The sequence below is a fragment of the Pristis pectinata genome, chromosome 9 (genome assembly GCF_009764475.1).
Source record: "Pristis pectinata isolate sPriPec2 chromosome 9, sPriPec2.1.pri, whole genome shotgun sequence".
Lineage (NCBI taxonomy): Eukaryota > Metazoa > Chordata > Chondrichthyes > Rhinopristiformes > Pristidae > Pristis > Pristis pectinata.
In genome coordinates, this window is record NC_067413.1 from 86,066,245 (window position 1) to 86,138,333 (window position 72,089).

General features: G+C 40.4%; 1 protein-coding gene across 1 annotated transcript; it reads left to right on the forward strand.

Annotated features, from left to right (window-relative positions):
- The first annotated feature begins 19,366 nt into the window (after positions 1–19,366).
- stmn2b (stathmin 2b) lies at positions 19,367–49,681 on the forward strand. The gene is made up of 5 exons (XM_052023006.1): positions 19,367–19,564; positions 38,548–38,643; positions 39,758–39,936; positions 45,057–45,248; positions 48,853–49,681. Exons 1-5 carry the CDS (start codon positions 19,546–19,548, stop codon positions 48,910–48,912), a joined length of 546 nt encoding a protein of 181 aa, XP_051878966.1. The 5' UTR covers positions 19,367–19,545; the 3' UTR covers positions 48,913–49,681.
- Positions 49,682–72,089: the final 22,408 nt, after the last annotated feature.

A 72,089-nucleotide genomic window follows, 5' to 3' on the forward strand; every position in this document is an offset into this window, starting at 1 on the left:
GACAAAATAAAAGAGTGATTTATCTAAAGTTGGAGAGTTTGATATTGAGTGCAGAAAGTTGGAACATGAACAGATGGAAGATGAGGTCTCATTTCTCAAGCTTGATTTGGAGCCCATTGTACAGTGTAGGAGGCTGCAGACAAAAGGAGTGGCAGTGGGATGGGGAGTGCACCCAGGATTTCGAATGTATCCATAACGACTTTCCTCCTTCATCATAGTCCTCACCTGAGTTGTCTTGAGCCAGAACTGATGTCTGATCTCTCCCTCTGTCCTCACTACCTTCCTCCCCCTCTAGTGTAACCGTAGCCTCTTAGTGCCAGCTGTGTCCCCCACACCTCCAATCCAGCCTGTTCAATTCTCAATTCAGCCAGGATCTGAGTTGGCACATGATATAATCAAAAAAACCTAGAAGAGAGTATGGCGATGGTAAATGATGGGCACTATTAGGAGACACTACCAAAACATCCAAGTTTGAGGAAGAACATTTTAATCGATTGTTGTCTGGAAAAAGTACAAGTTTCATTTTGGTTAGATTCAGTAGAACGTAGGCTTTAGGAGCTCAAAAGAGATAAATCATTCCTGCTGGCAGTTCTCAACTCCAACATCAAACCACTGCTTGATGTGACAAGTAGGCCTCTAAGATGCACATACAAGCCCATCATTTTTGGTGAAATATGTTGCTTCACCACTTTGCTTTTGTTATACCTACTGTTGCCTAATAGAGATTCATGTCGTTCTTGCTGGTTGTCTAATGAACAAATAGTCACTGAACTCAATGGGAAGGGTAGTTTTTTAGCATAATTTGACTCTGAGATGACTCTTCTCACAATGGAAATCTCAACTGAATCAATCTTCTGTGGCATTCTCCATAATCTACTGAAGCCAAGCAAGTCAGGGGATACCAGGGTGCAATTGATGACTGGACAGGCAGTTGGTCTTATTGGCTGGACCTAAAGAGACAGAGCTTCCAATTAGTGCTGGAATTCTTCCCATTTGGTTTGAAATAACTCCAGGTTCTCATGAGAATGTAACAAGAAGCCTACCACTATTGGTATTGGTATTGGTATTGGTTTATTATTGTCACTTGTACCGAGGTACAGTGAAAAACTTGTCTTACAAACCGATCGTACAGGTCTATTCATTACACAGTGCAGTTACATTGAGTTAGTATAAAGTGCATTGATGTAGTACAGGTAAAAACAGTAACAGTACAAAGTAAAGTGTCACAGCTACAGAGAAAGTGCAGTGCAATAAGGTGCAAGGTCACAACAAGGTAGATCATGAGGTCATAGTCCATCTCATTGTATAAGATGAGATGGACTATTCACTCACTTTCAACAAGTGAAACTTGCAGATTCAGAAACTACCAAACCTTGTTTGTTAAAAACCTCTAAAGATATAGATAAAATATATCTTTGTGTCAGTTTGTAATCACATCAGTCAAATGGCAACTCCAACTATCTGATTTCCTCAATAGTGTCTTGGTTTGGCAACCCTCAAGATCATTGATAGTTTCTATGCACATCAGACATAGAGCTAACCAAGAGAAATTAGGGAGGTGTCTTTTAGTGTCTGGTGCAGTACATTGACTGTAAAAGAAATGATAGAAGGAAAATCTATAACACTTTTAAGGCAACTGCTCTTAATTCTCCTTAATGAGTGCTACCATGGTGCATCCACATACTGAGCAATAGACAAGTACTGCAGCAGATTTGTGTTTCCAGAGGGTTGACAGCTGTGAACCCCTGATTACTCTGAACTTTAAAGAGCAGGCATCAAGTGTTTTATCTTCTAAGGAACTGAAAGGATGCCCACGTCTCACTGCAACAAAACTAATTAAAGTAAATCCTACACAAAGCTAAATAATACTTGAAGAGTAAAGATGACATAAAACGTGGAAAGTATACAATGAGAGATAAAGTTGGGATTTACAAAAGGGTAAAATGACTGCCTAAACACGTCATCAATTCCAACTCAAGTCCTGACTACCAACATCCTCATTGGACCCTTTCGTTCAAGCAGCCTCGAATGCTACCTGAACGAGGCAGCAATTTCATTAATGCATGCAAATCAGGTATTGGAGTCCCAATGTCCTTTTACCAGGCTGCTAGGTAGTACCCAAGAAGTTTGAGCTCTTGCCTGTGCCACTATGACTAATCTTAGAAGGCCTCCCCCTTTTCACCTCAGCAGATACCTGTCTGTAAAATCTAACTAAGAATAAAAGGGGGCTAAGTTAAATCAAAAAGCTTTCCTTGCTGCTGGAAGGGATTAAAAAAAAGTTTGTGGCCCAGAGAATGTATCAAGACCAGGGGCACAAATGTCCGTGAAATTTAACCTTATTGTATCACAAATAATTACAATATATTCAAACAAGCCATTTGCTCCAATACATCTGTTCCAATATTCATTCTCCATGTAATTCCATCAACATACCTTTCTTTTCATTTCTCTCTCATACTTACCCAGCTTCCCTCTAAACACATCTATGCTCTTCATTTCAACCACTCCCTGCAGCTTGAACTTCACTTGTTATCAACTCTCTTGGCAAAGAGGTTTCCCCTGAGTTCTCCACTGGATTTATTGGTGATCATCTAATAGTTGTGAGCCCCATTCCTGGGCACAGCGGTAAATGTCTATAGTCAACCATTAAACCCGGTGGAGAAGTCACCTACATATATCAAGTCACCCTTCAATTGTACATTTTTTTCCTGATAGGTATAATCATTTGCCCTACCTTCTAGTAAATCCTTTGGAGTCTCAATAAACCAAGTGTAGTTAATCAAGTTTAACATTGGATTTCTGCTTTTCAATTCTAGCGATGAGCTCCTCCCCCTCCCCCCACCTTCTTACTCTGGCTTCTGCCCTCTTCCTTTCCAGTCCTGACGAAGGGTCTCGGCCCAAAACTTCGACTGTTTATTTCCCTCCATAGATGTTGCCTGACCTGCTGAGTTCCTCCAGGACTTTTGTGTATTGGTCCAGATTCCAGCATCTGCAGAATTTTTTTGTGTCTCCTGGTGATGAGTCCTAGTACTTTGATATTTTTAATTGTCTTATTAGTGGGTAACAACAATTTCTATTTATATGGGCTTAAACGTATCACAAACACACCCAGTCAGCTCACTAGAGCACGATCAAACAAAAAAAATGATGTCAAGCCTCCTAAGGAAATGTTAGGATTTGCCAAAGAGGTAGGTTTTAAAGAATGTCTAGAGGTTGAGAGGTAGAAAGGCTTTGCAGGAAACTCCAGAGCATAGGGCCTTGGCAACTGAAGACACCGGCACCATCGGCTGAGTGATTAAATTTAGGGATATATAAGAGTCCTGAATTGGAGTAGTGCAGATACCTCAGATTGTTACAGAGCTAGAAGAGATTAAAAAGATAGGGAAGGGTAAAAACATATTGACATTGAACATAAGAATGTTGAATTTGATGCATTGCTTAACTGGGAGCAAATGTAAGTCAGCAAGCATAGAGCTGACTGATGAACAGTACGATGTGAATTAGGATACCAGCAGACCATCTCTTCTATGCAGAATAGAGTGAGAGAGGCCAGCTAGGACAGATGTGTTGTATTTGTGCACTGGTATTGTAACCTGGATATAACAATACACTCAGATCCCTTTGCTTCTCCAGATGTCTATTTTGCAGAGGATATGGTTTCCTTGTTCTCAGTACAAAAATGTATACCTCAAACTTAACTATGTTGAAATTTATTTTCCATTTGCACTTTTATTTTGCAATTCTGTTTATGACTTTCTGTACTTTGATGCAATCCTCCTCTGTCTTAACTACAATCCTAGTTTGGCACCAACTGGAACCTGTACTTTCAGTTCCCAAATTCAAATTATTTATGTAAATAAGGAACATCACTCCCAGCACCAATCCATTTGGGATGCTACATCCCATCAATTTCCAATCCCCTAACTCAATTTGTTCTGACATTATTCATGAATCATATCAACATCATTTTGGAAATCTAAATGTATTGAATATATTACGTTCCCTAACCTTTCTGTTGCTTCTTCAAAGAATTCAATAAGATCGTTCAGGTGTGAAGTTCCCATTTGGAAACTCTGCTGACGATTCTAATTTCTGGATGTTTTTTAATTATATCTTTGATTAAGGATTCCTTTATCTTTCATGTCACATCATTAAATTAATTGGGCTATCGTTCCCTGGACTTGTTCTCTCTCCTTCCTTCTAAATAGGATTCACATTAGCCAGTCCTCTGACACTATTCCCTCTTCTATTGAATTTATCTCTTCCCTGACTTCTGTCATTGGGTACAATTCATCTGGATCATGGGTCTCAAACTCATTAAGTTTGATTTGTTTCTCATTTATCTTCCCACCCCATTTTATAATCTCTGGTGGCTTTAAATCCTTTTGTTATGTTGTTTTAGTGTTAGTGCAACCTGTTGGTCTCCCTGATAAACACAGAGAAAAAGTAATTACTTAGTGTATTTGTCATTTCACTGTCATTATCTTCATGTCAATGTGTATCCCCAAATGGCTACTTCCCTATTGTTATTTTCCTTTGTTATTTATCCAGGATACATGTTACTTCTATTTATTTTCCTTGATCATTTTACTTTGTAATCTTACTTTGCCTTTTTAATTGTTCTCATTTTGTCTGCTTTCCTACCTTTTGGTTTTCCCTTTGTTACTCACTCTTTTACTGCTTATGAACATGGTGCGTGCATTTTTCACTGGCTTCAGTTTTTCTGCAATTTCTTCCATTTCTTTCTTTGCAGCTGGCCAGACTAATTACTTGGGCCACGGCCAAGTGGGAAAACTAGCAGCAAGAGGCTATAACTAGGGACTCTTATGACAGTTTCCAGTATTTAGGAGGAAGGGGAGAGGGAGAGGCAATCAGGAGAGTGAAACGGGTTTGTGAAGGCTTCATAGGGGTAATCTATGATCAAGAGGCAGAGACATAAGTCACAGAGGCCAAAAGTTTTCTTGGGATGAGAGAATACTTCATGTATTTCCAGGTTGACAAGGAGGCTTTTAAAGACCTCTCCATCTCTCTTCTACCTTCAGGTTTCTCAGACCTTAGAAAACCAAGCAGGCAAATGTTAAATTTAAATCATGGATCGAATTACACACTGGAAACCAGTATCAAGTATGTTGACATAATTTCTTTCCTTCCAGGGCAGCATATGTAAACACCACACAATTCACTTCCAAGATAATGGCATGTATAAAAAAGTTGGAAGCCTTTCCTGTTTTTTTGTTAACTTTTAATTCCTTACCTTTGCAATCTTGGGAGGGGGACAATGATGCCTATGTTACGATTTGTTTAGCCAACAACTTTGGTTAGGTAAATCACTACATTAACCTTAATTAATTCAAGATCCGCAAATATCTACACAAATATCCAGATATTTTATGTTGACCCCTGGCCAACAACTTAGTATCTTGAATGCTACTGTTCCTCCTGTACTAGCACTCACCCGGACAACCACTTCAACTTATGACCAAAATAGGGGGTTTCCCATTGGCCAAGTAATTGATCCTTCTTCTCCCTGCCCCAGGCTTTGGAGTCTTCCTTGTGATAGATAGTCTCCGGAGTTCTCATTGCTTTATATCTGAAATCCTTCATTCTTATTCTCTTTTCTTATCAATTCTGCACTGTTATGCTTTGATTCCATTGGTTCTGGTTTATCTGGCTAGCCTGTGTTAACTTTTCATTGACTCTGGCCCAAGGCTACAGGTAGGATTACCTCATTGCTCTTCTCCCAAAATGGTGGTCTCCATTCCTTCCACCATATACACAACAAAGATATTTGTTTTGTCTATTTTCACTGTCCTTGAATCATTTCAGTTAGCTGTTTTGCAGATTTTTAATTCCTTCATGGCCAACAAATTGAAGCTATAGTCACATCTCTGCAGAATCTCCTCACACTTATCCCAGTCCCCACAATCTGCAAAATAGTCTTGAATCCACCAAGTTCACCAAAAAGCAGCTTCTGGGTCCTGAGGCTTTGAACAGTCTGAGCCCACCCAGCTGTCCCTCTCTGTTCCTCCTGGATAGGAAACCAATAGGGTGGAAACAACAGAGGGCCAGGTATTAAAATAGTGCCAACTTAATGTCAGCAAGTAAATTTGATGCTCACCTTTTCCACATATCTATTCCCAGGTAAGTTCAACTTCCACCCAACAAGTTACATGAACATCAGCCTAGCTTCAGAAAATTTGTCAGATCACAGTGCTGCATTTTGCTTTTGTGTAATATTACAGGTTGAGACCTACATTATATGTTGCCTTCTTTTACTGTCTTTTATATCCTCCACATTTTGTCCTAATTTTGCAGCAAACTACTTAGGCTATCCTAAAACCTCACATCAAATTATGCTGTCTCAAGTGGAGAATTAAAGTGACAGATTTTATTGCTTCCTGAGCTATTCAGGCTATCACATCCAAAAGCTGATGTATTATGCCAACCTTACAAAAGATAACATTTCAAACAAAGCATGACAAAAAACTCCAATTAAACCACAAAACAGAGGATAAGTGACTAAAAGCAATGGTTTATGGAGCAATGAGCCCTTGAAGAGCCTAGAGTCACAAGATACTGTGATGACAAGGATGAATGAGTGGCGTAATCTACTGTCACGTTGGTTACTTTTTCCACAGCTCCATGTAAAATGGTCGCATCCAAAATATTCAATTTTTATTGCTGAGGAAATTTTTAATTGAATTGGATCACACAGCAATCAAGATACAAAGCTTTGCTGCCCATACGCTAATTCACTTTATCCCTTTCACCCATTACTCCTGTGCTTGCTGGTCCTCAGTGGCTCTCAGTTAGGCATCATCCTTGTTTCAAATTCCTCCAGAAGCTGACCTTTCCCTATCCCTGGAATCTTCTTTAGGGTACAACACACCAAGACACCTGGTTCTGATGCAGGGTCTTGACCTGAAACTTTAACATACACCTCTCACCTCCACAGGTACTGCTTGATCCGCTGAGTTCTTCCAGCGTTCTGTTTATTTGTTCCAGGTGCCAGCATCAGCAGCTCTTTTGTCTTCAAACATTCTGTATTTATTTGTAATGTTTGAGTATATTTTTTAAAGATAGCAAAATTGTGGATAGCACAGTAGTGTAGCAGTTAGTGTAACACTATTAGAGCACCAGCGACCTGGGTTCAATTCCCGCCGCTGTCTGTAAGGAGTTTGTACGTTCTCCCTGTGTCTGTATGGGTTTCCTCCAGATGCTCTGGTTTCCTCCCACATTCCAAAGACGTACACGTTAGGAGCTGTGGGCATGCTATGTTGGCGCTGGAAAAGTGGCGACACTTGTGGTCTGACCCCAGCACATTCTCAGTAATGCAAAAGGACGCATTTCGCTGTGTGTTTCAATGTACATGTGACTAATAAATAAATATCTTATCTTATATAGTAATCTGACAGTGGAAAAAAGCCACACTTTTAGTGGAGGCGGGTTCTGCTACTTAAGTGACACTAGTAAGCTTGTTGGTACAACAAAGAGCATCAAATGTCCCATTTGATTGCTGAGAAGCGAAAAACACATTTCAACCCAACACCATCTGGAAAATTTTAGTGACAAGTTTGGTACATGTAGATGGCAGAAGAGATGACCAGGGATTATACTGTCAGTCTGAGGGATGGTGTAACTTCAGCTGTTCTCAGACAGAGCATTGAGGAGCTGATTAGGGTATGGATTAAGTGATGAGTGAATATAGGTCAAATTCTTGAACATGCAAGATTTTACTTTGGGAAAGCACTGGGCAATGAAAACGGCATTGAGAAACGTGAAGAAGTTTGGGTGCAGATATCAATTCATTGTGCAAAGCAACAGCAGCAGAAATGGTGACATCGGCTGCATCTTCTCCAGCAGGACCTGGTTATGTGGACAGTTTTGGTAGGAGACCAGCTAACCACAGACACCTGAGTGGGTGGGAAAACTGACTGCAAAATGCAAGAGGTCCAGTTACCAATGTTAGGGACACCACAAGCTCTGACCTTGCCATTTAAAATAGTTGATAAGAAATAAAAGCAGGAGTGGGCCATTCAACCTGAAAGTGCATGTTGAATGGTATCCAGTTTTTATACCAGAAATTAACATTATGCTTACTTGATGTTCTCAGTCATGAGCTTATGTAAGACTCTACAATAGAACACAAGAGAAACCTACAATGCACAACAACATCAGAGCTGTAATGACACTCATTAGCAAATTTTAATGAGTCTGTTGCCTGAATCAGAACCTTGCCACTTAAAAATGAGAGCCCTTTTAAGAAGAAGGTGGTGGGTGAGGGCAAAGGGAAACAGAAACAGACCATGAAATCTTTGCCCAGCTTTTAAAACTGTGAACCAGTCCTGTTCTTATCCTGTTCTCTCTCTATAAGGTACTCAACATACCTCAGAGCACTTCCAGTGGATCTGCTCACATTTCAGAGCTCCAAATGATAGTTATATCAATCTACAACAAAGTATTTTTTCTTCTATTTAGATCATACACTTTAGTATTCTGTTGGTGTTCAGAAATATGCATCTCATATTGTGCACTTTTACCAATCTGTGCAAATAAAATGTTTAAGCACAGGCCTAAAATTAGCTAAAATAATTTTACAATTTTGTGTTGCATTTAGGTTCAGATCCCAATTCCATTTCTATTTCTGTGGAGGGAAATAGGGACGCACAGGAATATAGCACAAAAGAGAATTAATCTTGAAGGACAGTAGCTCACAATACAGATAAGGAGAAGAGAAAGGGAGAGAATTGATGACAGATAATGAAGTGGACTAAGAGACAGACAAGGATAGGTCAAGGGAGTCTGGGTACCAGGCAAGAGACCGTCTGCTGCTCAGGCGAGAAGAAGAAAGAAGGGAAGTAAAATAGAATGAACAGATGGAAACTGGGGGTTGGGTGAGGATAATAACAAAAAAACATTTAGCTTATCCAACTGCCTTAACAGTTAGGTCTGCATACAAGCGATGGTGTCCATTTGTATCTGCTTTCCACTTTGACATAAATCCCACATTCCTTATGCCCAATTGGATATGGAATCTATCCGTACATTATATCAACTGAGCCCATGTTCAATGTACTGGGTAGCTGCAAACTCAACCATTTTAAGAGATGAATCTGCTTTTTATATTGTGGAAATAACATTTTGTTCAGCTTCAAATGAACAACTTGATTTTGATGTGTTTTTGAATTGTTTTGTACAGTTCATTTGTCATAGAGGGCAACATTATCACACAATGTGAGAGGAAAGATAGAACGATGACTTCTTACACCCAACAATTGAAGCAAAAGATAAACAGCACTTTGTCTACAACTGAAAATATACAAATATTACTTTGCTGAGTTTGTTTAGAATATTAAACTCATCAAGTCTTAGGTGAATAGAGATTTGTGAAATTCTCACAGAATCATAAAAATGTAGGGATTAGAGGGACAGAAGGAAGTCATTCATCCCATCAAAGCCATATCAACTGAAGAAATGCCGCAGAAACTAATTCCACTTTCCAGTTTCAGTCTGCAAATCCAAAAAAACTTTCACCATTTTTTTAGATGGGGAGTGAGAGTTTCTCCCTCCACCATCTTTTCATACAGTGACTTCCAGCTTCCCATCAAAGCGATGCAGATCAAAATTAACTGCGACAAATATGTCAGAATTAAACCTTGAGATGGCTTTTAAGAAGAGTCTTAAAGGAGGGTATAAAACTGGTTTAGTGGGGGAATTGCAAAACTCTGGGCCTATCACAGTTACCTATAGAGGGAGAAGCAAATGAAAGATTCACAACAGGCCAGAAGTGAAGGAATACAGATTTCCTGAAGATGTGTAGGGTTGGAGTGATTACAGATGGAGAGAGAGGTGAGGCCATGATAATGAAACATTAAGGTATTGGTAGACCAGGCATCAATGTATGTGAGCAAGCAAACAGGAGAAGGGTGAACTAACATATTACATTTTGGGACTTGAACAAATTTAGTTGTCTTACAATTTTTTTTAACAAACTTGTCCACAGATAGATTTTCATGTGTTACATTTTACCCGTATTAACAGCGAACTCATTTCTGATAAATGGCATTATTTTTATTTATGTCTCTGAACAGAGTAACAGAAACAAAAGACCCAAGTATATAATGTCTGAGGTAATTGAAGCATTAAATAATATTGGTTAGATTTGGTGATAAGATGTTAAAAGCAAAAGGAACCTCACATGAGGTGCAGAGGAGATTCACCAGGATGTTGCCTGGAATGGAATGTTTCAGTTATGAGGAGAGACTGCATAGATGGGGTTTGTTTTCCTTGGAGCAGAGGAGGCGGAGGGGGATCTGATAGAGCTGTAGAAACTTATGAGAGGCATAGATAGGGTAAATAGTAAGACACTTTTCCCCTTGACAAAGGAATCTAAGGCCAGAGGGCATAGATTTAAGGTGAGAAGTAAGAGGTTTATTGGTATTGGTATTGGTTTATTATTGTCACTTGTACCGAGGTAAAGCGAAAAACCTGTCTTGCATACCGTTCATACAGATCAATTCATTACACAGTGTATTGAGGTAGTACAAGGTAAAACAATAACAGAATACAGAGTAAAGTGTCACAGCTACAGAGGAAGTGCAGTGCAGGTAGACAGTAAGATGCAGTCATAACAAGGTAGATTGTGAGGTCAAGAGTCCACCTCATCATATAAGGGAACCGTTCAATAGTCTTATCACAGTGGGATAGAAGCTGTCCTTGAGCCTGGTAGTATGTGCCCTCAGGCTCCTGTATAGAGGGTATCTGAGGAACAATTTTTTCACACAGAAGGTGGTTGCAACCTAGAACACGCTGTTTGAGAAAGTGGTGGAGGTAGATACACTCACAACATTTAAGAAGCATCTGGATGAGCACTTGAATCGCCAAGGCACATGGTAGGATATGGACCAAGTGCTGGTAAATGAGATTAGCATGGATAGGTACTTGATGTCAGCACAGAATCAATGGGCTGAAGGGCCTGTTTCTGTGCCGTAGTGAATATCCAGTCTCAGGTCGTCCAAACCCTCATATTTTCCCAATTATGATGGCAGATTACAGGGTTCAGGCTCCATAACGTGAATGCACCCATTCCTTCACGGATATCTGTATAGACTGCTCCCACTTTCTTGCATCCAGAAGCATATTTTGCATTGTCATTTGAAGCAAGTGCTTTGTGATTTTATTTATTAACTGATAATAAATGATAAACTACATAGCCTGGGAGTGCAGAACACAATAACTACAGGACAAACAATGATACAAACCAGCTCATATTTAGGCAGCTTCTGTTATTTGTTTTAACTCACTTGAATTTGATTCAATTGTACCAAAACACACAGCTTCATATTTTAGGTTTTTTTTCCACAATTAATCATTTTCATTTTGCCTTTGAGATGGAAATAAAGCTACAAATTGCTTTGTTTTTAATACCATATGCCTGGCCTGAGATGTGATTATTTGTGAAGAGCACTTAGCTATTGGAATTGATTTCGCCATCTTCAGAAAGAACCACCTATTGCCAATGTCCTTCCATTATCCCATAGATCACATTAGCTTTCTTGTGCTGCACATTAGCATCTAGCCTGCACTCTCTCTGTGCTGTCAGATTTCCTACTTATTACTCTATGTCGGGTAATGTTCTGTCTTCTGCGTGATTGTTTTCTGGGGCATATTAACTTTGCTGATGCAGGGTCTCAATCCGAAATGTCAACAATTCCTCCCCTCCTCCCCCCAACATGAGTTCCTCCAGCAGTTTATATTTGCTCCAGATCCCAGCATCTGCAGTCTCTTGCATCTCTTACCTTTGCTCATCTTGTTCTGAGATGCAAACAGAGACAGAATTATGTCATTGGGTGGAAATTATTTGACAGAATTCTGGGCATTTTAATGATTCTTGCTTTGGCCAACACAAGACAAAATATAATGAGTCCAGTTAGGGAAAAAGTAATGCATCAATGCCTAATTTTAGTTTGCTTATTTACCTTTGCTTGGAGTAAGTGACTCTTTTTTCCCTGATTACTTCCCCTTTATGACTTATGCTTTCCAGATTTGGGAAAGGGAAAGATTGTCAGCATGTTGCCAACCCACAACCAATCCTACTCCTGTGCAATTGCTAGAAAGGTTTATGAGAATGATTTAGTAGAATGTATGTATACATGTTCCACTCATCCATCATGGCGCCACTTCATCTTTGCATGGCCCCTATTTTTTTATTGTTTCATGTTTCATTTATAACTTTTTAGGAAAGTCATGCTGCCTTAACTTGATGGATTTCCTTTCATTCATTTTTTTCAGAGATATAGTTGGCATGACCAACATATATTGCTCATCACTAACTGCACTTGAGAAAGTGGTCATGAGCCAGCTTCTTGAATTGCAGCAGACATTCTGGTGAAGGTACTCCCACACTGCTGTTAAGTAAGAAGTTCCTGGATTTAGGGCCAGGAAAGGTAAAATGTTTCTAGTTTAGCGGGGTAGAACTCAAAATTAAGAAAGGTTCAATCACTCTGATGGGATTATACTATAGACCCCCCCCCCCCACCCCACAGTAGCCACCAGGACATTGAGGAATGCAGGCAGATTAGGGAAAAGTATAAAAACAACAGGGTTGTCATAGTGGGTGACTTCAACTTCCCCAATAGAGACTGGGACCTCCTTAGTGCAAGGGGATTAGACAGGGTAGAATTTGTTAGGTACATCCAACAGAGTTCCTTCAAATAGTATGTGGATTGTCAACTGGAGGAGGGGGCATATTGGGCCTTGTATTGGGAAATAAGCCTGGCCAGGAGACTGACCTTTCAGTAGGGGAACATTTAGGAAACAGTGATCACCACTCCATAAGTTTTAAGATAGCTACAAATAAGGATAAGTATAGACCTCGTGAGAAGGTATTAAATTGGACGAGGGCAAATTACGAGAGTATTAGGCAGGAACTAGGGAGAGTTAATTGGGAACAGCTGTTTTTGGGCAAGTCCACATCTGACATGTGGAGGGTGTTTAAAGACCAACTGCACAGAGTACAGGACAGGGATGTTCCAGTAAGAAGGAAGGAGAATGATGGCAGGGTATGGGAACCTTGGATGATGAGAGAGATCGTGAATCTAGTCAAGAAGAAAAAGGAAGTGTATGTAAGGTTTAGGAAGCTAAAATTGAACAGGGTCATTGAGGAATATAAAGAAGCCAAAAAAGAACTCAAGAAGGGTATTAAGAGAGCCAGAGAAGGGGCCATGAGAAGTCCTTGACAAGTAGGATTTAAAGGCATTCTATACATCAAGAGCAAGAGGATACCTGGGGAGAGGGTAGGACCACTCAATGATAAGTGAGAGAATATGTGCTTGGAGGCAGAGGATGAGGGCGGTCCTAAATGAGTACTTTGTGTTGGCATTCACCAAGGAGAAAGACATGGAGGATAGGGAGATCAGTGTGGAGAGTGCTAATATGCTAGGGTATTTTGAGATAAAGAAAGAGGTTGTGTTGGGTCTCTTAAGAACATTAAGTTGGATAAGTACCCAGGGCCTGTTGGGATATACCCCAGGTTATTGAGAGAGGTAAGAGATGAGATTGTTGGGGCCTTGACCAAGATCTTTGTGTCCTCTCTAGCCACTGGCGAGATCCTGGAGGACTGGCAAGTAGCTAATGTTGTTCTTTCATTCAGGAAGGGAAGTAGGGATAATCCTGGAAATTATAGACTGGTGAGCCTTGCCTCAGTGGTAGGGAAGCTGTTGGAGTGGATTCTTAGGGATAGGATTTATGAGCATTTGGAAAAGCATGGCCTAATTAGGGACAGTCAGCATGGCTTTGTGCGGGGCTGGTCATGTTTTACTAGCTTGATTGAGTTTTTCAAGGAGGTGACCAAAGTGTTCGATGAAGGTAGAGCAGTGGATGTTGTTTACATGGCTTTTAGTAAGGCATTCAACAAGGTCCCTCAGAGCAGGCCCATCTAGAAGACTAAGATGCAATGGGATTCATGGTGATTTGGTAGTTTGGATTCAGAATTGGCTTGCCCATAGAAGACAGAGGGTAGTGGTCAATGGGTCTTAATCTGGCTGGAAGTCTGTGACTAGTGGTGTTCCGCAGGGATCCGTACTGGGACTTGTTTGTGATATGTAAACATGGATGGGTGGGTTGGTAAATTGGCAAATTGGCAAATTAGTAAATTGGTTTATTATTGTCAAATGAACTGAGGTACAGTGAAGAATCTTGTTTTTCATGCCATCCATACAAAACATTTCATCACATCAGTACATTGAGATAGTACAAGGAAAAAGCAATAACAGAATGCAGAATAAAGTGTTACAGAGAAAGTGCAGTGCAGGCAGACATTAAGGTGCAAGGCCATGACAAGGTAGATTTTGAGATCAAGAGAACATCTTATTGTACAAGAGGTCTGTTCAATAGTCTCATAACAGCGGGATAGAAACTGTCCTTGAGCCTGGTGATACGTGCTTTCAGGCTTTTGTATATTCTGCCTGATGGGAGGTGGGAGAAGAGAGAAAGCCCAGGTAGGTGAGGTCTTCGATTATGTTGGCTGCTTTACTGAGGCAGCAAGAAGTGTAGACAGAGTCCACGGCAGGGAGGCTGGATTTCGTGATGTGCTGAGCTGTGTCCACAACTCGTTGCAGTTTCTTGTGCTTTTGGGCAGAGCAGTTGCCATACCAAGCCATGATGCATCCAGATAAGATACTTTCTATAGTGCATCTATAAAAATTGATGAGAGTCAACGGGGACATGCTGAATTTCTTTAGCCTCCTGAGAAAGTAGAGGCCCTGGTGCATTTTCTTGGCCATGGTGCCTACATGGTTGGACCAGTACTGGCTATTGGTTAGTAAATTTTCAGATGACACAAAGGTTGGTGGCATTGTGGATAGTGTAGAAGGTTGCCGAAGGATACAGTGAGATATAGATCAGTTGCAGATGTGGGCAGAGAAATGGTAGATGGAGTTTAATCTGGCCAAGTGTGAGGTGTTGCACTTTGGGAAATCAAATGTAAAGGGACAGTACACAGTTAATGGTAGGACCCTTAACAGCATTGATGTGCAGAGGGATCTTGGGGTCCAAGTCCATAGCTCCCTGAAGGTGGCCACACAAGTCGATAGTGCAGTAAAGAAGGCATATGGCATGCTTGCCTTCTCAGTTGAGACACTGAATTCAAGAGTCAGGATGTTATGTTGCAGCTTTATAAAACTCTGGTTAGGCCGCATCAAGAGTATTGCATACAGTTCTGGTTGCCCCATTATAGGAAGAATGTCGAGGCCTTGGAGAAGGTGCAGAAGAGGTTTACCAGAATGCTGCCTGGATTAAAGGGTATGTGCTATAAGGGGAGGTTGCTTTTCTCTAGAGCAGCAAAGGCTGAGGAGAGACCTGATAGAAGTTTATAAAATTATGGGAGGTGTAGACAGAGTAGACAGCTGATATCTTTTTCCCAGTGTCGAAAAGTCTAATACCAGAGGGCATACATTTAAAGTGAGAGGGAGAAAGTTCAAAGGAGATGTGCATGGCAAATTCTTCACACAGAGAGTGATGGGTGCCTGGAATATGCTGCCAGAGGTGGTGGTGGAAGCAGATACGATAAAGGCTTTTCTTAGATAGGCACATGAATGTGCAGAGGATGGAGGGATATGGACCATGTGCAGGCAGAAGGGATTAGGTCATTAACTTAATTAATTCAGTATAATATCATGGGCCAAAGGGCCTGTTCCTGTGCTGTACTGTCCTATGTTCTATGTTCTAGGGTCACATGTGCTCCCATGCATCTACTGACCCATTCCTTCTTGATAGTGGAGGTCAAGTGCTGTCAGTTTAGCTCAGACGACTAACTGAAATACATCTTGTTGCTAGTACACACTGCAGCCACTATGCAAAGGTTGCTGGGGGTTGGGGAATAGGGATCGAGTGCTAATGATGGTGGGGGGGGTTCCAATCGTGTGGGCTCCTTTGTCCGGGATGGTGCTGAGCTTGGCAAGATCAAAATAGCATATTGATCAGAAAAATTAAAAACCCATGGAACCAGAGGGAAAGTGGCAAGTTGGATCCAAACTTTTCCTCGGTGGTAGGAAGCATAGATTGCTGTTTGATGTGCATGACTGGAAAGGTGTTCACTGTAGGGTTCTGCAGGGCTTTCTGTGATATATTTTATTGATTAAGTTAAATATAGTTTGGAGGGAGCATTATGAAGAAATTTGCAGATAATACAATAACTCGCTATGTTTGATAGGATAAAAGCTGTAAGCTGAATGTTTGACTGGTCAGGAGAGCAAAAAATGTGGCAAATGTGATTTAATCCAGAGAAATGTGAAGTAATACATTTCAGGCAAGCAAAGAAGACAAGGGAATGCACAATAACTTGTAAGGATATTTAAAAGAGTAGCAGAACAGAGAGGCCATTGAGTGCAATCCATGGATCACTGGGGGTGACAGACAGTTTGACAAGGACACTTGGGATTCTTGCTTTTATTGGGAGTGTGGGAGCAGATATTTGTGAGGATATTGCCAGAGTTGGAGAATTTTAGTCATGGGGCACAATTGAATGAGTTGGGGCTGTTTCCTCTAGAATTTGGCATGCTGGGGGGAGATTAGATCAAGGTGTGTCAATTTATGAGAGGCATATATAGAGTAAACAGATAGATAATAAAGGAGAAATATATTTGATGGGATACACATATACAAGTTGTTGCTGCCGACATTCACCATCTTTATAGATCAGGATTTTCCAGCATTCCTTCCTGCATTGTTGGCTCTAATTGCATCCTGGTCTACAAATAAAAATCCTACCTGTATTGAATGAGCAGTTGTCTAAAGTGAGTGCTCAAACTTTATCTCAAACTGATAGTAATTAAAGTTTGTTGTGAACAGCCATCTAATCATATTTGTGTTATAAATTCTATTTGTACACTTGGAATGGGATGGAATTTATTTTAAAATGTCTAGTTGTTCATGAAAATGAACAGTGAATCTTGGCTTGAATCTTGAAGCATTCCAGCCATGCATAATATATGTGACAGAATGGAATGGAATCAATACTTCACACAGCATATATTGAGAATACATGTTGCTACTACATTTTATATCAGGGATTTAATTTCAGAACACTTCACAGTGAAGTTAGCAGTGCTACAGTTGTTTGTTCATTTTGTATGAAGAAATCTATTTAAATTTATATCAAATTTTCTAATGAGCTCTGTGTTCAAGTATGAATATTGCTCTTTCATCTCTAGGTGTTTGAGCGTTTTGCTTAAAATTTAAAACAAAAGCTAATTGCACATAATTTTTCTTCCCAGTAAGCATAGAGTAAATTTGGTATGAAGTGCAACGTACTATATTTAATTTGGTGATAACAATTCAATTTTAATAAATTTTCCATTATTCCAAATTCCAAAATTAAAATTTCCATTTTAATAAATAGCATATATTTCATTAACTAATTATGTGAATCACATCTACAGCCACAAATGAAATTTGGTCCATATTGAAAATTCATGTGTCATTTCAATCTTTAGTTTCTTTATGTATTTCTTAAGGAAGTCAAGTATCAAAAAATGTTAAATAAATATAGACAATTTAGAAGCTTTTGTTATGCTATGCAATGCTTCCAATACTTCATGGAATTAAAATATCAGCATCCCATGATTTAATGCCATCAATGTGCACTGATGTATTATTCCCACATAGATTTATTTGTTGCTGTTGTATGATGCAGTTTTACAGATTAGGTCAGCCTTTCATTTAACGTTGCTCCAATTTCCATGGTCATGACTAAGTCGTAAGCCTACATTTTGCTGTGGCAGGCAGGAAACCATTCCTTATACCAGAACTCTTATACCAGATCATAAAGCCTCTTGCCCAGATTCTCAGGCACTTCAGGGACACATACAACACTTACCGCTCCCAGCTCTATTGAATCACTACTCCACCCACAAACTGCAGCAATGCAGCTAAAACTCCAGCTTTAAATCCAGCATTTCACATTGTATATACTAGAGTCATGTTTAATTGAATTACATGTCAGATTTTTTGTCTGAAATACTAACAGTAACGTTATTTATCAATAAATACCATTCACTTAATATTTAGTACTCACATATCAACTAGTTAAAAAGTATTTTCGCACATCAGGAATAAACTGACATTTCCACCTTCAGTGCAGATAGCATTATGAAATCAAATCTGTAATGATGAAAGTACCAGCTATTTTCCTTTATATCAAGGAGGATAGATAAAGAACTTAATGCATCTCAACATTTAAATCCATTGGGATGGCATTCGCATTTCATCAAATACAGATGGAATTTCCAGAAATCCAGTTCACATTCATTCTGGACATTAACTGTTTTTATCCTGTGTCAACTGCAGTGGAGACTCAAGTGGGCATTGAATAATCATATTCTCAGTATTCACAGTGGAAATAAAAGCACCTTTTGTTGGGAGAGCAGAGCAAACAGCTGATGACGGTAATAGCAGTGGTGGTGGTGAAGTTCAGAGTGGCTATCCTGTGGACATACCTTGAAACGCAGGATTCAAGTAAATTATATCCACCGCTTATAAATAGATTCAATTTTGATCAAATGGAAGGTGAATGTTTTATAGTAAACAGCGTGTTAAAAAGCTCAAAGCAAGCTCCATCTAGCTTTTCACCCGCTTGGCTCCACTAATTGTAGAAAGGTGGAATCAGTGAAACAAACGATTTGAAACTAAGAAAACTGTCTCCACATACAGATACCAACCATTAGAGAACACCGGAGCTCAACATTTGCCAGGACTTTCCATTTGACACCTGCCAGCACCCATGAGGCTTCCCTGATCATTCCTCTGTGCCTTCAGTCTGCTGACACCACTTTCTTTTTTCAAGATAAAAGTAAATTAGCTGAATGAACGCCTTATTTCAAGCATATGCCAATACTTTCAATTAACCTGCAAAACCTGGCTATTAGTACAAATAAGCACCATCGCTCTGTTCACAATGCATTTATTGAAATCCAAAATGGTTCTTTTGAGTTGGATTTAAGGCAGAATGTAATATTTGTGAGGGTGTGACTGGACCCCTCTCCCCTGTAGTGTTGGAACATTGAAGCAAAGATATTGAAAATGTCCGATTGTCCACGGGTGCGGTTCAGCACCGCGGACAGCACCGAACAATCGCGCTGGAAAAGGACGCAGTACAATCTCAGATATTATAAAACCTGCTGCTTCGAAAATATTAATTATTGAAGTCAAACATTGAGCATCTAGCATGGGATGTGCCATTAGAAAAAGGGGGGTGAGCCAATATTGATCTGGATTTCAAACTGTCTACTGGCACTTTGTACTTTAGCATCATTGGTGGATCAATATTTAATGCCTGGAGATCCAGAGAATGCACCAGTCATGTCAAGGGACCTCTTCAGCCAATCTGCTTTGCTTGGCAGGTGATTATTATTCATAGAAGTCTGCCTGTATTCTTTCCCTTCCAGAGCTCCACACTGCTGACTCAGTGCCTTATTCAGTCATCTCTCTCTACGCTGCTGTTGCCGGAGCCTTTTCCCTTCCAGCCTCTGAGTATTTGCATCCTCCATCATGTCTAAAACAGCAATCGGTAAGAATTCCTTACTTTTGTACTGCACGGTGATTTTTTCTCAGCAGAAAATGTAGTGTATTCAAATATAATGATTTGCTTTTTCACATATATATGCGTGTGGCTCTGTGTGTGTGTTATATGTGTGTGTGTTATGTGTGTGTGTGTTATATGTGTGTGTGTATTCTTCATTTATGTTTTTTTTCTTTAAAGGTATACAGTTTATTAAATCAATTAATGGTTAACTGTAAAGTCTATTGCAGTTTTTTTTTCTCTGAAATATTCGGTCCAATGATGCGATTCATTCAAAATTACCCAGCCCGGAAATGGGAGTAGCACTTCAAAATTGATTGAAATTAGTTCTATTATTTGCAATCAGTAGTAGTTCGTGTAGGCGTAAATGAAATAACCTTTATCGCCCAAAAATAGTCCGTTTTAAAAGCTCCGTTAGATAATAGACTGTGGACTAACAAAAGGCAGTAACCTTATATGTTCTTTTATTCTTTTGTACGATTGGTTTCGTTCTTTAAAGAGCAGTGTTAGCCCTGAAATCTTCAGGTAATAAAAGTGCATTTGCAGTGGTGTGCGTGTTACGTTTTTTTTTGACTGGGCATAGCACAATGCAGGCAGACCCCACCCATGTAGCTGTTCTTTCAGCATTCAGACACAATCCGAAATTCGTCAGCGTTTATGTGACCTGGCTGAGATCGCTGATAAAATAAAATTAACAATTTTGCAAATAAATATTTTTTAAATAAGTTATGAAATTCTAATAACCATAAGAACAGCCTTTTAAATATCAGGTTGTCGGTAAATGAACGAGTCTGCAGAATTACAGCAGACCACCATTTAATGAATGGGACACTATTAAGACAATGATCAAATAACTGAACTGCTGAAATCCTTTGTTATTCACGATGAGCTAAGTCTTAAACCTAACAGGAAAAAAGATGAAGACAGACATTGTGTTAGGAATCAACCAGCTGCTAATTATAAAATTTTTGGCCCCATTATTAAATACTACCATCTGGGATTTTCAATAATATCTGGAATTAGATCCCTCTTTAGACACAGATGTCACCATCGGTGCCCGTTCAGTTAGTGTGGACCAAAGAACAGAAGAAATCTGTATGTAAGTGAAGTATACAGTGAATAGTGAAAAAGGTGGGAAGGGCGTGGTGCTCATTCTAAGACAGAGCTGTATGCAAATACATTGAGACTAAACTCTGGGAGAGCAGCCAGCCCTGCAGTGCTTACAGCAGTGATCCCTCCCCACTGCACCAATCTGGTAATCAGTATTGATAATTTGTAGTTGGTGGGAGACTGATCACTGCAGACAGCCTTATTAAGAATTCTGTTACCATGGAAAGCTCTTCGATTGATTAATGAACGGTCCGTACATGGCAAAACAGCAGATTCAGTTAAGAATGGGGCTGCTGGGATTAGTAGTTCAATAAGGCCACTGATGAGAACCAAAGTTCAAATGAGCAGAAACCTCAGACAGGTTCTGTATTTGAATGGACAAAACAAGTCTCAGATGGTGTCCAGGAGAAAAATAGATCAGAATTACACAACCACTTTGTATATTATTTTCATCATTAATGCTTTGTATATCATTTACATCATTACTACAAGCACATTTGCACTGGAACGAAATCTTCCTCTCACATTCCTGTATGCAATATCATGGTCTTTAAGCTTTTTAATTGCCTTTTGCTTTCTGAGGATTTTCCTTTAAGAAATCAGTTAATTCTACTCTTCACTGTTGTATTAACATACTTTGCATATACCATTTTGCAGTTTATTCTCATAATAAAACATATGAATCCAAAATATTCATAGATTTAGATATTTATCTCCTTAACAAATTGTTTCTTGACATGGACAGAAGTAGATATCTCACTAATTAATTGCATATTACATGCAATGATTGCATAGTATACTGAATACCTCCATTGGATGATTTACCACCACTATTACCCTTCCCAACCTCTTGCATGTTATCATTTACCAGGAGAGCAAAGTGGTCTGGGTCATTGATTCTTCAATAACCACTGCCCCTGCCATTTCATGACTAGCCACCAGGCAGTGCAATTCAAGGATATTCAAATTACCTTTAGCTCTTTCAAGACAGCGCACCATGCTTCTGCATGGTGCTGATTCTTTTCTATTGGCTGGGAGATGACATTTTCCTAGCTCTTTGAGGAAGGTAATTTCAAATAGTAGGCAGGGTTCGTATTAAAATGCATTTTTTCTGGTTGGACATCAATCACTAGAGCAATATAAACTGAAATCTGATTTTACAAAACGTTTTAGAAAAAAAATTCTTATCGATCATTTTACATTTGGTCATTTCTTTTCAAGTCAGTATGACCTTGAAAAGAGGTCATTGTATGTAAGTATACGCTTTAAACCAGTTCTTGGTTCATTCCTCACCTCCCAAATTCCTTTCTCCTCTTCCATTGCTTAAGATCCCATGAAAATCAAAATCAGTCTAGAGATATTTATATTAATTAGTCACATGTCAGTGACTCTATCAATATTGAGGAAGAATAGGATTCCACCTTCCTGGCCTTCAAATCAAATACAAAAATGAATGACTTATTATGATTCAATAAATAAAAGAGAAATTGCTTGGCTATAATTCAGAATGTTGCCTTTCAGTACTGGAAAGTTAACACATAAAAGTTGAATATTACTGAATACAGTTCTGCAATGTTCTTTTAGTAAGTATACAAAATCAGTATGTGCTTTTAAATTTAAGATTTCAGGATAGTTTCCCACAGATTGATCATTATCCGTGCTATTTTGTACTTTGGGCATTAGCACCTTTCATAACATGTGTGTCTATATGTATATGTGTGCATATAGCCCTAATAGTTTCCATGCCAACGTACTTCCATTCCAATATGATATCGTAAATACAAACATGGAACAGAAATCACTTTTTTAACAAGCGTACTATTCTCTTCCAGGATATTTCTAAATGAATAGCAAATAATAAAAACAACAGGGTTTGTTCTCAAGAATAAAGCAACAGCTAGGTGGAATGCAGAGTGATGTTCAGTATTACACAAAATTAAATATTGAAGAATATTCCTGTCTAAATGAAACTTAATGTTCTTCTTGACAATAATTCTACCACTAATTTCACTAAAGAACATTATAGAGCAAACAATAAAATGGTAATATGGAAAAAAAAGTTGTGAGAGACAGAAAAATAATGATAAAGTGTTTCATTGCTGAATAAAAAGCCACAATTAACTATATTTATAATGAATAACCATAATGCAGATGTTTGAAATACTCAGCAGGTCAGGTAGCATCTGTAAATAGATAGACAATTCTGCTCAATGACCTTTCATTAGAACTAGAACCTTTAGTCTGTCAAAATATTCCAAGGATCTTCACAGTTGTAGATTCAACTCAAACAGGAACATCAAGGCAATAAGGTGGAAGAGATGGGGTGCCTGAAGCAGTAGGTACATTTTAAGGTGTCTTTTGAAAGCATTCTAACGAGAATAGCTTTAGAAGAGGGATCTGAAAATGCTGACAAGGGAAAAGAAGAGAACCCTTGGTCGCTTATACTAAATGTAGAGTACAGCATTGGCTATGTGTTTCTTCCCTGAATCCAAAATTTGGTTTCATTACCTTCAGCGAATTTCATTTTTCTTAAAAGTAATACAGTAATAATGAATTTTATACCATCACGACTTATATTTGTATCATAGTACCAGGAAGCTCTGCTTTCAACTTTCAAATGTGCCATTTGGAACTATTTGTCACTAAAATAATTGTGGTACAATGTACCCTTCGTTAGCCTGGTGGATATGTGCATTGCACATTGTGCTACCATTTCATGGTGACCAGCAAGATTCAACCAGGTCTGTGGTGTAATAACACATTTGAGCATTAAAGATTAATCTCCTGGGGGATTGTTTCCAGAAAGCTTGGAAATAAATGACCAGAGCATTAGTTTTCTTTTGAAAAATGTTCTTTATAAATAGAGGGGAACAACTGACCAAATGTCAAGTATCATGCATGGTCAACAGAAGTTTGCGACCTCCAGTTGACATGGGAAGACAGTGACAAAGGATGTTTGAAGTCAGGATACAATGAAACCTTTCCAGACTGGGAACAATCAGGGTTGACAACACTATTGAGTTCACCAATTGGAAAATATATGTGTGAACACTATAAGACTGATGTGGACCTGAGTGCATCCCCTTCCCTGTGTCACACTGTCTGATCTTACCATGATTACATGAGATGCTCACACTCTAGAACGTAAATGCATCACTAAGAAGCATAATTTTATCTTGCATTCTTCAGAAAGCTAGGATGGTGATGTGGATAAAATTGGGAAGGGAATAAGTTAGAGGACTTTTTTTTATTTTAGATTTTGCAATACTGCAGATGTTTTTTTATTTGGTTGCCAATAATGAAACAGAATGATGGGAGCAAGCTAGTGGAATACCATAGTACCACTCAGATATGCTGGGCCCCACCTTTTCAGGCCTTGGTCTTGCACCTGAAGTTTCCAATGCTCACAAATCACAGTTCTTAAGTGTTTCCCTTCGAGGATAAGAAATAAAGCCAACTCACCTGCACTACCCTGAATCAGCAGATTGCAGAATGGTGCAGCGAGTGCTGACTACTGCATTTTTCTCCCCCACTCTCTGCTTCAAATTAACATTGCAAAGCACTCAAAATGGAGGATTATTTCACAGACAAGATCTAAAGAGTCTTGTCAGCACAAAATCTGTTATTAATATGTAAAACTAGGGTTCTGGATCATCAAATTTTTTAACTGTTCACAGTGGGGTAAAGTGAGAGAGAGAAGATGGAAAAAATTCCTCTGAATGCTGTTGATATCAACTGTTTCTGTCTGTTGGTCATTTTGCTGGAATTCATTGCAAAGTAATAGTCTGTTACTCCAGTGTTTTCCCAAAATGAAGAGAGTATGACATCGTGCGGTGGCCTTTGCTTTTTGCTGTATCCTATTTTGTTCTCCTTATCTGATGGGAGTGAGGGAATAAGTGGTGTAGATTATTGACTAACCCACCAGTAAACCGGTTCCAAAAAGTCTGTGCTGCAGTGGGGAAGTGTTAATATATAGACCTTCTGTTGATTCTCCAGAATAAGCACAAACATGAAGGATGGCATTGCAAGGAGTTTATAGTGATAAGCAGTGTAGCTACTATAACAATACCACTCTCCTATGCTTTGTGTAGTGTGACACCATCATTGTTAAAAAGTTGCTATATTAATCTTCCTGGAATGTTAGGAACCCTTCACCTTTATCATTAATGAGGCTGCCTGACACTACCTCATTCCAGGGGCACCATCGCCCTCCCACCCGGGGGCACCATCACCCTGTCTCTGGGTGTTGCCATCAGTCTGTTTTCTGAAACTGCCATTGTCCTCCCTCATACTGGTACCATCATTGTCTAATCTGGGCAAACAATCACTCTCCATCCAATGGTTGTCATCACTCTCCATCCTGGAGATGCCATCTCCCTCCATCCTAAAGTGGAGTCTCCTTCCATCATAGGTTACCATCACTCTCCACCCTTGGGTGTCATCGTTCTCACTCTTGTGCCTGTTATCTCTTTCGATCATGGGAGTACCATCTCTCTCTATCCTGAGGTGGCCACCATTCCCCATCCTGAGGATGCCATCTCCTTCATTCATAGGTTACTATTGCTCTCCTTACTGAGGATGCTATCTAGAGGGTGCCATGTCTTTCTATCCTCATCGTGCTACCACTATCCATCCTGGGGATTCTGTCACTCTCCATTCTAAGGGTGAAATCACTTTCAAGTAATGTCATCTCTCTCCATCCTGAGTATACCATCACAAATAGAGGAAGCATAAAGAAAGGGTATTCAGAAATCACCAGATGCTCCCATTGAGCAGATAATGACTATTACCAATTATAAGCCTTCCATAATGTCATTTAAATTGAAATGCTCTAAAGAAAGACAGGTGTTTTTGCCCTGCTTTCTATTAAAAGAACAAGTGAGAGCTTTGTGCATAGTCATTATTTTCTAAATGAATTATCACTGCTACTTTGGCAATTGTACCTGCCAGTTTCCACTCAAAAATATCACAAACCTTTGTTTTGATGATGTTTGTTAAGAGAACAATATAAGCTAGGGCACAGGGCCTGTTTATTGAGAGCTATTGTATCTTTAACATTTCACCATTGCAAGCAGGTTAGGCATTCGTTGTAATTTTGTTTGAAGGACAACCTCACTGACAATGCACTTTTCAACTGAAATTTCAGCCTAGGTGAGATTATCAGAACCTGGAGTGAGGTATTGAACTTGTATAACTTTTAAATCTATTGTGTTAAAGTGCCCTGCCTAAACTATTACCTGCAGTGTTTGACAAAAAACAACAAGAACAGTTTAATATTGTTCTGTTAGACTAATTGGTAATCACTCCTTCTAGAAACTTGCTTTATTTTGTACAATACCTACTTCCCAATAAACAGCAGCTTGAAAAACAGAAGTGATACTTCACTATTCAATAGCATTTTAATTTGCATTAAAATCTAATTTAATATATGAGTTTATTATGAGAGAGAAATGGCCTTATATTCATCCTAATAATTTGATAGAGCTGCCAGGCAGACTGGAGCTTAATTCAATAGTCTCTAAAAATTGACACAGAGCCCAGAGTACAGAAGTATCCCATGCCCACATGCAATGCAGCCAGTACATCAGTGATTCTCCCACAGTCATAAAAAAGATTTCTGCCTCCAGCCAAAACTAAATAGGATGGGGAAACGGTAGGGGGACAATACCACACATGGCTACCATCAGTTAAAAGTAGCCCCCACTGCTGAAAGATGGCTTGAACAATTTATTCAGGAGATGTTTATGGCTGGAGCAGGTGCTGACATTTTAGATACTGCAATGGATGCCTTAGCAGTGGTGATGCAAAGTAGAAGTGTCCTGTATCCACGGAGCACTGAGCTCTTCAAGACACACTCAGACACCAATGAGAGCAGATAGCTGTTCAGGTCAGTATCTGATCATCTTCCAGGACCAGAGAAGTTCAATGACCTCACATGAATTGTCAAGGTCAGTGAAGGTATATTCACATGTCATATTCCATCATCTGCAACATTAGCCTCAGCCACTGGTCAATTCACCACACAACACCTCTCATCTCCAAGAATGTCTATCAGTCAGAACTCTTACCTGACATTCCTGTGATCCATCTCACTCTCATACTCTTGCCACTGTTGAGAGCCTCACATCCACATTTCAGAGCTTTCAATGCTGCCCAATGCAGCGATGACAGCCCAAAGTGCTACAGCTGTCTCCCTCTTGCAGAAGAACATGGGGCACAACCAGACAGTGTACAGATGTGCTAACTACCAGGAGTAGATAATGCACCCCAAAAATGGGGGGCCATTGCCAAGGTTGGTGTGATGGTGATCCTACACCTAATCTTCCTTCATACATCCCACATCTTCTGCATGCCATAATCTCTTCAGATTTACCTTATACTAAGTGTAAACATAGCAATCTTATCAACTCCCCCCACCCCACCTCAGCTCTACTCCCCCCTGGCATTTCAACCTACTCCCACCACTTATCCTTTCAGGTATCTAAGGTCCAACACCCGCCCAAACAATGAAAGAAGGGCAACAATGCAATGTAGATAAAGACACGTCATCATTCAATTTCTTACATACAAAACCACCAGTTCAGATAACGATCTTGCACATAATGTAGGGGAGAGCACAGAGGCAGGATCTATATGCCTGTGATGAGTTACAGGGCAAGACTGGCCCACAGCCTGAAGAACAGCAAAGAACTGTGAAGGTTGATGCTCAGGAGAGGACAAGGCTACATAAGTCGAATTTGCACACGTAGAATTCAGCTGAGTTTTGACAGGACAGGTCATAGAAGGGACTGTATAATGAAATGATGGGGCACTGACATGCCTCCCAAGGCTTGCATTCAATGGTAAAGAGCAAGGAGGAGTCTGGCTGCAACCTCGCACAAAGTTTGGCACAGAGCTTGGTCTCCCCTTTCTATAATGGAAATGGTAAGTTGCTGTGTTCATACACACATGGAACCATCAACATTCCTGAATCAAAGAGTTGATGTCAAAAAACCAGTGAAGCACAAGCAGCAGCTACACAATGTCCAAGTACAGGGTCTTATTGCTGTCCAGTAACCTACCACCAACAAATGGACATAAGGGGTAACTCAGCAGGTCAAGAGGCATCTGTGGAGGGAAATGGGCAGTTGATGTTTCAGGTCGAGACCCTTCATCTGGATTGAAAGGTAGAGGGGATATAGCCAGCATAAAAAGGTGGAGGGAAGAGATGAAGCTAGAGCTAGCAGGCGATAGGTAGATCTAGGTGAAGGGGGTTGATAGGCAGATGGGGGAGGGGAGAGTGGGAATAGTGCCAGAAGCTGGGAGATGAGCTGGGAGTTCTTCAAGTTTTTTTTAACAAATAACTGGCTCTGTAAGAAACACTGTTCTGGAGGGGTAGCAGGGGCTCAACAGAGCATGAACCTGCCCTTGTCCCTCAGGAAGACAGCATCCATTCCCCCAGCCCTGCCACTCCACTGGTGCCCCTTCTGTTGACTGCCAGCTGGCTTGGTTGGACTGTTGTTACCCATGTTGAGATAGTGCATTCTGTAGTGAAGACATTCAACCCCAGAGCTGCCCAAGGACCTCCTCCAGGACCATCGGCGACCAACTCCACTGAAACTCACAACCTTCCAGCAACATGCTGTGGCCACCTGGGTGACAACGTTCTTGGAGCTAGGGCAAGCAGAGACTCATAAGTAATTAATTTATATTCCCATGCCAAATGGCATGCCTTACTTTTATAACCACAGTTTGCATTGTTTGCTGGGGTGACTCTAGTATTTTTGTGCTATGGCCAACCTGCTGTCGTGTTCGTCAATGACAGAGGGAAGTTGTGCCGGCTGGTGAATAGTGAATTGGATTGTGGTTTCAAGCATCATACTCAGATGTGTTTGTCACAGGCAGCCAAGGCAGCCTAGTTTCCTCCTTCTCTTCTTCACTCATGGTCCCACTCTACACTGCTTGCCATACAGCTGGTGGCTAGGGCTCCCTCCTCAAGAAGTTTTGCAGCACATCACCATGGATCTCAATGCCCACTCTGTTTCGGGGTAGTCCTGACATTGTTTTGGCAGGTCATGGAATCATAGAGCAATACAGCACAGATACAGACCCTTCGGCCCAACGAGTCCATGCCGACCACGGTGCCCACCCAGCTCGTCCCAATTTCCTACATTGGGCCCATATCCCTCTAAGCCCTGCCCCTCCATGTACCTATCCAAGGGCTTCTTAAATGATACTATTGTACCTGCCTCAACCACTTCCTCTGGCAGCTCATTCCATATCCTCATGGAATCATAGAGGCAATGCTTTACTCTGTCAACATAGTGTGGAAGCATGGCTTTTGCAATGTTGTGGTGCAGAGGGTGTGGGTTGAACACCAGAAGCAATGATTATTCCAGCAGCCGTTCTTTAATTTGCTAAATATAGCAGTCAAAGCAGTTTACCACAGAACGACGCCTCATAACTCCTATTAGGGTATTGGCCACCTGTCTGCATGACTCTCAGTGCAAACTGTGACATATATCTCCATCTGCAGCCTTCTTTGGTATGATTATACTGACAGTCACTGGCAGGGCTAGGATTGCCCTGTCCTAAGGTTGCATATGTGGCTGCAGAGGGTCGAAGATTTCAGTGAGATTGTCCTTGTGGGAGCACAGATGTCTCACATAGTGAACTTTGTTGTGGAAGGAGAATTGTTGTCTCAGTATCCTGGAAGGACACACCCCTTGGTGAGATCCTTGCTCCCCATGACTTTACCCAAATCTTCACCTTCCATCAGTTTGTCTTGCTCTGTTCGTTCATCCACTCATGCGGAATCCCAAGGAGACGTAACTTGTCTAGGAGTAACTGCTTTGTACAGAAGCCCTGAAGTCAACAGAAGGTCCTTCACCACCTGCCACAACAGTCCCTTTAGACTTTTGCAACTTGTAACAACTGTTACACCAAACACCGGTAGAATCATCCCAATAACCAGAAGAAATCAATAAAAAACCTAACCTAGAATTTGATGATAATCTCTTTAAATAGCACCACTGGGCATGGTGTTCCTCCCTAAATGAGTTCCCAGCCTTAGGAAGTTAAGAACGAGTGATAGTTGGAGCACTAACCTTCAGTTGACATCATGGACTGCCTGCTCTCAGTCTGCAGTGCCTGTGGCCTTGCACCCTCACCAATGTACCATCCAGCATAAATCACTCCACAAAGATGAAAGCACACTGTGTGCCATTTTGAATCTCCTAAGATCATTCACAGCACAAAAATAAACATAATATTGAAGCTAGTTTCCTAATGAGTGTGTCAATATCAAATGTCAAGCATTGTTGTTGGTAGTTAACAAAAATTCTAACTGATATAAAACAAATCAAAATTCGTGTTTTTTTTTACTTAACCTTGAATGGATGAGTAAGAATAGACCTTCGTCTTCATTTAAAAGAGAGCAATGTCAGTTTTCTGACATGAAGCTATTACTGCATATTGTATTTACACAACAAAAAATGTATTATTTAATAATGACATATACCACTCTAGCCTCTGACAGAGGCTAAGGTTGACTCATTAGTCTAATTTCATTGCATTTGAACTTTGGGATAAATATTCTATATTGTACATGACCATCGTCCTTTCATACTGACATTTTAATCATTGGGAAGTGTTTTTATAAAATTATATGTTGCAAAACATCAATCAAGGTGATGCAATTTATGATTCTTTTCAAATCAGTGCACCACTATGTAGGATGTAAATCTGTAGCACGTAAGTTATTATACTAGCGAGTCAAAAGACTCCTTAAAACACTCAAACTAAAAAATCCAACAAGTGTATTCATGGGTCCTATACATTGATAAATATCTTTCATTCTGAATGTCAAAAATTCAATATAACATTTGCAAATCAATTCAGATCATTTAAATGAACAGAATTTTGCATAATGTTTCCAAAATCCAGAAGATAGATAATATAGTACTAAGTCATTTTAAAAAAAAACATAATTAGGATCTTCCTTCCTTCCTCATCCTTTCAATTTAAAAAAAAATCTCAAAAAGGCTTTTCTTAAGGACATAAGCAACTACCCTGCCTGTCAGCCTCATAAAATGGCGGCATGTTTGCAGCTTACTGAAGCTCTAAGTTAGACTGAATATTGGCCTTTTGTAGTGTTCTTGCAGTAATGACACCATACTTAAAACAAATAAATTTAAGTGCTAAAAGCTCACTGCAGAAAGCTCAAAGCAGAAAGCAATATGAATTCATTTCAAATACGTTGTGCTTTATTCAATTAATATTGTTTTACTTTTTACTTGCCGTGAAATTATCAGGAATTATTTCACAATGGATATTGCTTTCTGAAACGTGACCCCTACTGGTGCTTTGTTAAACCACATCCATCCACTCTGCCAAGTCTTCCATACAGTCTCACATTTACAAACATTAATTACATGATGCCTTTGAAATGAGCTGAAGTAGCTGCCAAACATAGTCCTCTGTTCACTACTGCTTACTGGGAAATGGATCAAACAAATATTAAGTAGATTTAGAACTTCAAATTAATGAGTTAGTTTCAATTTTCCAACCTATTCCTACAATCTTTATGACATTTCTTAGGTCAATGACGTTTATGGAATATGTCATATGTGTCTAAGCTGTTGAGTAACTGAGTTTATTGTTCACATTAAGCAGTAGACAACCTTCTATTTCATTGATTGACTGTTGACATTTCTGTCATTTCCCTTTCTATTTGGTGGTTTTGGATTTTCATTATTCACAAAACAATAGGCACATATTGTTTCTTTTTCAATTTTCTCTCCAATTGCTTAGCATCAGAAATAGTGATGGTGCTGAATAAAATATTAAGGGAGCGAGCTTACACATGGAATATTATTAAAATAGAGCTATCATATTGATGCATAGATTCAGGTGCAGTGGAAAAGACGCTTTACATTTCCTGAAGCTAAGTATCACCAGTTGCTGGGAGAGTTGGTGAAGGTTAGCGCAGCTATTTATATGGAGACTGTGGTTACAGCTCTGAGAAAGGCCGTAGGGAGCTTTCCTTCCAGCTTTCTCTTTCTCCTTGAACTGGGCTGAACCGTGGAACCCAACCGGAAAAAAAATCACGATGCAAGACATTTTTAAACATCCAGAAGGAATTGAAAGAGAGGAAGATACACAATGTTTGCAACACTAGAACAGAACCAAGGAAATTTTAACTAAGACACATATAAAGTTGTTAATTTAAATGCATTTTTGTTTTATGCATTTTTTTGATGGAGTGCCTGGTTAATGAAGCTAAGTTGATGCTTAGTGCCAGTGAGCCAGGTGTACAGTAGGTGAAATTCATTCCAGTGTAGATCACTGGAAGGACAGATGGCAGGTTAAGTTCTTAACCCTCTGGATAAAGAGCTAATGACTGGAGCAGTCTATTAACTACAATGATGGCAGCCCATGCTTCTGGACTCAGGTTGCTCAAGAATGTGAATCTTACTCTCAAAGAATCTGCTCCCATGCACATCTGTCATCTGTAATCTCAATTTTCAATCATTTACCTACAGTTTTAAAAGTCTCATAAGTATTGTGAACAATAGAAATCCGAGGATTGACACCAATGTTCTCTGCAGATCACAGGGATTGAATTGAAACCATTATCACTGATCATCAAACTTTCCTTTTGGCTACTCATCCAACTATGAAAGCTTTCCAATTAGCTCCTAAGACCAAATCCAGCTAAGCCTTCCAATATAACCTTCTGAAGTTCAAGATAGAACATAGAACATAGAACATAGAACAATTACAGCACAATTCAGGCCCTTCGGCCCACAAAGCTGTGCCGAACATGTCCCTACCCTAGAAATTACTAGGCTTACCCATAGCCCTCTATTTTACTCAGCTCCATATACCTATCTAACAGTCTCTTGAAAGACCCTATCATATCAGCCTTCACCACCGTTTCTGGCAGCCCATTCCACACACTCACCACTCTCTGAGTAAAAAACTTACCCCTGACATCTCCTCTATATCTACTCCCCAGCACCTTAAACCTATGTCCTCTTGTGGCCACCGATTCAGCCCTGGGCAAAAGCCTCTGACTATCTACCCTATCAATACCTCTCATCATCTTATACACCTCAATTGGGTCCCCCCTCATCCTCCGTCTCTCCAAGGAGAAAAGGCCGAGTTCCCTCAACCTGCTTTCATAAGGCATGCTCCGCATCCCAGGCAGCATCCTTGTAAATCTCCTCTGCACCCTCTCTATGGCTTCCACATCTTTCCCGTAGTGAGGCAACCAGAACTGAGCACAATACTCCAAGTGGGGTCTGACCAGAGACCTATATAGCTGCAACAATACCTCACGGCTGCTAAATTCAATTCCCTGATTGATGAAGGACAATACACCATATGCCTTCTTAACCACAGAGTCAACCTGCGCCGCCGCTTTGAACATCATATGGACTTGAACCCCAAGATCCCTCTGATCCTCCACACTGCCAAGAGTCCTACCATTAAGACTATATTCCGCCAACATATTTGACCTACCAACTATATTCCGTCAACATATTTGACCTACCAATATCGATATCCAATACCCATTTCATTACAATGAAATTTGAATAATTGGACTAGCATTTTTTCTGCATGGTTTATTTTTCATAAACTGTTATCAAATTTAAGTTGCTATCTTTTACTCTTATTAAATGCATTCATATATAATAGAAAAAAATAGGGTGAATGGGAGTCAATTAGAAGAAACAGAACTAAGGAGAAAAACAGAAAGATTGAGTCATAAGAGAGAGAAAGAAGGAGCTTTGCAAGACTAATGGTGGAGAGAAATAAGTGGCCTAGGGAGCTCCGCAATTTGCAACTCACTTCCTCACCACAAATCATTACAGAGTTTGCACGTCAGTATAGGCACAAGCATTAAACATATAATTATTTCCCAAGCAATCCTGGGCCATTATCAGACAACTGCAGCTCGCCATGTAAGCAGATAAAGCAATTCCATTTGTGAACTTATGTAAATCAAAGTGAGCACTGGGTTACACTAGTTTCTTGAGCAATTGAGCATTAACATCACTGTACGGGTAAGCCTCCTTCAATAAAGGTTGAGCTTCAGCTATAACAATGAATCATTTTACATACACCTCAAATAATTATGAAGCAGCTGGTAATATATTGTAATAATTATGAGACTATTAATCATATAATACAAAATTCTAAACATACCAGCCTTTCAGTCCATTCAGAGTTTCAAACCTCTGAGGTCTCTTCATGGGTGATTAAAATAGCTATCAAAAGCTGTTATGAGGATTTTCTGAACTATAAAGCAAAAGATGTCAGTGCAATATTTAAGTAACAGCTAAATCTAATTGACATGTGTTTTAGTGGTTTGGCACTAGGCTTGTCTAGAATGAAATGCATTTTTATCTCTTATTAGACTGCAGACTTAAATCACATAGATTATGCTTCTGGGAACGCCTAACTTTGATAGATGAATCTTCCCCTCCCACAAAACAACAAAAAACAGAGTGTTACTTTAATATTTAATTTACAGCTCAATTTCACAGCATGAGGTAGAAACACCTGCATCCAGAATTTCTCAGAAGAAATTCACTGAGAGGTGAAGAGCATTTTAATGAATGCAGTGAATAGAATCCTCAGGACAGCATCTATTGGACAGGGTGAACATCAATCAGTTTTATAGTATTATTAAACTTCATGCTCTTATTGACTTTCTATACAATAATATAGCATTCTAATAACTTGTATCTTTCTTTCCCTGCAGTGTGATTTATCCATTTGTTCTCTATTAGTTCAAATGAAATTAAATTTCTAGATTCCAAAACTGTGAATATTTCCTGCTGAATCTCCCTCTGGCATACCCCTGAAAATAACACCACCACTGAACATCAGAGCAAGAATCCCTGCTGTGAATGGAATGATAATTATCAAAGACTGTGGTCTGTGGGTGAAATGCTTTACAAATTTATTTTGGATTTGACTGATGTTGCATTGTTGAAAAACAAAGTTCAACTACTCGAACATTGAAGCTCGTCTGCATTTTTTCATTTCTGAAACATGGTGATTGGCAAACATTATCCGTGCACTGAATTTTGCTGGAAAGGTTGCTCAAATCAGCATGTCATGCTTCACACAGACATACACAAGATACCTGACAAACTTGGCATCTCCAGGGCACAAATACATGCTCCCCTTGAAAGGAAACATTCCAATGGAATTTCAGCAGAGACTGGGCTTCACAAAATGAAATTTTAAACCAAAAAAATAGGCATTGATATAAAATGGCTTAGTGAGTTAAAATAATGGCAGAAATTAATCATGTAAGTCATCCAAAAAAACCACAGGCACTACAACATAGAAATTCTCCTTGCCTCGAAAGACATGTTAAGCTGGTGATGTGCAAGGTGAGGAGAGGAGGGGTATTGCATGTTTTGTGTGCACAGGCCTCCTGCTCCCACCCCCTACCCTGTTTTATGTCCTTCAGGTGCCAAGCATGCCAGGTATTTTATATGTATCTATGTAAAGAAGGGCATGGTGTGTTTTGAACTTAAGTAGCTACCTTTCATGTAAGATTTAATACAGATTTTTGACTAAACAAGATCTGAAGCAATGTTGACTGCCAATAAATTTCACCACACAACCATGAATGCAGATTCTTCTAATCTACCAAAGTCCTGTTCCTTATCTTGTGCTCAATCCATTAGGCACTCAATCCCATCCAGGGCTCTCATATTCTTTTGCCCAGAGCTCACTTTGTAGGCATAGATAATGACTGTAATAACTGCCTCCTCCGAATCTGAATTAGCAGATGAGAAGTGCCAGGTTTTGCCATTTGCTGAACTTACACCTTGGATTTCAATGGAACAAAATGTGCAGGACATGAATATAACCAGTGAACAAGACTGTCACATTCATTTAGTACAGGCAACCAAAGATGAATTTCTCTACCAAGTATCATCAATCATGTCATTATTTTTGTAGATAGAGGTTATGTAGGCTTGATACTTAAAGTTATCAATTTATCCGATTTGCAATTTTTGCACTTTGCTGCTGGAAACACATCAACATTGAAGAGATTAGCATTTCCGATGTTACCTTTCATCTACCTGTCTTCCACTTTGTTCTTCACCTTAACTAGAACTAATGAAGCCCACCTCCTAATGTAACATATCACTCACATTTTCATTCAGTTCTTGCAGTTTTTCTTCCTTAAATATGCTGTCCTTGAAGTTACCCTTTAAAGTTCATATAAATCCCAAGCCTCTGTGATGTTGTGAGTTATTTTAGACTCAAGCATATGAATTTTAACTAAGACAAAGGAATTCTACCTCTCAGGGAATATAGCTCCATGTCTGCAGACTATATCTTCCTGCTGTCCAAGAGGCTTCACTGTACTTTCCCAGTGCGGCAATATGTATTAGAATAGCTTGAGACCACAGCATCAAAATACTACTACATCTTTACCTAAATGAAGCTTATTCACTTTCTATTTTAAATTGTGACATTTACATTATTTTTCCAAAATTCTGTACACATTTAAATAAGGGTGCACTTCATGTTACTCTTGCATGCTTATAAGCTGTGCACCTGCCCAGATTGTACATTATTCTAGACTTCATAATAACCAGCTTCATAATAGCCTTTATGTCAGTGGCATATTCCATAAGAATGGTCCTATAAGTGGTACAGAGTCACTAAGAGCATCTCAACCAGAATCTACTGTCAGATCCAGGAAACAGCCTTGCTGATATGTTGGGCACAGTGAATGACTTCTCAGTTAGAACAGAATTTGATTAAGCATAAAAACAAATTTAGAATATCCAGAATAAAAATATGTCAGAATCTTACTGTTGAAAGGTCAGTGAACTGAAATTTTACGTCCTCTATTCCCTCTGCAGATGCTGCTGGATCCACTGAGTACATTCAGTGTTTTCAGATTTGTTTTTTCCAAGGTCTGCAGAATTTTGCTTTTACAATGGACTAGCAGGAATTGTGGAGTCAAGGGAATAGTTGTAGACTGTATGAATGACAAAATACTGCACATTAACATGCCAGTAACTTTAAGAAGGAAACAGTAAAATTGTCCAGTTAGGGGTAACCAAGGCAATTAAATAAGGTGAAACAGCTAGCAATTTGTAATGAATTGCTAAGCTTGTAAGTATCTTTAGGGGTTTATATTTTTATATTTTCTCATAACATAGAAGGCAACCACTCAATCCATCGAGCCTATGCTGGGTCTCAGTGCAATTCAATCAAACTCAGTCTCTCACTAATTTCCCTGTAACTTATTCTCCCTCACATGTCCACCAACTCCCCCAATCCTCCTTCCGCCCAGCTACACTAAGGGCACATTAAAGTAGCCGCTGAACCTAGGAAATAGATTAGCAGCTAATCAGCCAATTGCAGACTCTCCTCTGAACCTCATATCATGGTGGATTAAAGTATCTTTGAGAATATCGAACTGGCATGGATGTCGTCAACTAATGTGCACCTTTCCTGCATTTGCTTGGCCTAATAAGGTGAAAGAAAATGACTAAGTATAACCTGAAAGGAAAACAGTAAATGCTAGAAATTGTCAGTAGATTAGGCAGCATCTTTGGTAAGGGAAGTAGACTTAATCTTTCAAGTGGATGACTTGGTAAATTGATTTATTATTGTCAAATGTACTGAGGTTCAGTGAAAAACTTTGTTTCCATACAGATCATACAGACAGATCCATTCAGATCCATCCATACAGATCATTTGATCACATCAGTGCATTGTGGTAGTTCAAGGGAAAAACAGTAACAGAATGCCAAATACACAGAGGAAGTGCACTGCAGGTAGACAATAAGATGTAAGACCATAACAAGGTAGTGCTCCAGGAGGTAAAGATCACCAGACCCATAAGTAGATTTAAAAGAAGATTATTAGTGATTCTTAGAGACATGGAATTTAGATTTAAAAGAGTGGAACGATTATAATAGAAGTAATGAGTAGATCTGCAAAGACCAGCTTGCAACGAGTTGCCACACTCTTGCACCATTTTGTTAAAAGTTGACTTTTCATCAGGTGAAAGACTCCTCTGTGAATTTATATGAAAAATATTTACTGACATATATTGTATATTAGAAGACTTGTGAGGGCACATGGATCCAGACACCAAGCAAGAGTAGCATCAATTTCCAGCCTTAAATGTACAATACTTGTTAATGAAAATAAATTTCTCACCTGTTAGAGGAGGGTGCTGCCTTCACCTCAGCTCCTGAAATCTAACAACATGGGTCTTCAGAGCTCCTGCCACTCACTCTGCGTATTGTCTTATGAGCATAAATTCACCTGCATTAGCATTTCACTCAAGTGGTGATAAGACCGAGACAGCACTGGAGGTGCATTACCAGTGTGTGGCAGCAGGATGTGCTGTTGCCCTGGAGAGATGGCAAAGCAAGTCCATATTAAATGAGGGAAATAGGAAACTGATTTATCACAAAGATGTTATCATATTGTCGTACTTCCTGGTGATGGTCCTCTCTCAATATTACATCTTGCATTATTTTGCAGTTTTATTTGTTATAAACTTGTAGCTTTGGTTGCATTGAACTATTCTACCTGAATAATATTAAATAAATATAAGCATGGGATAGGAACTATTTTCCTAAACACAGCAAATTCCCACTTCTAAACAAAATAAACATTCCTATCCAATCAGTTTCCAGCCTGTACCTGCTGCTATGGCCAATTCTGTTCAATGTAATTCTGATTAACAATTCTGCTTTGATCTGTTGTTTCTTACTGAGATCAATCTATAGTTCTTGAATAACCATCTGTATAAAATTGTGCAAGGAAACTAAAAGCTAATCTTAAGAAGCTTTGACTATGCATTTTATTTTTTTCAGCCTACAAGGAGAAAATGAAGGAGCTCTCTATGCTCTCTCTGATATGTTCCTGCTTCTATTCTGAACCACATGCTGCCACATTCTACAACTATGATGGTGAGTCAATTGTTGTTTGAGTAAACCACAATCGAGATTAATTTAATGTAGGAGTTTCCCGTAACAATTATAAAGAAATGATTCATCCCCGTACAGTTCAACTTTGTAGCGCCACTTCTAATAGAGCCATTTAGGATTCCTTTGAGACATAATTCTGCAAATTAATTTACTTTGAAGAAAGAAACATGCAGTAAAGAAAGCAACTGTCCTGAAGTGACACAAACACTTTCCCACTTGGTTACATCTTACATCATTTTGCAGTATTATTTGTTATAAACTAGAAGCTTTGGTTGCATTGAACTATACTATCTAAATAATATTAAATAAATATAAGCATGGAATATGAACTGTTTTCCTAAACACAGCAAATTCCCACTTAAAACCAAACAAATTGTATTTTATGGGATTGCAGCAAATGTTAAACTAAATCTAAACTGTCCAAGTTTAATTATAAACCCCCACTTTCTCATCCCAAAGAAATACCCATTTCTTTGGGTGAAAATGTTTGGGATTGGCTATTGAGGCCACTCTCCCATATAAATACCATTGCTTTATAGGAGCCAAGATTTCTAGGACAACAAATTAGGACCTGTAATTACACTAGGAGCAGTGATATGCATTCCCAGGGGAGTGACATAAAGGAGCACCTACACTAGATGTGCCAGTTTCCGTTGACATTCTCGTGTCCAGGTGTACTCCTGGCTCCATGTCAATGCAAATCATGGAACCTGCAAGCCGGAGAACAAGGATAAAATTCAGCATGGTCTGTCTCAGCCATTGCGGTGATGTGGTCCTCTCCACAAATTGTCAGATGCTTTTCACTTGCTGGAGCTCAGGTTAGTGAAACAGGGTCCCCACGACTGAAGTCAATAGAATTCTACAACCAATTAAGACAAAAGAAAAGTAAGCTTTTCTTCAGCAGATGTTGATACTCACTGGCTAACTGGCTCGCTGTGTGATGTATATATTGAGGCCTCAATATTTTCTTCCCAAAGGGCAATACATTTCTTTCTCACTTTAGAAACCCATTGTCAGTGGCCATCTTCAATTGATGCAATGATCTGACTTTCTGTGGTAAAGTGCACAAATTTACACTACATGCATTATTTTACAGACATGGAAGTGAAGCAAATCAACAAGCGTGCCTCAGGTCAATCTTTTGAGGTGATTTTAAAGCCACCTTCCCCAGAAGCAGTGCCAGCACTGGACCGAACTCTGTCACCTCCAAAGAAGAAGGATCTCTCTTTGGATGAGATCCAGAAGAAGCTTGAGGCCGCAGAGGACAGGAGGAAGGTAAAAATTATCCTATGGATTATGCCGAATAAAATTTGATTAATGATAAAGAAAATGAAGAGGTTCCCTTGAAGACTCTGTGATGCAGAGCCAAATAAGTCAGAGATCAGTTTCTGGTCTGAATCTTAACCATCTGGCAGTGGGGGTGTTGTAACTGATCTGTATGCATTTAAGGATATCAGGTGAGGACAGAATGAAGCAAGATACCATGGTTCCCATGGCTGGAGGTTCACCAGCCCTCACAATCCATGCTACCATGTTCAGGTTGTTCTAGGCTGGAAGGAACAGTGCAGAGGAGCAGGCATTGGAAGCCTGACACCATCTGCCTTCATGAGAATAGGGGGGAAAGAATTTCGTAATCATTATCTGGGTAAACTTGAATTTTTGATTACATCTAATATTATGTATTTAAAACTATAATTTAACAATATCAGTAATACAGCAACTATAAGAGAAGCATGTTTCTAATATAAGACATGAATCAAGTATTGGAAGATAAGATAATCTTTATTAGTCAAAACACACAGTGAAATGCAACTTTTGCATAGGGTGTTCTGGGGGACAGCCCGCAAGTGTTGTCACACTTCCGGCACCAACGTAACATGCCCACAACCTCCTAACCAGTACGTCTTTGGCCAGAATTGAACCCGGGTCGCTGTTGCTGTGATAGCGTTACACTAACCGCTACACTACCGTGCCTGATAAACTGATCTGTGTTAGCAGACAAGAGGGGTGGCTGTGCCGGGACCATCTGATTGTGATGGTCATCACTGAAATCTTCATTAATATATTTATATTCAATTCCTTTTGCTAGCTGAGGTCCTAACTCGAAAGCAGCTTCAGTGCAACCCACATAAATGATTTGTCCAAAACATTCTGAGATAGATACAGCCTGACCTGCTGAGTGTTGCCAGCATTTTCTTCTTTTGATTCAAATTCCAGCATCTGCAGCTTTTTTGTTGATTCTGAGCTTGCCTTTTGTCCTGCCCATAAGCTGCATGTAAATAATGCAAGTCCATTCACCACTGCGTTCTGCCCACAATCTTTATGAACTTAAGAACAAAAAGAACAACTTCAATTATACATCATTATATAACTAATCCTAGGATTGTTATTGGATATGATAATTTAACAATAATGTTTTGGTTGAGAGTTATGGAACAATGCATCACATGTAATGAAATAAAACTGAAGGAAGCACATAAAGTTTGTTATGAAAGCTCCGTACAGTAATAGCAATTACTGAAAAAGCATCTGAGTTGTACATTCATGATGTGCTTTGTAATTAGCTTTAACAGTAGAATCAGTTATATTACATTCACAAACAGACGTGGCCAAACATTCATTATTTGTACCATTTAAAGCTAGTTCACTATTAATTAAAATATGAAACAAAATTTCAAAACAGGCCAGTGACAACAACTACAGTGTGATCCATCGAGGACAGCACAGTACTGTTGAATCTACTAGTCTATTTAATCATTTTAGCAATGCTTCAGAATGGAGTTTACATTTGGGTATGAATCCCAAACACAACCTGTTTCCCCTGAGTAGATCAGATTAAAATGATCCTTGGATCTCTTTGACAGAATCTGCTTAATTAGTACCTATTGGTTCCAAATTGAACAGAGAGTTCAGGGGGGCTGTGTTGTTGCTATTCAAACTAATTCCACTGTGAAAACATAATAGTGAATTCATTATGTTTAAAATTTTCACTATCATGCTTTCTAAGTAGAACTAGCTTAGATAGCCACAACATAGGTCCAATGAACACTAAACTTAATTAATGAACTTACATAATAAAGCAGATAGATATTAATTAAGCACGTTCTGTCAAAGACATTAAGGGGGCGATTGTTTTGTCTTCTGCAAGGCTTATCAGTAAGTTTGGAAACCTATTCAGTAATGGGGACATTGCAGCCAGCTCCAGTCTTGCTCCTCCTGACATGCCTGGCAGGGCTTCTTAGGTAGGAATAATGGAGATCAGAAAGCATTGTGCATTATCTGACCCAAACCACAATTTGAGAGTGGCTCTATTCTTCTCGTCCACACATAATCACATGACCTACAGCTTGATTTTTTTTGGGGGGGGTCAGCCATTTGTTTAAAGCAGGCAGAATTCTCTCACCCGTTATAAAATTCACTAAAACTAACTCAGGGCAGTCACTGTTCCCCACTGGAAGCCTTCTTATGCAAATGTCAGAAGTAATGGCCTTATCAGACCGTTTCACGGCCTCCTCTCCTGATTGCCTCACCATCCCTTTGCTTCCTCGCTGTCTGAAGGAATTACTTTTAAAATTATCTCCTGGCATGTTTGTTTCGGTCTTTGAATGTGAAGGTAAGCAGAGGTTTTCCTGAAGGGTTTGCTTTTGGGCTTGACCAAATCTCCATGTTTGGGGCTAATGTGTGAAGAATTGCTCGACTCGTTTCCCCTAACTCTGCATGAAGAGTGTGGTGTAATAACCTCTAAACTCACTGGCTTTGGGTTTGTCTGGTTCTGGTTAAAGGACCATGCCCCGACAAGCCAATCTACCTGTAACCTAATTGAAGAGGGGAAAATTCCACACCAGCCTTAACTTCAAAATCAGGCCTTTGCCCAAAGAATCTCTGCGAAGAGAGGAGGAACTTTCTAAAACCATATCGCTAGAGTTCACACTGGCTTGTGCCACATAATAAAAAAAATCTATATTCCAAGCACAAGGATAAATAATACCCCAGCAGTACATTAAAATCAATGTAATTTCTTTATTAGGTCAGGCTCACAATTAAATCTAATTCATTGTATTAGGTAAGTACATTTTAACAACTGCTTTCATCATGATTATCTTTCATGAATACATGCAAATAGATGCATATTGCTAATATAGCACATTGCACTATTATGTAAATGGTGATTAGTATTTGATAACTTTGCACAATACACTATAATTTCTTTGTCTGGTCCTTTAGAATTCAGGGCTGAATGACTGAAGAAAAGTAGCTGTCGCAGTACCATTGCATATTTACTAAAATATTCATTCATTGCTGCAATGCTTACTGTAAAATGAATGATTTATAACAGCGGCAAACAATATTTTTGCAGGGACAATCAAATTGACAATCCTAGTCACTTTTGAGGGTCACCCATGCAAAACTTTGTGACGGCTGCTTGCCAATTGCCACTCTGACCACACTCTGTTCCTGGTCTCCTCATGGAGTCCAATGGCAGAATACCAACTTCCTGCAGCATTTCAGCAGTTACATTGGGAAGTCTGGACACTGACGATGACCCAGGTTCAGCAAATCTGTGTCTTTCAGCAGTTGCTAGAGACAATTTACATATTTTGAATTAATTAATAAGTTAATTTTTTTGATTGCTTTGTTTTCATTTTGTATTTTTTTAAACTTAGTCATTTTTAATATTTTATAATATTATTTTTATTAGGATTTAAACATGTTTCTATCTTTGTGAACATATATAAACATTCCAGGCTGTTTGGCAGTTTTGACAGTTTGTAAGCCACGGAAAGTTTAGCTAGCTGTAAGATAATTACTGAGGGCAGAACTTTCTGTTTATGGCACCAAGGTTCTACATTGCACTGAACCTTGCTGATCAGGGGCCATTCAGAACCTATCAGGTAAGTGGGGTTGGGGAGCAGTGAGCCCAGGCACCTAACTGCTTACTAAGGTGGGCCAGACAGAAACATCATGAATCCACAGGCATATAGTTTTTTTAAAGGCACAGGGCCCATCAGTGTATCATGAATAGCTGGTAAGCATACAATAAGCATCACTACCACATATGTTATATCTCTCACTATAACATATAGTGTGCAGCAAACATTATTTACATGTGAAACCGTACACTATTTGTCCCTGTAACATATATCACTTATGCATCCTTGATTGGAAGAACCACATATAAAAAATATTTCTGCAAAGCCTGCTCATCACTGAAGACTAATTATGGACTGCAAAACCATAAATTTGGTTCTATTGTAGACTGATACATTTGCAAATACATTTTCATTTTAACTACTTAAGTGTTAAGCATCTACTGAACAGGAGTAGATTACCAGCTCAAAGGTTTGCCAATACCTAAAGTAAAAACTGGATTATAATTTACCAATATATTCCTGCCGCCTTATTTGTAGGGGGTTGTCTTATTTGACACTGTTTATTCCTTTTCCTGAAGTCACAGGAGATGAAATTTATCACAAGTATTTATTTGGTACAGGGTTTCTACTAATCTTTCACTCTCCAGTACAAACTCCACAACACCACTATCCACAAACCTATTTCCATCTTTTAGCAGTTCCATCTTTTTGACTGTACTTTTACGAGCAATATTCCCATAGAGTAATTTTGTCGCCTTATGTTTTTCTCTCAGTTAATGATCTCCACATTTACTGTTTTGTTTGATAAGTACTCTCTCTATTCATCAGCCCTTACACCACAGCACAGTACAACGTTATTAAAATATCTTTGATTTCCACTCGTTCTATACCCTGTTTAAATATTTCCCATTGATGTTAGCTCAATAATTTCCTTCCATCTAATCCAGGCAAGATCCTTTTTTTTAATTCCAATAATTTTTGTCCTTGACTTTTTCTTTCTTCACTGAAAGCCCAATTATAGCAAGACAATGGCTTTCTGTGGTGAAATGATGCGTTTTGATTTTTGAAGAATATTGTGTTGTGTTCCCTTTGTAACCTGATGATACAGTTTCTCCCAGATACGTTTTGTTGAAAAGAATGACTTTTAATGAGTTTGTAGAAAGGATGGAGCTAAATTAGAGATTCATTTGTTCACATAATCCATTATTGTTTTCTATTTTAAATCTTTATTTTGCTTTCTGCACCTTTATTGATAAATGTGACTGTACTTCTGTGACACGGTCTTGCCCTAACTAATAACACACATTTTCTTATCTGTAGAAAGAGATTTCCATAATCAGAAACATAATATATGATTCAGTGAGCCATGCACACAGAAAATTGCTTGATCATTTAAAAGAGAAGTAGAACTGAATACAGAGTACTTTGTGGGATTGTTTCTAACATATACATGCATGCACTCGCACACACACACACACACACATTACATAAATGAAAGTTTAATATCCTTTCTGTTGAATGCAGTCTCAGGAGGCCCAGATTCTGAAGCAGCTCGCAGAGAAGAGAGAGCATGAGCGAGAGGTTTTGCAAAAGGCCATGGAAGAGAACAACAATTTCAGCAGGACTGCAGAGGAAAAACTGATCATAAAGATGGAATTGAACAAGGAAAACCGCGAGGCTCATTTAGCTGCTCTTATGGAACGTCTCCGCGAGAGGGTGAATACAAAAAGCATTTGATTATTGTCATCTATGTCGACACTTGCTCTCATTAGTTCCATCACCTCAGTGGAGAAGGGTCATTGGCAGCCTCTTGGTTGATTTTCAACCCACTGTGATCATTTGTATTGCTGATCAGCAATCCACTTGGTCACAATTCATTACCTGCCAAGGTAATCAGTGATCAGCTTCCTGTTCATCTTCTTTAGATGTAAATTGAAATATTCCATAACAATTTTAAAATGCTTCCCATCCTTTGAAGAACGTTGCAATACTTTCAATAATCGTTATCAGTGAAGGCACCAGTAGTTCATTGGTTAGTGGGCATCATTAAATCATTACCAGTCTCCCACAGGGGCCGAACGCTGCCATATCTTCTCACTCTACCTCTGGCCCATACCCACTTCTATGCAGCTAGCTGTGCCTTTTCATTTGAAAGAATATTGGCTGACTAGGGCAATTCACCGGTTCAATATTCGGAGATCAAACATAACCAGCCTTCACTAGGCAGGAATCATGTGGGTGGGTAAGGTAAAAGGGTAGGAAAAGTCTGGGCCACTTTTATCAAAAAATCCCTTTGTTTACTCGTTTATCTTCAGGCATAGGAAGGCCATCTGTCCCAAAGAAATTAGGGACTTATTTCAATGGCATTTTTTTCTCCTCATGATGTCTAAATTGATTCACTTCAATTTCAATGAAAACAAAATGAATTACCACATGAAAGCAAGGCCTGGGAGTAAGAGTTTCCAAGATCTCACGCCCAAGAAGTCAATGACTGCTTCAGCCAATAAAATGCTACAGCCATTCCCTCCTTCCCAATGCTGAGGAACCAGAAAGGAGAAGAAATACTGGGCACCTGCAAAGTTCTGGTTGGAGCCACAACTATTCAACATCCTTATGGAATAGTAAAGCATATATTCAAGCTTGTTTATGGTGCAAAAAGAGTTGGCATTGTAATTAATGGAATCATGGCCTTAATCTATTTGAGAGATAGAGAAATGGCTGGTTTTGAAAGAAATTGAAGTTCTGCCACTGTTCAAAAGTTAAACAATACCTGGAGAATTGTGAGTAGTTCTAAGCACCACTCCTTGGAAAGAATATAATGGTTTTGGTGGCAATGCAGTGTAAATTTGAACTTAGAATTTCATTGCAAAGAGAGTTTATATAACCAAGTATTGTTTTGCTCAGAATTTAAGATGTTAAGGGCTGGTTTGATGAAGGTTTTCAAGGAGAATCAATAAGATAATAGAGAAAGACTTGCTGGGGAGTCTAGGACGACAGTGCATTGTCTGAAAATTAGACCCAAGTCATTCAGATGCACCTCCACACGGAGTAGTGATGTGGAGTTATCCTTGCTAATGGAAGTTGGTGCTAGTCCGATTGTTGATTTTAAAGCTAGGACTTTTGCTAATTTCCAGTATTAAGGATTTTTGGGAAAAGGCAGATATATAGAGTTAGATTATAAATCAACCATGATCTCATTGAATGTTTAAGAGGTGGAAGGGCTAGCTACCCCATTCCTGTTCCCATCACCTGCTAATAATACTGTAGCCATGCCATACATACCAATTGAACCCCCAACTTTCAAAAAATGGATTCCTTGCAATATTTGCTGATATTATAGTTAAATAAATTAAATCAAACAACCAATTAGAAGAAGCAGACCAATCTAGCAAATCATTAAATGCAAATTTGACCCTCATTGCTACAAATTAATTGAACTGCAATATCACAGACAATAAGGTAATTATTTCATAAAATCATGGCTTTTCAGGGAGTACATAGAAGAGAGAACCTCCAGGGGTTTTGCATTGGAATGATATCCAATTGTGCGTGCAAATGAGAGAGTGAGGTTAGGTTGTTAGATTAATTGGCTACGGTAAATCACCCCTAGTGTAGGTGAGTGGTAGGAGAATCAGGGAACTGTTTATGGGCACGTGTGACTGAATAGGTTAAAGGGGAATAAGTCAAGGAATGTATAAAAGTGATTGCTCTGAATACTGGCTGAGACTCAATGAGCCAAAGGACTTCCTTCTGTGTTGTAAAGAAAATATGAGGATTTTTAAAAAAATATGAGTGAGGGTTTAATCAAACTCAACCAGGATGTAGCTATATTTCAAAATGCAACTGGCACTCATCTTTATGAGCAGTACATAAAGAATTCCCCTTTTCTCTGTTGACCACAGACCATCAGCGTCTCTTAATCTGCACCTCTGGACGCACTTTCCAGAGAGAAGGGAAAACACAACACACGAACCCTCCTAGAAACAGACCTTATCCTTGAAAATATGAAGCAATGAGACAGGGGCCAGGCCTTCTTGTGATGCCACCTCTCTTTCGTTTACTTTCCATATTAAATTGTTTCCATATTAAATTCAAGAGCACTTTTGATCTGATGCAATAGCTTGGATCAGAGGGAGATGTTGCTGGGAACAAAATATTGGGTATGTAACGGAACCAAAAGGGTAATGAGGGATAGGCTCACCTTGCCAATAATGTCAGATTCGTAACAATTGATAAATGTTGTCATTGATACTTTTATGAAATGGCCAACAAAGTGTCACCAGCCAACTTGTGAAAGACAACTGACGACAGGTGTTGGTCCCTCAACAGCTCATTGCTCAACCACACTTGCTGAGATCAGTCAGTTCACAGCATAATCCTAAGAAGGAAAATGATACAGAGAAAGTTTGGTCCAAAATTGATTCTATTGCCATTATCCACAGTGGAATTAATGAGATCAATCTCTTGAAATAAGCTGTTTCCATATCTTGGTGGAGCTAAGATAAATGTGCCATAAAACACCTCCTGTCTATAGCTACATCCCTTTCGCTTTCACACTTTGGAATGTGCTGCAAAAACGTTTAGTTTGTGGAATTTAAACCTGAGAAGTTCTTCAAAACATTCCTAATCTTCCCTTTTTATCAACTTTATTCACCACAGCTTGTGACATAAACTACACCAGGAGGGGCCAAACACTATTTCTTCAACTGCTATTTGCAACAGGCACAGTCCAGCAGAGTAGGCAAACCCCCAGCCAATGCCAAACTATGGGCAGTTTTTTTTCTAAAACATCACAGTATTATTGAATAACAAAGGGCATAATTGAAAGCACAGGTCAATCTACAGTGCCATCTGCGATCATATCAGGAATTGCAGGTAATCACAGACACAAAAGCAAAATTCTGCAGATGCTGGAAATGTGAAACAAAAGGTCTGTGATGAGAGAGTTTCAGGTCATTGGCCTGAAATGTTAAATGTGTTTCTCATTCCATGTGTGCTGCCTGATCTGCTGAGTATTTCCAGCAGTTTTCATTTTATTTCACATTTCGAGCATCCCCAAAAATTGGTTTTTGCACTTTCAATCGAGATTAACCATGGGACCAGATTGTGATATCGTGAATGGCATACTATGACCTACCGACTATTCTAAGCTGGTAACGTCATCAATCCTACTGCCAGTGAAACAGTTAATGTAAACAGGTACTTATATAAAACTCAAATATCCTGACATTGTTCATTGAAATTGCTTTCTTTGCTTCAGTTTATTTCTTCTCAGTAAATAAGTAATACCTTTTGTAAACGTGTCCCATTATCCTCACAGGAGAGACATGCCACAGAGGTCCGCAGGAACAAGGAACTTCGGGAAGAGATCTCCGGCTGAAAGCTACAGCCTGATGCATTTCACCATCCTGAATCAAGCCTTCCGCCCGTATATTCTGGATAGTGATACATTAGTATGGGAGTCATGAGACATGGTTTAAGAAAATCAATAAATCAAGTACTATAATCAAGATTTTAGTTTAAAAATTACACAAAGAAAAATGTGAACCAATCAATTTGCAAAAGGATTTGCTTGATGTGGAAACACAACTTGGGTCTTGTTTTGTAATTACCCACTTTTTTTTTTGTTAATGATCTGAGTATGCATAATACAAGCTGTTTCATACTTTACTGCATCCTGCCTCACGTCCTTTATGTTGTCTCCTTCCACTGATTTGACATTGCTAGATCGGCTCTTTGGAAGCTCTGTACTCATCAGTATATAGAGACAGAACCTGAGGAATATCAAGGTCAGATAGTCAATGGTGCTAGTGACTTTTGCGTCAACATCAACCCAGAACTGTCAGTTCTGTTTTCCACAACACACACTGGCCTTGACCTTTCACTCTCAAGCAACATGGTCTGTTTTTCTCTTTGTTCAAATCCCCTTGATCTGTGAGCAGGGCTTTGTACTGGTCTTTTTGAGGGAAGGGGGAATTGTGCCAAGTAAGGCCACTGAGCACCCAAGACCTACAAATTTGTCCCAGCTGTTAAAGTTATTACCTAGAAGGATGCTGCCTGCTTATTCTAATCTTCATTAGTGGTATTTTCATGTATGTCATTGTGAGCAAGCTGTGATAATAAAGAATGGAGTTCTGTGAACTGTAAAATGTTCAGTCTGTTCATTGCTTTATTCTCCTGAACACTTACTCTCTTCCGAAAACACTGACAGGCATTTAAATCATTTCAAAGCAATCTGCTTTGTTCAATGTGTGTCAGTAAGGCGCCTCTTGATGACTTAGCTGGCAGATAACATGGGCACCAGGGTAGTAGGAACAGGAGTAAGCCTTTTAACCACTGGAGTCTACTCCATCATTCAATCAGAGCATGGCTATCTACAGTTCAACTCTTCACCTGCCTTTTGATCCATATCCCTGGGCAATATGGTGCATTATTTTACACTGCCCTACAATGAGTGCTGATTCTCTTCAGAAAACAGTGACAGGCACTTTGTCATTTCACAGTATTTTGTTCAATCTGCATTGGCAAGCTATCCCTCGAGGCCTCAGCTGGAAGATGATTCGGGCACAAGTGCTTTGAAAGAGACCTAATTTAAGCTCGAAAATAGGGAAAGCAGAAAATGCTGAAAATACTAAGAAATTCCATTTGTCTCTGTAAAGAGTAAGAATAGGAAACATTACAGTTTTAACCCTTTACCAGAATTCCAGTGCTAATGAAGCTACAGACTTGGAGCAACGATCCACAGTTGCTCTACCCATGGAGGAGAGAAATCCACTGTTGTCCCCATTGCTGTGCCTGGAATAGCTCTGTGGCTATCAGATGGATTAGGGAAAAATCTAATGGCCTCTGAGATTGATCGGCCTGACAACACTCAAATATTGGTCTACCCAAAAAGAGTGATGGCTTGGGCAAAATAAGAAGAGGCAACTCCTTCAGGCTTGGAAGAGGGAAAAAAATTGGAAAAATAAAGGTTTTTTTTTAAAGTAGAAATGTAACCACCCAAATGCAATTATACGAAAGAAATTGGCTGAGGTTCTTTCTTTTAGCTTCAAACTTCCGGCATTTTTAATCTGATTTTATTTTTACTTCCTTCTAATGTATCACTTAGTTTTACCTACTCAATCCCTCTGAATGATGTTTGTGTCTGGTAAACCTCAGGCACAATTCACTGATGTTATGCTGTGATTTATTCAAAATAAACCAGCTTCACGTCAGGAGTGTGAAGGTGAGGTTGTGGGGATGTGAAGGCATAAGGAGAAGCTGACAGAAAAATCAAGAGGAGTGAAATTTTTGAAAGCTTTTCAGTTTGTACATTCTCCCTGTATCTGCGTGGGTTTCCTCCAGGTGCTCTGGTTTCCTCCCACATTCCAAAGACATACAGGTTAGGAAGTTGTGGGCACACTATGTTGGCGTCGGAAGCGTGGCGACACTTGCAGGCTGCCCCAGAACACTCTACGCAAAGGATGCATTTCACTGTGTGTTGCGATGTACATGTGACTAATAAAGATATATTATAATCTTATTTTCGGATGAACTCTGAAGTAGTTCAGAAAAACTAACTGAGGATTCCCCCAATCCCAGGCCACTTACAGTACCTCCCAGTCCAACTATGGTGAAGGTTTTGGTTTTGGAAAATTATTCTGGGAAAGTTTAGCCACCTCTGATCCACTGTAAACCTTGCCTAGGATGATGGTTAACATTTTATTATGCATCCTGGCTTTAAAAAAAAAGGATTTAAATCAATAGTCTAATAAAAGCTAAAATAAAATTAAGTACATTTGTACATTTCATGAGAAAATAGTCTGATTTGCATAATTTGATCCTAAAGACATCAGTGAATGCCCCAGTCTGCCATCAGGTACACCCCATTTTAGGTAGTGCCAAACAATGTCTTCGTTAGATGACATAACATCCTTACTGCTGTTAAATGACGTTGCCATCAACTCACTGATAGAACAAAAAGGGAAAAAATGACTGCCATTCATCGAACTCCTTTCACAATCTCTAAAAGCACTTTGCTGAAGTAGTTCCAATGTAAGTTTGTCAGAAATTTGGCAGCTTTTGTACACAGCAAGTTCCCACAAACGTCAGTCAGGACGAATATTTGAGAGAATTTCTCCTTTGGTCACCAGTGAGAAGTATGCGAGAGTATTCACCATCATGTGGATTCATCCCCCACATCAGGAAACCAAAGGTGAGTTTCACTCCCCCCCCCCCCCCCCCAGGTATATCTGTCTATCATCATAGAACATAGAACAGTACAGCACAGGAACAGGCCCTTTGGCCCACAATTTTTGTGCTGACCATGATGCCAGTCTAACTAATCCCATCTGCCTGTACATGGTCCATATCTCTCCATTCCCAGTTTGTTCATGTGCTTGTCTAAATACCTCTTAAACATTGCTATTGTATCTGCTTCCACCACATCCCCTGGCAGTGCATTCCAGGCACCCACTACTCTCTGTGTCAAAAAACCCTGCCTTGTAAATCTCCTTTAAATATTCCCCCTCTCACCATAAAGCTATACTCTCTAGTATTTGTCAATTCCACCCTGTGAGAAAGACTCTATCTACCCTATCTATGCATCTGATCATTTTATATACTTCTATTGGGTCGATCCTCAGTCTCCGACAGTCCAGAAGAAACAGTCCAAGTTTGTCCAACCTTTCCTTATAGCTAGTATTCTCTAATCCAGACAACATCCTGGTGAACCTCTTCTGCACCGTCTCCAAAGCTTCCACATCCTTCCTGTAATGCAGCAACCAGAACTGGGCACAATACTCCAAGTGTGGCCTAACTAAAGTTTTAAACGGCTGCAACGTGACATCCTGACTTTTATACTCAAGCCCTGACCGATGAAGGCAAGTCTGCCGTATAACTTCTTTACCACCCTATCAGCTTGTGTTGCCACTTTCAGGGAGCTGTGGACTTGCACCCCAAGATCCCTCCATACATCAGTGCTCCTGAGGGTTCAGCCATTTACTATATACTTTCCTCTTACATTTGACCTCCCAAAGTGCAACACCTCACACTTATCCAGAATAAATTCCATCTGCCAATTCTCTGCACATATATCCAACTGGTCTGCATCCTGATGAATTCCTGGACAACATTCCTCACCACACAACTCTACCAATTATTGTGTCATCTTCAAACTTACTAATTAGCCTACCTACAGTTTCATCCAGATCATTTACATATATATATCATAAACAACAGAGGTCCCAGCACTGATCCTTGTGGAATACCACTGGTCACAGATCTCCAGTTAGAAGAACGCCCTTCCACCACCACCCTCTGTCTTCTATGGCCAAGCCAATTTTGAATCCAATCTACCAAGTCTCCATGGATCACATGTGCTTCAATCTTCTGGATCAGTCTACCATGAGTAACCTTATCGAAAGTTTTACTAAAGTCCATGTATACAACATCCACTGCCCTATCCTCTTCAATCATCTTCGTCACCTCCTCAAAAAATTCAATCAAGTTTGTAAGACATGACTTCCCCCGCACAAAGCCTTGCTGACTATCCCTAATTAGTCAATGCTTTTCATGATGTGAGTGGATCCTATCCCTAAGAATCTTCTCCAATAATTCCCCTACCATTGATGTAATGCTCACCAGCCTATTATTTCCTGGTTTGTCTCTATTCCTCTTCTTGGCTATTCTCCAGTCCTCTGGAGACTCACCTGTGGCTAAAGAGGATACAAAGATCTCTCTCAAGGTGCCAACAATCTCCTCTATTGCCTCTTTCAATAACTTGGGATAGATCTCGTCAGGCCTTGGGGGCTTATCCACCCTAATGTTCTACATGACCCCCAACACCTCCCCCTTCTTGATATCAACATGGCCTAGTGCATACCTCTCTCTGATCTCACTACCCTCCATGTCCTTCTCCTTGGTAAGTACCAATGTGAAATACTTGTTTAGTAGCTCACCCACTTACTCTGACTCCAAGCATAAATTCACTCCATTGTCCTTAAGTGGTCCTACTCTGTCCCTAGTTACCCTCTTGTTTTCAATATCTGTAGAAAATGCCATGGGATCTTTAATCCTACTCACCAAGGACATTTCATGACCCTTTTTAACCCTCATGATTCCTTGTTTAAGTTCTCTCCTGCTTCCTTTATTTTCCTCAAAGGCCCTATCCGATCTCAGCTTCCTAAACCTTTCTTATGCTTCCTTTTCCTTTTTAACTTTGCAAGATCTCTCGTCATCCAGCGTTCTGGCACTTTGCCATCTTTGTCTTTCTTCCTCACAGGAACAAATTGGTTTCTATGCAGGTTTATGTTAAATGCAAGTTATGGCTCCTAGTTCTAGAGTGATAATCTCAAGTATATAGTATCAAGGTTAACTTTACTGAGTTCAACCTACTTTTAGTAGGTATTCAATTATTTGATCACTAGAAGTCAGTGGTCATGAGGGCGGCACAGTAGTGTAGCGGTTAGCGCGACGTTATTACAGCGCCAGCGATCAGGGTTCGATTCCCGTCGCTGTCTGTAAGGAGTTTGTACGTTCTCCCGTGTCTGCGTGGGTTTCCACCGGGTGCTCCGGTTTCCTCCCACATTCTAAAGACGTACGGGTAGGTTAATTTGGGGATTAAAATGGGCAGTGCGGACTCGTTGGGCCGGAAGGGCCTGTTACCACGCTGTAAATAAAAAAAATTATAAAAAATAATGTACTGCATGTAATGTGGCATAAAGGGCATTGTTATGAAACAATGGGTGCTGGCAAATCACTGTAAATATTGTATCAAGAGATCCACATGTACTTCTAAAGAATCACTTGGTTACAGATGGGCATTTTCCAATGTGAATATATTCATATGTCCCTGTGATTGCCTGTAGAAATTTGCCAATAGGAGTACATTTTAAATAATTTAAAAACATCTACGTTCAAGAAGAGATGCCCAAACCATTCAAACTGAGGAAAGTGGCAGTTTTCATTCTCCTCCAAAAATAACACAGGATATGCAGTGAGTTTGCCATTTGCTATTAATAGAGTATTGTTGCCTGTGTGCAGTACTTTGTTCTCATTGTGCTGAGGCAAATTTCTGTAGTCAGCATTCTAACTCAAGCACAGAATTTATCAACAAGTTCACTCTGAGTTTGCAGGCTAAGATAAAGCTTTTATAATTCTCAGCAAGCCAGTTTGTCTTATAAAATCCACCGCTGAATATTTGTTTCACCACCCTTGAATAATTTTCAAAAATTTCTGAAGTATCTTTTCCCTGAAAATATGTCTAACCACACAGTTTTTGTCCTTCACTGGTGCTGGTATAAATCACTCCAATACTAGATGCAGTTTGTTAATCAAATTTCTGTTGAATGTTCTGTTCTCTGAAGTGAGGACCCTCTGTGCTGGAGGATGGAAGTTTCAGCAACCAATGCTTCAAGTTTCAGATGCACCTTTGGTGTAACTACCCCTTTAAGCACCACTCCAAAATCAATACAGGTTTTTCATTAGAAAATAGACCTTGTGTTGTTAACACTTCCAAACCCTACATCTAGCCACAAAGGAAAATGTAAAACCAACCCATTCTTGCACCTTTCAATAACTCATCGGAGCAGCTGTGCCAAAAGTACCAACATTAAAGAGAGGGAAAAAAGTTAATCAAAATTCAGGATTAAAAAAAATAAAGCTTCTCAACAAAGATGTTTAAAAGTCATAATTACACTTTTAATATTGTGCCAACAGTCCTTTTTCCTTTCTGATGCCAAGGACTCAAAAGTTGCCAAGGACTCAAAAGTTGCCACTCTTCAACTGCACTGACCAGCTGAGTGCTCAGGTTGTCCAACAGGAGAAAACAATGGTTGAGAACATGCTGCAGTGCCCAGGTCAACATGCTCCTGGTTCTCACGCCTGCACATCGCATCATAGAAGTCAGAAACAAGCTGGAGGTTAGATGCCAACATGTCTGGCCTCCTCTACTGAGCCCTAGGATGGAGCATAAACATACTCAGCTGAGGGTCCAGATGCACTTCTTTACACCAACGATGGGTAGCATTTGTAGCACAGCCCCATTCATTTGAATTGGGTTACCAACTTTGACGGAAAATGTTAAAGGTTTTATTTAATTTTACTTAATGATTATAATTAATTCTAGGATTTAATTTGTTTTTAATAAAATGCACAGTTTTTTTTAACTTTTTAAATGATTTTAATTTTATTTATTTGCACTTGAATTGTTTTTAACTCATCAGAGTGGTTCAGGGGTAAGATCCCCAGGATCCACCACCAGAGGTCTTTTCCTATTGACCACTCCACCCCACGGGCCAGCTGTAGCAGTGCAGCCTGATGACATTTAGACCTGTGGGGCTGCAAGGTATCCAATGGTAAAGCTTGGGTCAAGCAGGCTGGAAAGACATGACCTGTCCTGATGTTTTTCAGTGATGAATGACACTATTGGAGGATCTCATTTGACCTCTGGTGTGGAGAAGGAAATGAGAATTTTAAGACCTGAAATGTATCAGATCCCTGGGGAAAGGAAGATCAGTTTCAACCAAGGTTTATAAAGATTTCCATCATTGGAGGATTCTCATTTCATGTCCAGGCCTTGTAAAGAGATATTGTTGTGATTATTCATTTTAAGCTCCTTTACTGTGGTGACATGTAATTACCAGAATGACAAGAATAAATCAGGTTGTCCTAAAGTATTTTGCCTCCAGCAATTCCAAGTTCTTCCAAGCGCCTTGAGCTGGATATAACAAAGTGGGATTGGGTTCACTTCGTCATAAAGTTATAGAGCAGTACAGCACCAATACAGGCCCTTCAGCCCAACGAGTCCATGCCAACCACAGTGGCCAACCAGCTAATCCCAATTTCCTGCGATCTGCCTTTATCCCTCAAGCCCCGTCCCTCCATGTACCTATCCAAGTGCTTATTAAAGGATACCATTGTACCTGCCTCAACCACTTCCTCTGGCAGCTCGTTCCATATACTCACCACCCTCTGTGTGAAAAAGTTACCCCTCAGGTCCCTTTTAAATCTTTCCCATCTCACCCTAAATCTATGCCTCCTAGCTTTGGACTCCCCTACCCTGGGGAAAAGAGTGTTACCATCCACCTTATCTATACAGTGTGCAGATACAAAACTTAAAGGGCTGTTAACATCTGCGTAGTGGTTGGCATAAATCAGATAGACCGTCCAATGCCAGGGGCAAAATTCAGAGTCAAAAATGTATTCAGCGATCTTCATCCCATTTGAGCTCCATCAAAATTCTCAACAAGTAGGAGGGAAAGCACATATTCCAACACACACCGAATGATGGCAGCCAAAAATAGGGACGTGTTTGATACAGACAGGGCTTCCATACTTGGCTAGAGACGAGGATTGCCAGTACATTTTGCCAACTTGCTCTCTAAGGGCCAGTGTGAATGTTTGGTGCAATTACTGAAGCTCTGGCATGTTTCCTGGATGTAATTAGAACTGGACACCAGCTCTCCACTGGGGATAATTTCTCATTGGTTCCTCTTGAATCTCTGCTTGCTAGTAACTCCCATTCTTTTTGCCAGAGGGTGGTTCTAATTGATTCTAGTGTTGTAGTCATTGGTACAGAGGAGATAAACAGCCATGCCTTGATCAGCAGTGACCACTTGGCCATATGGCTAGTAAAAATTGTGTATAATTTATGGTTAATTTATCTTTCTCTTGCAAATGCTGCTTATATGATGCTATGTGCCTGTGATGCTGCTCCAAGTAAGTTTTTCATTGCACCTGTGCACACATGTACTTGTGCATATGACAATAAACTCGACTTTGATATGCTGGTCATTGTCAGCTGCCACTCTCCTCCTGGTATAGGCGGCACTGTTGTCCTCTTTAGATTCTTCTCAGTGTCCTCCATTCTTCTAATCTTTTCATCAGTATAGATGAAATGCTGGCATTTGTAATTAATAGCTGGTTGTTGATTTAAATGTTGAATAATATTGGAATGAGTGTTTTTTTCTTGAAATCAATAATTTTTAGCTGTCATCTTCCTTTCTGGATCACTTAGTTGCAAGTAGAAGCATTAGTTCTCCATGGTGCTACGAATGGTCGGGCTGAGATCTGCCATCAGTCATGAGGTACAGTTTGTGAATCAGACTTGCATTTCAAATTCAGCAGGTAAAGTAACAAATGGTCCACAAGTGGTCAATGTCTGCTGGAAGCCATCTTCAGTGTGCTGAGTAGGATTAACTGACCAGCACAAGATCAGCCAGCTGTTAAAACTACTTGGTCTCATGTAATTTTAAAATGCACCAAGGGTGATCTTCATCACAGATTAAGGTATTCATAGTTTGTAAGTGATGCTGAGGAGGGAGCTTATAAACCTTTTGCACTGAAGGTGCTGTCCTTGGTTTGGGTAGAGCTTTAACTCTTGCCTTCTTCTATACAGATGGAACGTGTTTATTCATTGTAATTATCATTGTCTTGCAAGTGGCCTTAGGAATCGTATTATCTTCTTCTATATGTTTCCGTAAACCATGTGAACCAGGATAGGGGATGAGGTCTACACGAACATGTCTAAGATAGTAGGTAGCGAAGATAGTAAGAAGGATGGACAGGTAGAAAGTCAGGATAATCTGCTGATCAATAGAGGTACAATAAAATCAATAGCAGATACCAGTCTAAACATACTATATTTAAATGCACGTAGCATCAGGAATAAAGTAGATGACCTAGTGGCACAACTACAGGTTAATAAATATGACATCGTTGCAATCACTGAGTCGTGGCTTCATGATGGATGTGATTGGGAACTGAATGTCAAGGGGTATACAGTATATAGGAAGGATAGGAGGGTAGGCAGAGGGGGAGGTGTGGCCATGATGGTTAGTAGCGATATAAAATCAATAGAAAGGAAGGACATTGGGTCAGAGGAGGTGGAATCCTTATGGGTGGAGCTGAGAAATAGCAAGGGTAAAAGAACAATAATAGCAGTCATATATAGGCCCCCGAACAGCAGTCAGGAAGTGGACCATAAGTTGCAGATTGAGATAGAAAAAGCATGTCAGAGTGACAATGTGAAGATAATTATGGGGGATTTTAACATGAAGGTGGACTGGGAAATGCAGCAAGGCGGTAGTACTCAGGAGAGTGAGTTTGTGGAATGTCTAAGGGATGTTTTTCTGGAGCAACTTATTGAGGAGCCCACCAGGGGATCGGCTGTTTTGGATTGGGTGCTGTGTAGTGAACCCGAGGTGATTAGGGAACTAAAGGTAAAGGAACCACTGGGAACAAGTGATCACAATATGATTGAGTTTAGTTTCAAGTTTGAGAAGGAGAAGCTGATAACTGGTGTATCGATATTTCAGTGGAATAAGGGAAATTACAAAGGTATGAGAGATGAGTTGGCCCAAATTGATTGGAGGAGTAAGTTAGCTGGAGGGACGGCAGAGGAAAAATGGAAGAAATTTCTACAGGAAATAAGGACAATGCAGGACAGATATATTCCAAGAAAAAAGAAGGTTTTGAATGGAAAAAAGGCACAGATGTGGATAACGAGGGAGGTGAAGGATAAAATAAAAGCAAAAGGGGCGGCGTACAAAGTAGCAAAAATTAGTGGGAAAACAGAAGATTGGAACGATTTTAAAAATCTGCAGAGAGAAACTAAGAAGGTCATTAGGAAAGCAAAGATGAGTTACGAAAGGAAACTGGCGGACAACATTCGGAAGGATTCTAAGAGTTTTTTTAAATACATAAGGAATAAAAGAGAGACACGGGTTGACATAGGACCAATTGATAACGGTGCAGGAGGTATTATAATGGATGATAGTGAGATGGCAAGGGAATTGAATGAATATTTTGCATCGGTCTTCACCGTGGAGGACATAAGCAATGTGCCCGTTAGTCAGGAGTCTCACGAATTGGAGCTGAGTTCAATTGAGATTAATAGGGAGAAGGTGCTTGGAAAACTAAAGGGGCTTAAGGCTGATAAGTCTCCCGGACCGGATGAGGTGCATCCCCGGGTTCTGAAGGAGGTGGCTGTGGAGATAGCGGAGGCGTTGGCGATTATTTTTCAGGAATCGATAGATTCTGGCATGGTTCCGGAGGACTGGAGGGTAGCGAATGTAGTTCCGTTATATAAGAAAGGTGGGAGGCAGCACAAAGGCAATTACAGACCTATTAGTCTGACGTCAGTGGTGGGAAAATTATTGGAGTCTATCCTCAAGGAGGAGGTTACCGAATACCTAGAGGCGCAAGGCAAGATAGGACCTAGTCAACATGGTTTTGTGAAGGGGAGGTCCTGTCTGACCAACCTATTGGAGTTTTTTGAAGAAATCACAGGTAGGGTGGATAAGGGAGAGGCGGTAGATGTTGTGTATTTAGACTTTCAAAAGGCCTTTGATAAGGTGCCTCACAAGAGACTGATTAATAAGATGAGAGGTCATGGAATTATGGGCAGGGTAGCAAAATGGGTGGAGAATTGGCTGGTTGGCAGGAAGCAAAGGGTGGAAATAAAAGGATCTCGTTCTGGTTGGTTACCGGTTACTAGTGGTGTGCCGCAGGGGTCGGTGTTGGGGCCTCTCCTTTTTACCTTGTACATCAATGATTTGGATGATGGAATAAATGGTTGTGTGGCTAAGTTTGCGGATGACACCAAGATAAGTGGAGGAGTAGGGAGCATAGAGGAAATAGAAAGAATGCAGAGGGACCTAGACAGTTTAGGAGAATGGGCAAGAAAATGGCAGATGAGATTCAATGTTGAGAAATGTGCAGTTGTACACTTTGGAAGTAGAAATAAGCGGGTAGATTATTATCTAGAAGGAGAGAAGATTGATAGTGCGGTAGTACAAAGGGACTTGGGGGTACTTATACAAGATACCTTAAAAGTTAACCACCAGGTTGGATCGGTGGTTAAGAAAGCGAATGCTATGTTGGCATTCATCTCGAGAGGTATAGTGTATAAAAGTAAGGAAGTGTTGATGAGGCTCTACGGGGCGCTAGTGAGGCCTCATTTGGAATACTGTGCGCAGTTTTGGGCCCCGCATCTTAGGAAGGATGTGCTGACGTTGGAGAGGGTTCAGAGGAGATTTACGAGAATGATTCCAGGAATGAAAGGGCTTAAGTACGATGAGCGTTTGTCGGCTCTTGGACTGTACTCGCTGGAGTACAGAAGGATGAGAGGGGACCTCGTAGCGACATTTAAAATGTTGACAGGTAAGGATAGAGTAGATGTGGCTAGGCTGTTTCCCTTGGTGGGCGTGTCCAGGACCAGAGGGCACAATCTTAGAATTAGAGGGTACAGTTTCAAGACAGAGATGAGGAGAAGTTTCTTTACCCAGAGGGTGGTGAAATTGTGGAACTCCTTGCCACGCACAGCAGTGGAGGCCAGATCAGTGGGGGTGTTCAAGGAGGAGATAGACAGATATCTAAATAGTCAGAGTATCAAGGGATATGGGGATAAGGCTGGCAAATGGGATTAGAATAGTTTTTTTTTTCTCTCTCTTTTTTTCCCACCCCATTTCTTTTTCCCTTTTCCTTGGAGCAGACTCGATGGGCCGAATGGCCTGCTTCTGCTCCCTTATCTTGTGATCTTGTGATCTTGTGACTGTCAGTTTCTCCATGATAAATGGGTGGCTTAGGTGTTAGAATTGTGGTTTATCAAACGTTATCGTACAGTAATGAAGTTTTCCAGTGTTTCTTCTATGTGAACACTTCCCATTGTTGACCATTTGTTACACAACCTGGTCGGCAAGACCTGAGTTATGATGTTGTCACTTCCTAGCAGGCACAGTAGTGTAGGGCAGGCACAACTTCCTAACCTGTACGTCTTTTGGAATGTGGGAGGAAACCAGAGCACCCGGAGGAAACCCACGCAGACACGGGGAGAATGTACAAACTCCTTACAGACAGTGGCCGGAATTGAACCCGGGTTGCTGGCACTGTAAAGCATTACACTAACTGCTACACTAGACATACAGGTTAGGAAGTTGTGGGCATGCTATGTTGGGGCCAGAAGCGTGGCGACACTTGCGGGCTGCCCCAGAACACTACGCAAAAGATGCATTTCACTGTGTGTTTCGATGTACATGCGACTAATAAAGATACCTTATCTTATCTTACCTCATTGTCACCCCCAAGCTTTCTTGTTTTATATCTGATTGGTGATCTCAACCATCTCTGTCAAGGCATTTCACCTCTCCAAGTTGTCCATTATGGTTTTTACCACCACAGTGGTGGATTCCAAGAAAGGTCAAGTTGGTATTCTCTTATACGGAGAATATATAAGTATGATGTTGAGCTTGATGTGCTGGGTCACATATAGTCCACGGCCCCTTGGGATGAATCAGCAGGAACTCTGCCTCACAAACTTGTCTCACAAGTTATTGTGACACACCTGATTGCCTCTGATACAGCTGCCCAATTAGCTTTCTTCTATTTGAAGCATCTACAGAAAGAAATGGTTTGCACTATCGCTGGTGACCACAGCCTAGCAGATGTAAGGCAGTGATGGTTGTGGGGTTTGGGCCCTAAATGGGCTTTCTGGCTGAATCCATAGCTCAGCAGATTAATGTCTGAGCTGGATCCTCTTCTCTGGCACCTGCTATAAAATGAATTAAGTTGTTTAATGTCCATTACCAGTGTCAGGTCGCTGATCTCTGCTCACTCAGAATCAGAATCAGGTTTATTATCGCTGACATATGTCATGAAATTTGTTGTTTTGTGGCAACAGTACAGTGCAAGACATTAAAAATATCACTGTAAGTTACAAAAACAAATAAATAGTGCAAAAGCGGAATAATGAGTTAGTGAGAGTAGGTCTTCAGGCTCCTGTACCTCCTCCTCGATGGTAGTAACATGAAGAGAGCATGTCCCGGGTGGTGAGGGTCCTTAATGATAGATGCCGCTTTCTTGAGGCACCACCGCTTGAAGATGTCCTCAGTGGTGGGGAGGGTTGTGTCCATGATGGAGCTGGCTGAGTCTACAACCCTCTGCAGCCTCTTTCGACCCTGCACATCAGAGCCTCTATACCAGGCGGTGATGCAACCAGTCAGAATGCTCTCCACCGTACATCTGTAGAAATTTGCAAGAGTCTTTGATGTCATACCAGATCTCTACTACTACTACTCTTCTACTGGTGTGGCATCAATAGCATTCTTTTTACATCCCCAGTTGATTTTGTTGTACACGTGGACCACTGTCTGGTAGGTTGTGCCACTGGAAAGTACTGAATGACATTTGCTTCCTGGTGTTATACTGATATTCCTGAGACTAAGTGTTGAATGGCTTCAATATTATTCTCACTTGTGCTAGTATACACTTGCACAGTTCATAGGTTAGGTCCAGTAAAAACATCCTCTCTATAGCTTATTACAGTAATGATAAAGCCCTGCCTAAATCATAGGAAGAACTTCAAAACATTGCAGCTGAGTCACAGACAAGACAGACAAAATTTCAGGAAAAGTAATCTAGCCTTTCTACTAATAGTGGTAATTTGCAAAAGCCAGGTGGCATGTTTGATTTGGGGGAAGGTGAAACAGATTAAACTACATAAGTGCTTTTTGTAATAATAATAAAAACAGAAAATTCTGGAAACACTCAGCAGGTTAACATTTCGGGTCTGGGATCCTTCGTCAGAACTGGGAAAGTGAAAAAAATCAAATTGGATTTCAGTAGAAGATAAGATACGATTTCTTTATTAGTCACATGTACATCGAAACACACAGTGAAATACATCTTTTTGCGTAGTGTTCTGGGGGCAGCCCGCAAGTGTAGCCACACTTCCAGCGCCAACATAACATGCCCACGACTTCCTAACCCGTACGTCTTTGGAATGTGGGAGGAAACCGGAGCACCTGGAGGAAACCCACATAGACACGGGGAGAACATACAAACTACTTACAGACAGCGGCCGGAATTGAACCTGGGTCACTGGCGTTGTAAAGCGTTACACTAACCGCTACACTACTGTGTAAAACAAAGGGAAAAGGTAAGATCAAATGGGTTAATGTGAAGCACATTAACCTTTTTGGATTGTGTGATGTATTGTTAATGGCAAGACTGTGGGACATGCATAGCAGGCCAGATTGAACTAAAATGATGACTGGCAGAAATGGCGAATTCTGATTTAGGCAGAAAAAAAGAGTGAGTTACCTAAGGTTGGAAAATTTAGTACAATGTTCAGAAGTTTGCAAAATGCCCAGATAGAAGATTACCTTTTTTTTCCTCAAACTTCCTAATGTACAGGTTAGGAAGTTGTGGGCATTTTATGTTGGCGCCGGAAGCGTGGCGACACTTGTGGGCTGCCCCCAGAACACTCTACGCAAAAAGATGTATTTCACTGTGTGTTTCGATGTACACGTGACTCATAAAGATATCTTGTCTTATCTTCTACTGAAAACTAATTTGATTTTTTTCACTTTCCCTGTTCTGACGAAGGATCCCAGACCTGAAATGTTAACCTCTGAGTGGTTTCAGCATTTTCACCTCATTGTAAAGGTGAAGGAGGCCACAAACAGAAAGATCAGAATGGACTGGGATGGTGAATTAAAGAGGAGACACATTGTGTATACCAGATTGGAAGAAGTGGAAATGCTCACTGCTGGTTGGGTCCCTGGATGGTGGGAAGGGAAGAGGTGAAAGGACAAGTGTTGCAACTCCTGCGGTTCCAAGGGAAAGTGCCATAAGACGGAGCGTAGTTGGATGTGGACAGAAGAGTGGAACAGGTAATGGATTCCTGTTGGAGCAGTTGGAAATTGCGAAGGATTATCCATTGAATACAGAGGCTGGTGGGGTGGAAGGTAAGGACCTGGGAAATAGGTAGAGGGGAAGCCATGGTTCAACAAGAAGGAAGATATTTCAGGGGCACCTGTGTCTCATCATTGGAGCAAATGGAGCATGGAAATGGAGTCCTTACAGGAGGCATTGTTGGAGGAAATGTAATCAGGGTAACTGTGTGAGTCTGTGGGCTTAAGTAGATGTTTGTGGTTAGCCTATCGCCAGAGAAGGAGACATAGATATCCAGAAAGGCAAGGGAAGAGTCAGAGATTGGCCATATGAAGATGAGAACAAGGTGGAAATTTGTAGCAAAAGTAATGAAATGTTCAAGTTCTGCATGAGTGCAGGAAGCAGCACCAATGCAGTCATCAATATACCAGAAAAAGAGTTGGGGGAGTGGGCCTGAATAGGGTAGAAACAAAGACGTATTTCAAAAAAGACAGCCACAGCTTGGGCCAATGTGAGTGCCAATAGCTACACCTTGGATCTGGAGAAAGCGTGTGGAGTTGAAGGAGAAGTTGTTCAGTGTTAGGACAAGTTCAGCCAGGGATCGAATGTGTTGGTGGAGCGAGACTGGTTAGGCCGCTGTTTGAAGAAGGAGTGGCAGGCCCTCAGACCCTGATGCGGAATTGCAGTAAGAAGGATTGTACATCCATTGTGAAGATGAACCATTTGGGACCAGGGATCATGCAAGGCTCTCTGAAGTGTCTTCCTGCCTTCCTACCACAGTAGACAGAGCCCTTGACTGGATCTCATCTATTGCAACACCTCTGCTCTCACCTCTTTCCTCATGGATGGAACAAAAACAGAGTTCTCCTGGTTCCCTCGACCAGCCTCCGCATTCAACGGATCATCCTTTGCAATTTCCAACAAGATTCCAGCTCCAGACACATATTCCTCTCCTGCCCTTCTCCCCTTTCATCATTTCAAAGGGACTGTTCCCTTCGTGAACCCCTGTCCCCTCCAATCCCCTCCAGAGTAGCTACTGCCTGTCATATTGCACTTCCCATGCAACCACAGGAGATGCAATTCCTGTCCTTTGACATCTTTACCTTCCCACCATCCAGGGACCCAAACAGAATTTCCAGGTAAAGCAACAACTCACTTGCACCTCTTCCAGTTTAGTGTCGACACAAGAGAGACTCTGCAGTTGCTGGAAATCTGGAGCAATGAACAGAAAATGCTGGAGAAACTCAGCAGGTCAGGCAGCATCTATGGAAGGAAATGAACAGTCAATATTTTGGGCCAAGACCCTTCATCAGGACTGGAAAGGAAGAGTGCAAAAGCCAGAGTAAAAGGGTAGGGGGAGAGGGAGTAGCTGGCAGGTGTGTTCATTGTTCCAGTTTAGTATATTACTTTGGGTGTTCCTCTACATTTGAGAACCCAAACACAGATTGGGTGATAGCTTTGCAGAGCACCAGCACTCAGTCTACAGGAGTGACCCTGAACTTGCGGTTGCCCGACACTTTGATCCACCATCCTGGAGCCCAGGGTTCCCACATTCACCTCATCGTACCTGGCATTCCTGAACTCCTCTCAAAAGCCCAGTTTTTTTTTATTCATTCAAAACGGATGTGGGCTTCGCAGGCTGAGCCAGCATTTAATTGCCCTTCCCTAATTGCCCTTGAGAAGGTGGTGGTGACCTGCTTTCTTGAACCGCTACAGGCTTGAGGTGTGAGTATGCTCATGATGTCGTTAGGGAGGGAGTTCCAGGATTTTGACCCAGCGACGGTGAAGGAACGGCGATATGTTTCCAAGTCAAGGTGGAGTGCGGCTTGGAGGGCAACTTCCGGGTGCCAGTGTTCCCTTGCATTTACTGCCCTTGTCCTTCTAGCTGGCAGAGGTTGTGAGTTCAGAAGTTGCTGTTTAAGGAGTCTTGGTGAGTTGCTACAGTGTATCCTGCAGAGGCTAGAAACTGCTGCCACTGTGCATCAGTAGTGGAGTTAGCAAATGGGTGTGGATGGGAGGCCTATCAAGCGGGCTGCTATATCCTGTATGGTGTCGAGCTTCTTGAGTGCTGTTGAAGGCTCATCCAGGCAAGTGGAGAGTGTCCCATCACACTCCTCATTTGAACCTTGTAGATGATGGACAGGCTTTGGGGAGTTAGGAGGTGAGTTACTTGCCAGAGGACTCCTAGCCTCTGACCTGCTCTTATAGCCATGTTGTGTATACAGTTACTCCATTTCAGTTTCTGGTTCGCTTGCTCCCTTGAACATACTTGATCTCTGGGTTCCCACACTCCCTTTGACACACAGGGGCCCCAGTTCCCACACTCCCTTTAGACTCATTAGGGCCCAGTTCCCACGTTCCCTTTAAACTGACCAGGGTCCTGTATCCAGAAATCCAACAAGTTCTGTTTCTGATGCTCTTTTAAATTTACTAGTTTCACTGGAAAATTTATTATACAGGGTCTCCCCAGGTTACTGATGACCTAATTTACGGAAATCTGACTTTATGCAAATTCTCCCATATGTTTTAAAGCATTTTTCAAGATAGTAATAACAATAATAAAATGCTTCATGGTATTCATTAATAACTGGATACAGTATATATTACATTAGGTTAATTATGGGTAGGGTTAGGGTGAATACTCGATGAAATGAAAGAATTATAGCAAATGTATGTAGAGCAATACAATATGGGTTATGATAGAAAACAGACATTTCTGACTTGCATGGAAATCAGTTTACAGGCAGTTCTCAGGAATGGAACCCTTATATAACCCAGGACTCCCTGTACTGCTGTGTAATAGCTAAAAATAAGAGGTAAATTAGTAGCATGGAATGCTTGGAATAACATCCAATAGTCCGGAAAATCTGCCAATCCAGCATCACCAAAGTCCTGAGCATGCCAGATTAATGGACTTTTAGTCTGCAATCATTGAATCTTTTAGACCCACTCAAGTAAGTAACTGGACATTGGTTTAATGTTTGAACCAATAAGACAGCAGCATGGTGATACAACTAGTAGAGCCACTGCCTCACTGCTCCATGGATTCCAGTTCAATCCTCACCTCTGCGGCTGTCTATGTGGAGTTTACATGTTCTCCTGTGACTCCATGGGTTTTCCCAGGTGCTCCCATTTCCTCCCATATCCCAAAGACGTGTGGGTTGGGGGAGGGGATAGTTAATGGGAATGAGGGGAGAATAAAAAATAGGATTAGTGTAAATATTTCCTTGGTGGCTAGTATAGACTTGGTGGGTTGAAGGGCCTGTTTCCTTGCTGCACATCTCAATCATTCGATGACTGTATAAGACAGAAGTATAGGATTTATGTCCAGTGTAAGCAGCAATCAAAGTCATGTGGACTGAACAGGCTTGAGTAAAGAAAGGCAGAAAATACTCAAGTATAACGCTGTGCAGCATCAATGCCTCATTCATGTTACAGTGCCATGTGCTATCAGGGCTGACATCAGCAACAGCCATGTGATATAAATGAACATTAGTGTATTCGTGTCTCAGAACAATAGACAGATACATTTTTCCTCAGGCATCCAGTGCTGGTATTATTTGGAATGATCAAACTCTCAGAAGCAGAAATAATCCCATGATGAATTTCTTGCTGCAAATTCTGGAACTTTAACAGAACTGAGTAGGAATTACAAGTGTATTCTGACCCTTGATTGTTTAGCTGTTTAACAGGGCTGAGAGTATTAAAGAAAAGAATTCTGTCTGCAAAAGCATATTGCATGTTTGCAAATTGCCATTACATCTTTCTTTATGATTGTACCAGATTGTTATATGTTGCTCAGTACCTTGACAAGGGTTGCCATTTACTCATTCATTCTATTGCAATGGTTTTCTGTATTCACTCATATTTTTGTCAGCTGTAGCTCTTCACTGCCACCCCCCAACCCCCACACACCCCAACTACTTGCATACTTCTCAATTCTTTCTATACTTAAATATTAAAAAAAAAAGAACAGGCCAGAGCATCAAGCCTGTCTCATGCTATCAAGGGGGAATCTTCTGCCTTTCTCTCTTCCTGCCCAAGCAGCTACAATGCTGTTAGGTGAGGGAAGATAAAGTCAATATGTTGTCAGACTCATTCATTTGTAACATTCAATGAAATTCTTCTTTAGTCCCTGAAAGGAATCTTAAAAAGTTACTGGAGACCACAGTAAATGCAAAACACATTTCCAACACCCACTTACTTCTCAATGAACTCAGGAATTCATCCAGCATTTCAGCCATTCAGCCCAGTGTGTACGGGCTATCAGGGAGAGCTGTTCAATTAGTCGCACTCCCCTACACCTCTTCGTAGCCCTGCACTTTTTACCTTTTTCAAGTACTTATCCAAATGTCTTTCACATTATTATTGAATCTGCTTTTACCATCCTTTCAGGAAGTCCATGCCAGATCATGATGGCTCCCTGCAACAATTCATTTTAACTTCATCTCTCTAAGTCCTCCAGTTTCCACCCCTCCTGCCCATGCAAACAGTTCTTCCCCATTTTTCTATTGAAATCCCCCTCGTGTTCTCTGCTCTGAGGAGAACTATGACAAAATCACCCATCTTAAGTAAGAAGCCTGGCTGAAACACTCTTTGTTTTGGACTCTTTCTGTTTAAAATGCCCAGGATTTCTGATGGAGGTTAATTAACTTTCCAAGTTTTGTGAATGTGAAATCTTAGGTGTCTCTGTTCCTGCAATGGTTGAAAATGCTATTGTTCAGTCTACTTGGACTCTCCACATTCTTCCATCCAAAATGTGTGGTATTACACTTCTTTGAAATAAATGTCATCTGCTACATTCTTTTCAACAGTTGTCTGAGTCTTTGTGTAATTTGCTTCCTGCAAAGTCATATGTTGCTTGTTGTAGCCTTGTTATTCTGGTTCAATGGTTCGTCCTTGGTGGAGAATTCATGAACTAGTTAGGGAATAGCGCATCCACTCAGTTTGGAGTTAATTCAATGATGACATTGAAGGTTGTAGGTTCAAGTTTCAATGTGGACACTTGATTGTGCAATCTCGTCTAACAGCTCAGTGTGATATTGAGGGAGTGCTCTACTATTAGAGGTTCAACTTTCAGATGAGATGCTAAGCTCAAAGCTTGTCTTACTTCACAGGTGGATGTCTGAGGTCCATTTCTAAAGAAAAGGGAGCTGCTCTAGAGTTCTGGTCAAAATTTGCCATTTTATCAACATCATTGGAATAGATTATCTAGTTACTTAATACGGTTTGCAGGACCTCACGCCCTACATGACACGCCCCACCTCATGCAAGACAATGCTTAAAAATACTTTGAATGTAAAATGCTTAGAAACATCCTGAGATCATGAAAGATGTGATATCATTACAAGAAATCACTTTCTCATTCAGATTTTACTGGAATTGTCTTTTGTTTTAACAGTTTAGTTGTTGTACTAAGCAGAAGAGAGTCACCAGCAGTGCAGCTTCCACCTTGATAAAGCATTAATCCCACCAGCAACCAGTGGAAGCTTTCTCAGCCACAGACACCTCAGTGCTCCATCCACAAGCACCTTACTCAAATGAGCAGCAAAATTTAAATCCACAATGAGCCGCTCAGCTGTCTTGAGAATAGAAAAGGTAAAGATTTGTTTGGTTAACTAAATGATTCATGTGAAAGCAGGTCAAAACAAGCAGATTAATTTAAATTAACGGCTAGATTCTCCTCTGAGGTTACTCAGTCATCTTCCAAGTGATTTCTAGAAAACAGGAGAATCCTCTCCACCTCCTGAAAACACAAGCAATTATTTTTGATATGAATTACACAGAAGAGGACGAAGCCAATGTTTAAAATCTTAATTGTAGCTTAACCTACACTTCCTTCAAACATCGTTAATTAGATGAAAGGCAAAAAATGTCTCCAAATGCTATAGTACTACTGTTGCACAGCACCAGAGACCTGGGTTCAATCTAGACCTCGGCTGCTGTCTGTGTGGAGTTTGCATGTTCCCCCTGTATCCAGATGGGTTTCCTCCAGGTGCTCTGGTTTCTTCCCACATTCCAGAGATGTGCAGGTTTGTAGGTTAATTGTCCCCTGTAAATTGCCCTTATTTTGTAGATGTGTGGTAGAACCTGGAGGGAGTTATAGAGTCAGAGCTATACAGCATGGAAATAGGCCCTTCAGCCCAACTCATCCATGCCAACCAAGATGTCTTTTGGAGCTAGTCCCATTTACCTCCATTTGGCCCACATCCCTCTAAACCTTTTCTAGCCATATTCATGTCTAAATGTCTCTTAAACATTGTAATTGTACCTGCCTCTACAGCTTCCTCTGGCAGGTCCTTCCATATACCCACACCCTCTGTGTGAAAACATTTCCTCTCAGGTCCCTTTTAAATCTTCCCCTTCTCACCTTAAATCTATGTCCTCTAGTTTTAGACTCAGCTACCTGGAAAAAAGACAGTGACCATCCACCTTATCTACGCCCCTCATGATTTTATATACCTCTGTAAGGTAACCCCTCAGCCTATTGTGCTCCAGAGAAAAAGACCCAGCTTATCCAGCCTCTCCTTATGACTCAGGTCATCCACTCCTCGTAACAGCCTCGCAAATCCTTTCTGCACCCTTTGCAGCTTAATGACATCCTTCCTATAGCTGGACAACCAGAACTGCACACAATACCAAGTCTGATCTCACCAACGACTTGTACAGTTGCAACATGACACCCAACTTCTGTGCTCAATGCACTGACCGTTGAAGGCAAGCATGCCAAATGTCTTCTTCACCACCCTGTCTACCTGTGTCACCACTTTCAGGGAACTATGTACCTGTACCCCTAGGTCTCTCTGTTCTACAACACTCTCCAGGGCCCTACCATTTACTATGTAAGTCCTGCTGTAATCTTAGATAACCTCCTTCACTGTCCACTGCGCCACCAATTTTGGTCTGACCTGAAAACTTACTAACCATGTTAACAACATTGTCATCCAACTCATTAATATAGATGACAAACAACAGTGGACCCAGCACCGATCCCTGCGGCACACCACTGTCACAGGCCTCCAGTCTGAATAACAACCCTCCACTACCACCTTCTGTGTCTTTCCAAGTCAATTTTGTATCCAATTGGCTAGTTCACCCTGGATCCCATGTGATCTAACCTTCTAGACCAGCCTACCCTGCAGGACCTTGTCAAAGGTCTTGCTAAAGTCCATGTAGACAACATCTATTGCCCTACCCTCATCAAGCTTATTCTTTACTTCTTCAAAAAACTCAATTAAATTTGTGAGACAAGATTTTCCACTCACAAAGCCATGTTGACTATTCCTTATCACTCCTTGCCTTGCCAAATGTTGGTAGATTAGAATCCCCTGCAGTAACTTTCCTACCACTGATGTTAGGCTCACAGGCCTGTTGTTCCTGGGCTTGTCCTTGCAGCCCTTCTTAAATAAAGGCACAACATTGGCCATCCTCCAGTCTTCCAGTACCTCATCTGTAGCTAAAGATTCAAATATTTCTGTCAGGACCCCTGGAATTTCTTCTCTAGCTTCCCACAATATCCTAGGATACACTTGATCAGGCCTGGGGATTTATCCACCTTAATATGCCTCAACACTGCCAGCACCTCCTCTGTTGTGACGTGGTTGTGTTCCAGTACAGCACTATTCTCTTCCCTAAATTCCTTAGCTTCTGTGGCCTTATCCATGGTAAATACAGACGTGAAATATTCATTTAACACCTTGTCCATCTCCTGTGGCTCCACACATTGATGACCACATTGATCCTTAGGGGGAACTATATTTTCGCTAGTTACCATTTTGCCTTTAATGTAGAATCTCTTAGGATTCCCCTTTATCTTATCTGCCAGAGCTGTCTCATGTCCTCTTGTTTCCCTTCTGATTTCACTCTTAAGTCTACTCGTACATCTCAAGGGACTCGCTTGATCCC

Excerpts from the sequence above, each read along its gene's own strand:
- stmn2b (XM_052023006.1), top strand. Across the intron at positions 38,644-39,757 it reads CACATTCTACAACTATGATG|ACATGGAAGTGAAGCAAATC; the intron begins GTGAGTCAATTG and ends ATTATTTTACAG. Across the intron at positions 39,937-45,056 it reads CCGCAGAGGACAGGAGGAAG|TCTCAGGAGGCCCAGATTCT; the intron begins GTAAAAATTATC and ends TGTTGAATGCAG.